Here is a 72,089-nt window from a genome sequence, read left to right as displayed (position 1 = left end):
AAGTTTTCAAATTAAGTTTGAACAACCAAATACTCAGCTCGATAAACTTATATATATTATAAAAAATGAGCTACTCAAGCTCGACTCATGTTCGGTTTATTAATAGCTCATTTAAGATTGACTCATTATGTTAGCAAGCCAAGCTTCAATATATATATATATATATTGAAGTTATCATGCCAAACTTGAACAACTTATTTTTCAGTTCGACTTGACTCGTTTTAAACCCTAATAATGGCGATACCATTCTATATGGTGTTATCGACTAACAAAAAAAATGCAAATGGAATTAGGTAAACAAGCCTTATCTCTCTATAATTTAACAATATTATTATGATCTTACTATAAAACGAGATTTCTCATTAGATGATACTAACGTCACATGATATTGCTGTTAATATTTATTCATTGTTAGGATTGGATCTAGAAAACTACAGACTCCAAAATTTTCTTTTTTTCAGGTTAGATTAAATAGGCAGAGATCTGTTTTACTTTTATTTATCTAATTTTTTATCAATTGGTTGAGGTAATTTACAAATGTCACCTAAAATATATTACATTGAATATATTCAACTATATAAAAAAGTTTGACACATATCAAACTTAAATTTCAAACTCAAATAATACTATCATGAATATCAACAATTAGTAGAGGTTAATGACCAAAGTTTGAAGACCTAAATGGACCAAATGACATTTTCAAGTCTTAAAACTCAAGTATATGTGACTTGCCGATAGGGATAGGCATGGGCTGGTGTCCAGCCTAGTCCATCCAGCTCAGTAGGATACATTTTGGGTTTGGAATAAATATTTGATTTATAAGACATGGTTGAATTAATATTTTGAGTCTTTTAATTTTCGAGATAGATTTGAGATAAAAAATTGTAGAATAGCTTGGCTTGGCCGGCCCATTTAAAAATATCTTTTATAATATTTAGTTACATAATTAATAGAAAAACAAATAAAAGTTAAAAAAAAAAGTAAACATATGTTTATTTTTATGGCTCAAATAAATTCAAATATTTGTTATAAATCCAAATATTATGTTAATAATTTAAATTCAAATAATTATTAAAAGGATCGAATTCATTTAATAGCCTTCCAAGGCAAGAGTTAAAAAAAAAAAAAAGAAAGTCAAAAAAAGAAGTCAGTATATGTTAGAGCATCTCCAACGGTGTACCAAATGTTTCACCAAATCTAAGTAAAAAATGGGTCATTTCCTTAATTTGATACTTCGCGCTCCAACGGTTTAACATCAAATCCGTTTCATCAAATTTGCGCTGGGCAACCGGTTGGTTGACCGGCTGGTCGACCGGCCGGTCAACCGGTAACGGCAAAAATATATATATATATATATATTTTTTTTACCGATTTGAACCTTTTTTTTTTGAACTTTTTGAACTTTTGGTGGTCGACTGGGTGGTCGACCACCTAGGCAAATTTTTTTTTTTTTTTTTTTTTGGACTGGTTTGAACCTTTTTGTGAACGGTCTGAACTTTCTCCGAGCGACCGGTTGGTTAACCGGTTGGTCAACCGGATGGTCGACCCGCTCGTCTCATCCCAACGGTCAGGAACAGTGATTTGGTGAAATGCTTCGCCTGCACTCAGTTTGGTACCATTTTTACTGAATTCTGGATTTGATATCGATTTGGTGAAACCGTTGGAGCTTAAAAAAGTGACTTTTTCACCAAATTTTAAATTTGATGCCAGGTTTGGTTCACCGTTGGAGATGGTCTTAAGTTAAATGATTGAGTTTGAAATATAGATTTTTAAAACCATAGTTGAAATGGATAGAATTAGACTAAGACCGAGTCGTGCCGAACAAAAAAATGACACGTTCTTACTAAGTAGTGTAAACTTGTCCCAAATCCGATCCAACCTTCTCAATATCCTTTTTTGGATCAATTAATAAGATAATATTTATAAATATCAAAATAATTATATTAACTGGACATTCAACCATATAAGAAAGTCTAATAAGACAAATCATAAGTTCTAAGACTAACAATCATTACAAAAAAGGACTCATAATACGAAAAAAAAAAATAATAATTAACAAAAACGCCAACAATCATTACAAGAAAGGAGCTCAAAACACGAAAAAATAAGTACCTAACAAAGACACTCTAATAGGGAAAAATAATTAATTTTTACCTTTGGTAAGAATTGACTACTTAAGTATACAAGAGTAACCCACTAAACCAACTCAGTTGGTTTAATGTCCACCCATACTCGTAGATGTCCAAAATCTAAATTCAATTCTCATTGCCATATTTTACTCTTTTTTTAATGCAAAAATTGTTCTAGAAACTAAGAACGGTATATAGTATGCAGTGAGTCCGAATGCTCTAGAGTGATTTTGTTTTAAAGTGATTTTTTTGGAAGGCTACTCTACTCTCAACTTTTGTTATTGTAATTAGGGGTGTAAACATGGCTCGCGACTCGTGGACGGCTCGAAATCTGCTTGCGACCCGAGATAGACCCAGTTCGTTTAAGCTCATTTGGACGTAGCCTGACCCTTGGGCTAAGGCCTGAGCTATTGTTTTGAAGCCCGGCCCGTTTGGCCCAGCCTATCGGCCCGCTTAGGGCTCGGCCCGAAACCCACCCGCACAAGGTTCAGTGTATTTGCTTTAATAGAAAATAATAAAATTTTGATAAATTTTTTTTTAAAAAAAATAGTTAGGCTCACCTAAGCCCGGCCTAAGCTCGAGGCCAGGCCCAAGCCTGAGCCCATTGGGCTAGCCCAAGGCCCGAATATCCCTGGGCCTGGGCTTATTTTTTTGGCCCATGGCCCGGCCCGAATTTTGGCAGGAGCCCGCGAGGCCTGACATAGGCAGGGCCGGGCCAGGCCAGATTTACATCCCTAATTGTAACTTGTATCTTTAATTTTTGTAAAATTAAATATCATCCATTCAAAAATCACTTTAAGATCACTTAATTAAAAATTACTCTCAAAGATCTGACTCATCTGCAGCATCTTAATTTAAAATGGACAGCTATATTGACATTTAGATTATAACCAAATTTGAAAAATCCAAATTCAGCCTCAGAATTGCTTGTTTGGTTTTGATTTTCAAAAAACAGTTTTCAGAAAATTTTATTTTTTTATTTTTCATGTTTTAATGTTTTTAAAGATTTTTTTTTAATATTTTAAGTAATTTTTTTTCAAAATTTTTTTAGACATATCTAATATAAATACACTTAAAAGTAAAATATTTATGAAAAAAATCTTTAAAAAAATTCACCAAATACCAAAATATACTAAAATTTAGTACATTTTTCATATTTTTGTGTATTTATTAATTTTTTAAAATGTTTTTTCACAAATATTTTACTGCTTAGATACATCTAAGTAAAGTGTATTTAAAAAAGTAAAAAAATTACTTAAAATTTTAAAATATTTATTAAAAAAAATACAAAAAACAAAAAACTAAATTTAAAAAACTAAAATCAAACATATTGAGTAATGTTTATTTCCCAGTCCTTGCGCTTGCCATTATGGGCCTGCCAAATACCATTTTAGCAACACTGCATGTTAAAACCCAAACGACTAGTCTATTGGTAAAGAGAAAAATGCCTGATGATGAATTATAGATTTATATCTTACCAAAAAAACAATTAAAGATTTATTAATCATCCCATGTTTTGAATAAAACTAAGAAAATATTAAAAGAAAGTTTCAAGAGAATATTGAACACCAAGTTTAAAGAAATTAGTTCTTCAAGAATATATATTTAGGTCTTCAAACTTTTAAGAATTGATATTCAGAATCAATCAAAATTATTTATTCAATAATTCACTAATACATTAAGACTACTTGACTAATGATATGTGATTACTATTGGGTGAATTTAAAATAAGAAAACGGTGTTAAAAGCCGCTTACGTTGACAATATTGTTTAAAAAAATAATATTAGTATCGGGTGTGGTTGGTACTTTGTGTTGGTGTCTCGCCAACTTGATGGTGTGATTGCATATGATTCGTCATGTTACGTATTTCACTCACCTTTTTGTTTCTTCTTTATTGATGTAATCTTTCCTTCGTCAATGATGTTTTCTTATTTTTATTGATCAAAAAAATAAAAAAATATTGTTTTAAAAAATACTATCTAAAAATAAATAAATAAATCCACACTGTCATCACCAAAATGCAATTATAAATCAAAAAGTGCTACTCTAATTAAAAAATTAGATCAAATTTTCAAATTAAATGCAGTGACAATCTATTAGAATATTTAAGGTAATTCTCTCTCTCTCTCTCTCTGTTATCTTCTCTAATCATTAATCAATCATTTTGCTTACATATTATTGAGTCTAGAAAGTAGGTCTAGAAAATGAATTTATATATCATTTTTCATTAAAATAACACAATAAACAATGATTATAAATACAAAAAAAAAAAAAAAAACCCGAAAAACCTCAGGGTGTTTGCCAATAAACATGATCATCCGTGACTAGTGTGCTCACTAGAGTATCATGGTCCGTGTAGAGGTTGGTGTGGTGGCCGGTGTTGCCAGTGTATGCTCCTGTCGTGGGTGTATGTTATGGTTGCCGATGTATACTCCTCTCTATTAGGATTGGTTGTATGTCACAAAAGGAAAAATGGTGTGGTGTAATGAGAAACTTGTTAAGGGCTTTGTAAAGGTTGTAAATTAGGGTTAGTATTGGTATTACAAAGGGTGTAAAAAGAAATATTTAGAATTTTAAATTTTCTTAAAAGGTGTAATGAGCAAATATAAACAACCAAGAGTGTTATGTGAATAGCATTACCTTTTCTCTTCAAATATGAGACAATATCATACGAGGCGAGCATCCCAATAGTGCTTGCTATTTTGGCATTGCCAAAGCTAAAATTTGGCTAGCTACAATACTTTTTTTTATCAACAAAAAGAAAACTTTATTGTTGAGAAAAACATACATTACGTATAAAAAACATCAATAAAGGGAGGACAATAACAAAAAGCATCAAGGTGACATTCCAAGTCCCAACTAAATTGACACTAAGAATAATACCCAATCATTTGCTAACTCATGTCACAAAGTTGGTGAGTAACTAACAAATGAGGAAGCCAAGGTACAACCAAAAAAAAACATGCCAAACAGGCTACATGTACACCACAAGCAGCCAACAAACCAGAGCAGCCACCAACCTATCAAACCAGTAAAAAACCAGCAAAAAGGAAACCAGATCCATCTCTAAGAAAATTTCCTTACCCGTGATGTAAATCATAAAGCATTATAAATTAACGCAGCGGATAAAAATAATTTGTACCTTTAGAACAGAATCTGAATTGAAGGATCTCGTGGGTAAATCATGTGCTTCCTGAATCTGATCAGTCAACCCAGCAATGGAGTGATATTACAATAGTGAATATCACCTACACAAATCACAGTGTAAATGGCTTTGATCGTTGGTTTTTAGGAGAGAGTGAGAGAGAGAGAGTTTGGGAAAAAATGGTTATTGATAAAAATCACATAACGTATATCTGATATACGTATCTCATAGATTAACCATATAATCTGATAGATAACCAAATATATATCAATCTATCCATCTATCCATATCTATTGATATGATAGATATAGATATCCTGAATGGTTATCCAAATAAGTTTTGAATTCAAATTCAAACTTATATGGATAAGGTTCAAAAGGTTCAGGTTCAAAGGGTCATATCACATGGGTGCCCAATTTCTAACATCTCCCACTCGCACATGAGTTGGCATGACACTGCCACATCTCTATCTCAATCTTCCCAAAAATGAACAATTTCATACTAGCCACTGCACCATGCGACTGCTGAGAACACCTGCATGTGGGAGCTCAATACTAGAAACTCAAAATGAGCCAGCATAGAGACACCAACCCAAAAAGAACAGAAATAGTGTCTCATATACCTCAGACCCATCTAATTACACCGGTCCAAAAAAACATCTCTAATCCCTCAAAAAAAGAGCATGTTTGACCCTCTCAATTCTTGCAATATATTCACACTCAATCCGCCTCTCATACAGAGCGATGTGAGTTGCCGGCAGTGAATATACAACAGTGGTGTAATACTAGATGATCTTCTCTTTGCCCTCATGCCATTTAGTTTAGGATTGACCGCTTTCCCAGTGATGTCCCTTAAGGCCGAATCATACATGACCGCAGGCAACATACCAAAGTAGCAGAACATCAACCCCTTACCTTATGACACAGTCAAAAGTCACAAAAGGGTACATAAATGAAAGTTATATCAATAATGACACGTAAGACTCACATGGTGAGGAAACATGGATCCATTCTCTCACCTCATTACTCGGTCGCCAAGCACATGTAGTATGAATACATGTTACGGTGGAGTAACTCTTCCAAAAGAGTGACGTCATACTCGATACACCGTACAGATATTAGTTTAGTCGCTTTCTAACGCCTAACCCGAATTCTCTATTTGCTCGCCTTCTAGGCGCCAAATGAGATCTCGCATCTGGCTAATCGTAAGAGGCACAACATGGAAAGTGGGTACTAACATTTATGTTTGGTCCTTAACACGACCTCATCTTGGTTGTAACCAAGGCGACATGCATAGTGGATGATTTAAGCCTCTCTTGGCTCCAAATAAAAATAAACCACTAGTCTCATCCTTGCTCGCTCCCAAGCGCCAAGGGCGATTGCTCGTGTGAGTGAGCCAATCTTGCCTGCTGACATCATCATCTGCTAATCATTATGACACAAACCATAATAGTGTCAACATTCCATCATCTCAAAATAAGTGATCGATTTTAAAAAAAAATTGACTACAGCTTGCACAGTTCTTGATTCCAAACATAAGCCTTATCAGCCCCTCTTGCGATAAGTATATACAACGGAATCCACCATGTGCGCCTCACATGAAGTGATTCAAGATCACAATTCTAGATTCCAAACATAAGCCTTATCAGCACCTCTTGCGATAAGTATATACAACGGAATCCACTATGTGCGCCTCACATGAAGTGATTTAAGATTACTACCTCTTGCGCAATTACCTCTCTAAAGATATTTTGGTGACCAATTTGCATTCATTCTTAATGCGCCCAATTAGCGCATTGAATCTTACAAGGAGCAAATTAATATACTACTAGTAAAGCATTTTATCCACAGTCTAATGAGCAAGGTTAATGTCTAAACAACTCAGTTGACCATTTACCAAAGATAACACTTATCATGCCGAATGCGCCCACATAGCGTACTTTAGACTCCCACAACAAAGAAAAGATCAAGGAATATAGGTCATCTGTTTCTCCCAAAGACAATCCGAGGATTCACTTAATAGCTAAGGCTCTGGCTTTTACCGATAGGTAAGTCAATGGGTTTGCAATTTTGCATCTAGAATCGTTCTAGGATATTCCTTATGTAAGTCATCGAAGACAAAACATGAATTCTCCCAAAACAATCCCTAAGGATCGTACATCCGAGCATATAAATTACATCACCCATGTCCATTATATCTAAAATAGAGGACTGCCCACCCTAAGTGGCGACAACCTTATAAATTCTTGGCTTATAATGACTAAGTAAGGAAAAACTTCTTTTGGACCATTGATCATGCCTCAGTGGTCTTCATCGATCATCGTTGGCCTATCATGGCTTGACGAAATCTAAGAACCACGATTTGGATAACTGTTTTAGGTTGTAAAAGATTTATTGGAACTAGCAACCTTTTTGCGCTCCTAACTTTTCACCATAAAAGCAGAAGGTAAATCCCTACGGATCTACTTATTCAATTCTTTAACAAGAAAGTTGGGTCACAATGTCCACAAATCAATGTTCCGAACTTATGTCAATCATAGCCTAAGTCAAAATAACCTCACTCCCCAGGAAGAAGTCTTCTCATGGTCTACACTTTCCTCAACGGTGTGACTTTTCGGTATCTAGCAAGCCTTATGCCTTAACAATGACTATCCAAATTACGCATAACTTTATAACAGTTTTGCGTCATAATGGAAAGTCAACCAAATTATAAAAATGGTTAATCCTCAAAGACTTTGTCTTAAACTGCGCAACATTGATCCACTTTCTAAAAATAGGGGACTAGAGCCTTAGGCATTATCCTAGGCTCTTTATCATCTTGCGGAGCAATCATGAATGTTTCCCTCTCAATCACCTAGTGATGACGTGGAAAATTTTCACATTCGCTACCACGCAACTAAGAATGTAGAGTATTCTTCTCTAATGGAGTAATCCATTAGTAGGCACATCGCTCCCACTGTCCCTAGGATATTGGAAATTTATTTCCATTCTCAACTAGGCTACATAGAGCGCTATGCTTAGAATTCTCTATTTTATAGAGTTCCAAAAACTCTATTCACGTCACATTTACTAATAAAACTTTATGTGACTTAGTTACACTACCACAAAACTACTTACGTATATGCACATGACCCGGAGGGTTTGCATGACCGCATACAATAATGCGCTACACGACCCTTTGTGTTTACAAGACAGCATACAATAATGCGCTATAGAACCCTAGGTCTTAACTTCGCAATCTTATGAGAAGTAAAATAAAGATAAGCTGCTTAACGGTTACAGATCGCCCATAGATGGCTCTCCGCTAACCTATTACTCAAAATGGAGTGTAAAACTGATATGAAGGGCACTTAGTTAGGGATATAGGCAACAAACTAGTGCAATTTTCAATTGGGAAACATTTTGCGCAATTATCCACCTAACATTAACAATATTTAATTCCTTATCTCTACTACACCATTGTATTGTTGAGTACTAGGAATAATCAATTTTCTAAGCATCCATCTCTCTTCACAGAGTTTTCTAAAAATAACTCAAATAGATACTCGCCACCTTGGTCAAAACTAAAAGCATGAAAGCTGTTATCTAATTGATCTCAACCTCATATGTGCAATGTCAAAAATCATCTCAAAACTTTTGACTTATGGGAGATCAAATAGTCTTGACTCAGATGCGTATCGTAATCTATAAATGTGTCGAGATTGAGGCTTAGCTATCATACCCTTACATATATCTAGTCACAAATATCATAGTGGACTAAATGCGCCAAAACAAATGACCTTCTACGGCTTTCTTACTTACTTGTGCGCACCCATTGCGAACAAAGTTACACATTCACATGAGAGCAGGATGTCATAAACGAGTGGGCCCGAGAAGGCCTACTCAAACCATCGTGTCATCATCTCATTAATGTGATTAAGTATAATAAGCCACTGGTTCATGACCAATGTCATAAACTAATTCCAATCATCTTAATGTGTGAGTTCTCAAAGGCAAGTTTTAAACCTTTAGGTTCAACTAGGTAATGACTCATGACTAATTCATATTCACTAGATCATAAAAGGATGTCATGGAGATATCAAGTGCGCCTAAGTCGCAAATTTAACTAGTAAGTGCTAATCCCCTACACCTTCAAGTCAATTTTATTCTCCATACACTTTACTGCATCTAGTTAAAAGATGACGATATTCCTCTTGCCATATCTATTTCTCGCTTCATAGTTACTTGCAATTAATTCTACTATCCACAAGAAGGAGAGAATAAGCTATCAATTATGACAGCTCCTAAAGTAACTTAAGCGCGAATTAGGCTAAAGAGTCTAATTCAACACAATACTCTTACGAGCCATGCGTCAAATTCTTAGAGTCATAACAACCTTGTCAGCCTTGACCTTTTCATTATTATGCTGCAACGTTTGCGCTTAGTGGTAAACGTCATTCAAAAAACGTTAGCCTAGCTAAGGAATCATACAAAGAAGCCCCTCCTCATGTTTCACACTCAAGTGTGGAAACAGTAAGTGTCCAGACTTAGACAAGTTGACAATGCTAATAGATTTTGCAGCCACTAAGCGCTAATCTTTTCACTTAATGTTAATAGATTTTGCAGCCACTAAGCGTTAATCTTTTCACTTCACGTGATATTTCAACGCACACTATTATAGTGCATGAAATTTTGCTCAATCTACTCCCAATAATTGGGTAGAGAGCAAAACACTGCTCAAACTGACTACTCGTCTTATACTTAATGACTAATTTATTTAAGCTCGCATTTCTTGAATGACGTGACTCTTGAATGTTACTTCATCCAATGATGTAACATTATTTATAAGTCAAATTACAAAGTCAATCCGTGCAGCTCAATAGTCAAGATCATATACAGATCTATTGAGGGCTTACTAATTTCATAACTCCAAAACTCGCCAACCAAAACTACGTAGCGTGCCGCTAACCATAGCGTATACATTAGTTTTTATTATGCCAAACAAGGCAACAAAATCACGGCGACTTTGAGTCATGTTTTCTTACTTTGGCTCAATTAAGGCTTGACCTAAAGTCTCCAAGACTTTTGCTCATCTAAAGAATGGGATTACATTGTTCACATTTGAACATCTTTACTAAGTCTAGGTCAACCAATTAACTTCCATAAGCTAAGTCAATTTAGAGAGAAATTCGCATTGAGATTAATTTGATTAGCATAATATAATTTTGCCACAAAAATCTAAATTAACTAGTGACAATATTACACAAGTCGTAAGATTGAAAATCCGCTATGCTCGTAATCATCTCTTGCGCCACAGGTGACAATTATCCAAAATTTAATTTAATTTATGCGCAAAATATTGGTTTTCGGGAGTTAATCTACAAAGATTTCTCTCAACCGAATAACCTCCCACTGACTATGGCATGTCTAAAAGCATGATAAAAAAAAATTCTAATTCCATACAATAGCATCATAATGTAGATTCACAATCAATACATGCTATTCTAATCACAACATATTACAAACCCTAAAAAAAATAATATGCTGTATTTAATATTCAAATTATGCTATAACAGAAACTGTATCACTTTTGAAATTATCTGAAATTCTAAATAACTAATAAACACACATTAAATTAGAAATAAAAAATTCCAGAATCTGATAAATTGAAAAAAATTATTCCAGTAAATAGTAAAACATTTCAGAAGTCTACAATAAAAATTCAACTCCAGAAAATAATTTATGCAATACCAGAAGTATTTTAAAGCATAAATAATGAATTATAATCACAGGAAAAATACTTTTTATTTTCATAAAATTTTTAAAATTTTACAAAAGATAGAAAATATAATTCTGAGTCTAACGGTACTAACCACGCTTAAAACAAAGTTATAACGAATTAATTATGACCATTTAACGCGATTCAGAACAAACAGACCCTTAACTTCAGCAGCCAAGCTGGCAGAGGAAAAACGGCGCGGCTCAATGCGCGCGGCTCGGCGCACGGCTAGGTGAGCGGCTCGGCACGTGGCGCGTGTGTTGGCACGGCGGGGGTGCGCGTGGACAGCGTCGCTGATGCGCGCGTGGAGGCGCGTGAGAGCGCATGAGAGCATACGGAGGTGCGTGAGAGCACGTGGAGGCGCGTGGAAGCCTCCCATGGCGTCAGGTGGCGCGTGAGGCCCACGCTCCGCCTTCCAAGGTGTTTTTTGGTTCGATTTTTGTACTGCCGGACTCCATTTTTCACAACAAAAACATTTATGACATTAAAAATAACATTTAATGAACATAAAAATGAAGTGCATCACATTCTCAATCAATGAGAGTTGAAGTGCAAAAAACCGTGCACTTCATCTTCCTCCTCCATTAATTTTCATGCATATAATGTGTATATATTTATATAAAAAAATACACATATTTTAATGCATAAAAAATAAGCACGAAAAAACTCATATAGACTCTGATACCAATGTAAATCATAAAGCATTATAAATTAACGCAGCGGATAAAAATAATTCGTACCTTTAGAACAGAATCTGAATTGAAGGATCTCGTAGGTAAATCACGTGCTTCCTGAATCTGATCAGTCAACCCAGCAATGGAGTGATATTACAATAGTGAATATCACCCACACAAATCACAGTGCAAATGGCGTTGATGGTTGGTTTTTGGGAGAGAGTGAGAGAGAGAGTCTGGGAAAAAATAGTTATTGATAAAAATCACATAACGTATATCTGATATACGTATCTCATAGATTAACTATATAATCTGATATATAATCAAATATATATCAATCTATCCATCTATCCATATCTATTGATATGATAGATATAGATATCCTGAATGGTTATCCAAATAAGTTTTGAATTCAAATTCAAACTTATATGGATAAGGTTCAAAAGGTTCAGGTTCAAAAGGTCATGCCACATGGACGCCTAATTTCTAACACGTGAGAACTTCAACATGAAACCCTCCTGCAGATACCTCAACATATCTGATTGGGAGTGCAATAGTTGACTTATAGAATAACCTCTAAGTTCCGGTTTCAATGAGGCCCAAAACAAAATGCGAAACTTAATTAAATCTATCAGCTCTACCCAATTCGGTTGGGTGCTCTCAAAGATGCATTGATTTCTCAACTTCCAAATTGACCACAAGACAGCAAAAGGAATAATCTCCCATACAATAGAAATGGTGCCTTACATGCCATTTTGGCACAATACCAACTTACTTCCCCTCTGTTTTGTTGATTTTTTTTTTTTTGGTTTTTTAAATTTGTTGATTGGTTGTTGAAAATTCGGAGAGAGGGATCTGTTTTTATAGTTTGATGATGTGGCAAGGATTGACAATGCCAAATCTACTGCCAAATTTGGCACAACAAATAGCATTGCCAAAATTTGGCAGCAGGTATAGCAGTCCACTGGAGTACTATTTTGGTAAGGAAAATGGTTGAGACCACTAATTAGTGGTAGCTCTAATGCTATGATAGTAAGCCCCATTCACTCCCACAGTGTTGCTGTGCCCTTTTTTTTTTTTTTTCAAATGTGTGTCAACTCACTAGCGGTGCTTTAGAGCAGCACTTTTAGTGGTATGTGTTTGGTAAACTTTTGCCCAATTTTAACAATAGCAAGTGTTTTAGCATCACTGCAGATGCTTCCCACTACCTAACGGCTTAAGTTTTGAAAAAACTAATGATTTTTTCATCCAACAATGCTTCCTTCACTGCAATATTCTTTATTGGATATCATAGAGCAGTCAAACAAATTCCTACATTGATATGGAAGTCACAGCTCACCATATTCCCTCCATAACTATTTCTCCATGTGCAAACCACATAGACCCCTTTGAACTGTTTATATATGTTTATATACATTAGTGACATATGCAAACGCAATATATTTATAATTTTATATCTAAATTTTTAACAATTTGATGAATAAAAAATATAGGTTGAATTTAAAAATTGTTAGCAGTTATTTACGGGAGTAGTTAAGAATATAGACATTCTTGAAAAAAAAAAAGTGTTACAAAGTTTCAAAATTTTTATGAGGTATTTGCATTATATATATATTATATAAATAATCCACAGCTGTGAGTGCCAATAGATTTTTGATATGCCCAATTTTGGTTGTCTTACCCCACATCATCTTTTTTTCTTCTTGTTAGCTTATGTAATATTCACTTCTTCATCCCTTTGTTTCTTAAGCAATCATTAGGTACAATAAAAAAAGAGTTCTTAGAAATGTTGGTTTTTTAAGATTGATAACTTGGAAAGATCTATTGCTAGGTTCAAAGAACTAAAATCAATATATGATAGTTTGCTAATTATATACATGGCAATGCATAGTTGGCTGTTTAGTATCACTTATAAGTTAACTTATTTATTTAATAAAAATAAATAAACAATAGTGTTTGGTTGCAATTTTAGATTAATTTCTTCAGCTTTTTCAATCTATTTGGCCAAAAAAGTGAGATTTTCTTAAGTTACAATTTGTAGCGCTTTTTTTTCCTTTTCTTTTTCCTCTTTTTATCTTGTTTGAATCTCTTAAATATATTTGGACAAAAGACGCCAACCTCTTTTGCCTTAATTATAATTTTTGAGGACATCTACACAACACTGGATAAAGTGCCATAATTTTTGAGTGTCTGGCCCATGTAGAATGGATGAAGTGCTGTTAGCGCAACATTTTGGATATTTTTTAAGAAAAATTTATGGGTCTCCATTGTTTTCCTTTTCCATATCTATCAACCAAATAGTTGATTTAGTTTTGATTGGCATCATTGAAGAAGATTTTGTTAGAAAAATGAGAAGGGGTTTGAATGAAATTTGAATAGTGTGGGGACATAATTTACGAATGACAACACGTGGCCGATGTGTCACTGAAGTACTAGTCGAGGTGCCACGTGTCCTGATCATGACGCCGAGATCATCTCGGCTAGGCTGAGGTTATCTACGAAGATACCGGAATCTGGGATAAGCGGATAAGGGACAAGAGTCTTAGAATGAGAGAGGACTTCAGTTTGGTAAGGATAAGACTCTTAGAGAGTTTATCCCAATCCTACTAGGAGTCCAAGATTAGCAGTAATCTTAAGTCCATTGAAGCTAAGCTTCTATTGGGACTAGGTTTTATTGGCTATAAAAGAGAGGCACCCTCATGGGTCTAAGGTATGCTTTTTATGCTCTGAATAGTGAGATAAGCACTTTTGCTATTTTTGAGAGATAACTGACTTGATTGTCAGAGTGCCTCCGGGTGGACGAACTACCACTGGAATCTCTTCTTTTTGTGACAGGTCGTTCGGGCTTAACCTATTCAGCCAGTGTTCTCCAGCTGAGTGCTTGATTGGTAGTGTGGTCGGAAATTGACACACACAATTTGGTGCCGTCTGTGGGAAAGAAAGGAGAATAGATGGCCAACGACGGATAGAAAGAGAAGGTTGGGGACGATACTCCTATTGGGAGTGGAAAACCTATTGACCTTGACGTCGAAGAAGACAACTGCAATAAAGAGACTCAAGATAAGAACCGCGGAGAAAAAGACGTCGGCTAGGAGGGCGACACGTCGAAGAAGTCAGACCAAAGCAGGTATTATAACGAGGACGACCTTCAGGTGTGGAAAGAAAGATGCCTGCGGAGGGACGACGAGATGAAAGGAATGACAAACAAATTGGCGGACCTGCAAATGATCGTCAAGTTCATGATGCAGAACAATGTCATGCAGCCACCGTACCCGTTGCAAGATACGCCGATTCCAACGGCCAAGAAAGATGCTCGAAAAGATGGGCAAAAAACAGTCCCTACAGTCCCCCAGCACACCAGCAACGAAAAATGCTCTCACCAGCCTTCAAGGGAGATCAGGCGAGGAGAGTCAAGAAGGGAAGAATCTAGAAGGACACATCGCACCAAAGAAGTAGACCCCAAAGAACACCGGCATGCTCAAGGGCAGGAGTTGTGCTTCGACGCAATTAATGGAGAAAGATCGAGGAGGGCTCACAACGAAGCTGAGAGTAGTGCACCGAAAAGGCTGAAGTCAGGAGATAACCGAGCTCCTGGACGGACCATGGAGGATCTAAGGGATTACCTACAGAAGAGGCAACAAGATGCTGAGGTAACCTTCCCGGTCAAGCCGAGAACGCCGTTCTCGGTAGAATTGGACAAATTCGAAGCGCCAAAGAGGTTTAGCATGCCAAGATTCCAAATCTACGACAGTAAGTCGGACCCCAACTTTCACGTCGGTTTGTACCTGAACGTGATGGCGTTATACACCGAGAATGAGCCGTTGCTTTGCAAGGTGTTCCCCTCATTCTTCGGAGAAATTGCATCGGATTGGTTTCACAAGTTGCTGAAAGGAACTGTGAAAACCTGGGAAGGCCTGGCCGAGATGTTTGTGACCAGGTTCGTGACAAACAAACTGCAGCCATTGAGGGTGGATGCCCTGATGGCCCTGAGAATTAGTGAGGACGAAAGCCTTAGGGCCTATGCCAAAAGGTATTATGAGGTATTCAACCGAATACTAGGATGCAACTAAGAGGTGGCGGTTGTGTCGTTTAAAAACGGCTTGAAAAATGACTGCCTGCTTCGGAAATTATTGGCAAAGACATTGCCAAAAAGCATGGAGGAGCTTATGGCCAGGATAGAAAAGTATGCCAGGGCCGAGGAGGATACGCCGGGGACAAAGGCGCCGAAACCAGCGAAGAAAAATGGCTCGCCGAAGTGTAACAACCCTCATATTGTTTACCGATTAATGACTGATAGATTAACGATAAACACTGATTACCGTTAAACTGAGCTGATTAAAGTACTGAACTGACTGACTGAAAACTGGAACTGAATTGACTGAGTATGAGTGTTAATCTGTATTCTATCTGTTTGATTGTTTATTTGATCTGTTCACGTTCCATGTTTAAACTGCTAATTGAAGGCCTTATCGGCGGCCGAACCGGGAATTGATTGATGTTTCATGATCATCATAATTTATGTGATTTTATGGTGTAATTATCAAAAAACTGATTAGGTATGATTAAATTAGATTAAAATGAGTTAAATTGCAATGGTTGCCGTAATTACACAAATGCCACTCTAGTGGCCCACTACTTGGACCTTCTTGAGACTTGATTTCATTTAGGAACAACATTTGATCAACCTTTCCTTGAGTTCCACCGAGTAGAGAGAGAGGTGAGAGCTTTAAGAGAGAATTGAGTTCATGTTTGTGAATTGGCTTGAGAGACTTGAAGGAAATTGAAGTGTATTTGCATATTTGAGCTCCCTCACTCCTAATTCTACACCTAAGGTAGATCATTCATCTTCTTAATTGTGTCTTTGAGTTGTTCTTGCATGGTTCATGTCTAATTGTAGAGCTAAGTCATGAATTGGTTCATTAATGGTGAATTGAAGCTCACTTCATGCATGCATGTTTGAATTAATGAGTTTTCGAGTTGAATTCATGGTAAAATGGTGCATGCATGTTCATAATTTTGTAATGGTCCATGTTTTCAACTTGTTTTGGGATCAAGTGGCTCCTTAGAACATCAAATTGGAGTTTCAAAATGATTTGAATTCATGCATGTTTGCATGTTCATATTGTTCATGAAATTGGTTTGAAATTGAGTTTGAATTAAACACCCTTGGGCTTTGATTTCTCAAAATTGAGCTTTGAACCGTGTTATTCTATATGTTAACAAGTGTTTTCTGGAAATTCAGCCCAAGAGGATCGGTTTTGATGCTTTTGAACCTGGGTTTTGGCTTGGAGGTGCAATCTGGAATTCCCAGATTTTGCACTTCCGCTCGAGCGAGGGAAGTTCCGCTCGAGCGTGGAATCCGAGCATCCAGTATCTCTGCACTGTTTTACAGTTCGCTCGAGCGGAGTCATGTGTCTCAAGCTCGAGCGGGCGTCGAGCGTCCGTCGAGCGGAGATTTCATCCATCCAGTACTTTTACAGTACGCTCGAGCGGGAAAGTTGACGCTCGAGCGTGTACCTTTGTTGCATGTCCGCTCGAGCGGGTAAACCTGAGCTCGAGCGGGAATCTATTTTTCTGAAAATTCCGAAACTGTTTTCTGATCACATCTTTGCATCCTCATCCAATTCTAGGCATTCTTAGGCCTAGTTTAAGGCATATTGTTGAGGATATAGATGTAGAACACACCGAGGCATTAGGGATTAAATTATGATATTTCCCAACTGTGTAGCTTAGTGTGTGTTCAACCTGTGAACTGTGTAGGGTTGGCGACTGGGGAGACACGCTCTACCACACCGTAGCCCGAACACTGTGAGTAACAATTGTGTAAAGATATGTTCAACTGAGAATGTTTTCTGACTGTTTAACGAAACTGTTTTCTGAAGTACTTATTGTTAATTGTTGAATGTATGTCCTATATTCCGAAATGTATTGTGGCATCCTTAGCAACTGTTGTATACAGTTACTGCTACTGTTACAGAGATCTCTGTCGGTTCCCTCGCGGAACCACTACTGTTTACTAACTGATGGCCATCATTACTGTTTGGTCTTTAAGACCTACTGTTTACTGCTATGCTAATGGATGTACCACATATGACTGAATAACTGTTTTGACTGAAAGACTGAAGTATTGTTTAATGAACTATTTTCATTACTGTAAGGACATTTCATTCTTAACCTCTTTACGCATTATGTTATTCACTGGGCTTTAGCTCACTGTTTATATATATATGTAGGTGCTCAGCCACCAGATCGGAGCTAGGAGCGCGGGTTAGACTCCAGTTTTGTCAAGCCAGCCTTTGTGCCTCACTGCGAGGTTCCGAGTTGCCATGCTATGGCTTTGGGGTGTTTTGTTTTTCCCCCGTCTGTCCCCACATTGTTGGACTACTGTATAGACTGTCAGCTGCTAACTGTACTGTTACCAAGGGATTAGGTCCCTGTACTGGGTAACTGTAAATTTTGTATAGACCGTACTTCTTGTATATGTGAATGCATGAAAAATATTTTTGGCATACAGACTGTCACAGCTCAATGGACATTATTTATTTATTGTATTGGCTTCCGCCAGGCCCTGTCTCTGTTTTACTGTGTTACTGTTCTGCAGGCCTTCGGTAATCTTGGATTACTGGCCGGTTACGGTGCTAAACCCATAGGGCCGGGTTTGGGTCGTGACACGAAGCGAGGCCGAGGTGATGATGGCTACAACAAACCAGAAATAGGATTAAGGGCTGTTCAGGTAGTTACAACCGTATTTCGAATTCCGGTTTACAAAGTCTTGGAGAAAATCCGCAATCAGCCATACTACAGAGCACCAGCAAGAGTACCAGGCGAGTTTATGAGAAGAAGCCTTGACAAGCACTGTGCTTACCATAATGAAGCTGGACATCTGAGTCAAGGATGCAGAGCCTTGAAAACACATCTGGAAGACCTGGTAAGACAGGGCCATTTAAGGGACATGGTAGATGAAGCCAGGACAAGGGAAGGGTAGGCAAGACTGCCCCAGGCATCGTCAGCACCACCCTCACCAACACCACAACCACAGGCAAGCGGACCTCGAGTGATCAATGTAATCCACTCAAAGGTGAATGAGAATGAGATAAGGGGGGAAACCCAAAAGGTAAAACACCTGCAACATGTATATCAGGTCAGGAAAAAGAGACCTAAGGTAGGAGAGAGCCAAGGACCAATGGTGTCCTTTACTGAGGAAGACCTGGAGATAGTGCATCATCCACACAATGATGCCTTTGTAATATCCTTCCAGATTGGAGAGTGCCAAGTGAAGCACATCTTAGTTGACCAGGGCAGCTATTGTGACATCATGTATGTCAGGTGTTACAAGGAGCTTGGCTTTCACCAAGATGACTTGGAGCAGTCCAATGGCTCGATGGTTGGGTTCAACGGAACGCCGATGTGGCCATTAGGGGCAGCAAGTCTGGAGGTGCAGGCTGGCACCAAGAGCATAAAAACAGAGTTCACCATAATCGACACCCCCTCCCCTTACAATGCTATCCTGGGAAGGCCATGGCTACGTGCAATGTTGGGGGCTGTTCCCTCAACATTGCATTAGTTATTGTGGTTCCCAACAGAGCATGGAATAGAAGAGGTCAGAGGGGATCAGCTGCAGACAAAGAATTACTCTATGGCAGCAATGAAATCCACCTGCAGCATACGAGAACCAAAAACAACAGAGATTGAGGACGAGGACGTGGAAGTCCTAGAGGACGTCGGCAAAGAGCCAGCCAAGAAAAGTGAAGAAGCCCTGAAGAAAATCCTTGTCCAGCAAGGGGATGAAGAACGTTTCTTCCTTCTCGGCTCAGGCTTAGCCGAGAAAGAGGAAAGAGAACTAGAGGCATTCCTAAGAGCAAATTTGGAGGTATTTGTATGGACGCCCTATGAGATGCCTGGAATTGACCCCGAGGTCACCTGTCACAGGCTGAATGTAGACAGGCAGGCTAAACCTGTCATCCAGCAAGCAATGAGACCGACATTAATGCATGTTGAGGCAGTGGAAGAGGAAGTAAATAGACTTCTGGAGGACAGAGCCATTAGAGAGGTAAATTACCCGATATGGCTATCAAACATAGTGGTGGTGAAGAAAAAGAATGGTAAGTGGAGGGTCTACGTGGACTTTACCGGCCTAAACAAGGCTTGTCCCAAAGATAGTTTCCCATTACCCAAGATCGACCAATTGGTGGATGCCACTTCAGGGCATGGAAGGATGAGCTTCCTGGATGCCTACAGGGGGTACCATCAGATAGCTATGCACCCCCAGATGAGGAAAAGACTGCATTCATCACCCCAAAAGGGCTATACTACTACAGGGTAATGCCTTTTGGATTGAAAAATACAGGAGTAACTTACCAGAGATTGGTAATCAAGATGTTCAGACATCTAATTGGCAGAACAGTAAAGGAATACCTAGATGACATGGTCGTGAAGACCAAGGAGCCTAAAGATCATCTGGAAGACTTAAAGGTAACCTTTGACATCCTTAAAACATATCGGCTCTGCCTCAATGCATCGAAGTGTGCATTTGGAGTTGGGTCTGGTAAGTTCTTAGGATATTTGGTAACCAGAAGGGGCATTGAGGCAAACCCATATCAGATCAAGGCTATCTTAGAATTGAAGAGCCCAATATCGGCAAAACAAGTGCAGATGTTGACTGAAAGGGCTGCAGCCCTGAACAGATTTATAAGCAGAAGCTCTGATAAGTGCAAGCCTTTCTTCAGCCTGGTAAAGAAAGCCACAGACTTTTTATGGACCGAAGAATGTGAAGCTGCCTTGGTCGGCTTAAAAAAGTATTTGACCATAGCTTCAGTTCTGTCAAATCTAGTACCTGAAGAGGAGCTGTTCTTATACTGGGCAGTTTCAAAGCACGCAGTAAGTGCAGTAGTAGTCAGAGAAGAAAAAGGAGAGCAAAGAGTGGTTTACTACGTAAGTAAAACCCTGGTAGATGCAGAGACCAGGTACCTACCATTGGAGAAGTTAACACTGGCTTTAGTAATGGTTTCCAAGAAGTTGAATCATTACTTTCAAGCCCACAAAATTGTGGTGTTAACTGAACACCCTTTGAGGTCCCTGTTACAGCAGGGAGATCTGACAGGAAGAATAGCCAGATGAGCAGTAGTCTTGGGCCAATATGACCTGGAATTCAGACCCAGGACAGTAATCAAAGGCCAAGTCTTAGCCGACTTTGTGGTCGAATTCACACCAGACGCCGTTGTATATTGGGCTCCGTTGAGCCGAGGTATATAACGTCAAAATAAGCAAGGAAAAACCCAACAGGGGACATCAAAATAAATGACGGAAGAAAAGCTCAGGCCTTGCAGTATCTATATTGGTGACTCATTCCGGCTGTTCGTTGATGGGAGTTCAAACTGAAAGGAGCGGGGGCAGGAGTAGTGCTAGTATCTCCAGATGGGCAGATACTGAAACAATCCATTTGTTTGGGGTTTAAGGCCTCAAACAATGAGGCAGAGTATGAAGCACTAATCGCAGGGTTAAAGCTGGCAGCAGCCATGGAAGCCGACGAGGTAATAGTCTTCTGTGACTCCCAATTTATAGTCAACCAAACAACAGGTGAATATGCAGCCCGAGATGAAAGGATGTCGGCCTATGCAAAGGAAATGGGCAGACTAGCAGCCTTATTTCAAAATTGCCGACTACAGCAGGTAAGCTGAGATGACAACAGCCATGCCGATGCTCTGTCCAACCTGGCTAGTGCAATGAAGCCCGGAGAGGCAAGAACGATAATGGTTAACTACTTGACAGGTCCAAGCATAGAACCACTGAACACAGAACGCGAAGCAATGTGTGTGGAGATGGGACCAAGTTGGATGGATGCCAGCTTTTTGAGAGCAGCCATCTAACCATGGGTGAAACCCTTGTTGCATACCTGCTTCACCTGTTTTTTGTAGTCCTCGCCCCCTCTGCGTACGCCCTCTCATTGGCGGCCTTGATCTCAGCCTCTTTTGTGGCCAGGGCATCTTGAAGCTTTTTTTGGACCTCGGCCATCTTTTCTTCGGCCTCTTTCTTTTCAGCCGTAAGGACCTTGGCAATGGCCTTGGCAGCATCATCCTTTTCCTCGGCCTCATTTTTTGCTTTTATGGCTTCCTCGGCTTGGTCTGATAAAGTCTTCATCTTGGTCTCAGTTTTCTTAATGGCCCTTTGCAGACTAGTAACTTCCCTTATCTTGTCAGCTAACTCCTTCCTTATTTTAAAAGCTTGCATAGAGAAAGAGTGGGCGTGCTGGATCGCCTGAAAGAAAATGGACAGGACAAAAGTTAGTAAAAATCCTTTAAGTATGGAAAAATAGGGAAAAAAAAATACCAAGTGTAAGGAACTTACTTGAACGGAATGCTGCAGCATCAAGGCGAAGTTTTCATACTCGCTCATCTCGGCATTACGATTAAGATCATTTGGAAGGAGCAAAGCCGTAGAGAGGGCAACGCCGACCTCAAGATCAGTCGCGCTATCACCAGCTCTGACCGGCTTGTCCTCTATAGTGATGAGAGGGGCCCATGGGGCATCTGATTTCATGGACCCCGAGGCTATGGCCAACTCTGACCTCGACCTCTTTGACCGAGTTGATTGGGATGATTCGGCCTCGGCGGGACTCTTCTCGGCGGTAGAGGGAGTCTTCTCACTCTCAGCCAATTTTGAAATAGGCAAGGTGTCCTCAGTATCAATCTAAGTCACCGTTGCCTTGGGCTGAGCCTTCTTTAGTCTTTTGGGTTTTGGCTTTGGTTGAGGCTGGGATTATATCGGTTGAGCGTTGACGGTGTCAGGGATGTCGGCCAGAAGATCATCTGCGACTGCCTTCTTGCGACCCATCTCGGCGACAGTTGTGATTCGGCGCCGGTGTCGGCGTTAAGATGGAGGGATCAGCTGTGGAGCTGGGGTAGATGGCTGCTCTGCTGAATCAGAGGTTGACCCCTGATCTAGCTGAGATGATGAAGTTGTTGGAGGTGTGGTGGCGGACGGAGGAGACTTGCTCTTCTTCTTCTTTGGGACGTCGGGCATGACAGATTTGTAGGTTGGGATAAAGTTAAGCAGTAAGGGAGCTTTCCGCCACTCCACTGGCAGATCCAACAACCTTTTGAGGTCCTTACTGGGAAAGAAGGACTTACGGAAGCCTTTTGGCGGCTGTGGAAGCGCTGCATGAAAGAACATAGACGTTAGAACATACGGAAAAAAATAATAAGTTTTAAATGACTTGAAAAATAAGTCTGTGTAATTCTTGATTCTTACCATTACCCTCTACGAATACTGTTTGGCTAAGAGGGTAGAGATGAAGGTCTTCATTTGGAGCGAACTTTCAGTTGCCCGAGACAATGAAGTAATCATCCCCGGCTCCCTTGTTGGAGTCTGAGAGGTCGGCAACAAGTTTATATTCTGTGGACCTTGGTTTAAGATAGTAGATGTAGCCTTTTTCTAATTTAAGGCCACACATGATATAACAATATTGGATGTCAGCAAGGGTAACCCTAGCTTTCTCCTTTTTGGTTAAAGCAATTATACCATTGATAACTCGGTAAGAGTTAATGGCAAGTTGTATCGGGTTCAATTTGTAGTAATGGAGGACTTCTCGGAAAAGGATATCTAGTGGAAACCTAAGTCCACATTCTGTAAAGGCAACAACAGGAAAAGGCATGAGGTTTTCATCAGGCATGATGGAGTCATCCTCCCCAGCCAACCTCAGGTGAACGCCGGCCGAGATATCAAACTTCTACCTGAAGTATTCTAATTTTGTTGGGGTGTCTACCCTATGCCTCCACATACCCATGATATCAGCTTGGGGGAAAGTGTTGGAGTTCAGAAGGAAGTGTTTTTGTGAAGGTTTGAAATACCTCGGCTATCACCTAAATGTGCACTGTGGTAAGAATTTGTGAAGATCTAAGGGGGATTCGTTATAGTTTTTCCTAAAATTTGTGAGTTCTACAAACAAAACCCAAACCTAGATCTATGGAAACGAAGATTCAAGGCAAGAATCTGGAGAAAACACAAAAACAAGAATAGTGATTCAGAGTCAGGAATAGTGATCAATTGCCAAGAACGTTGTGACAGAGTGTGTACAAAGGAACGAAGTTAAGGACAGTGGAAAAAATCAACAAGTAGGTGAGCAGTGTGTGTACATTCAAGAATGGATTAGGCAAAAACAGAATCATAAAAACAAACATGTTCAAATACATGGTGGAATTCAAGATACAGGTTAAATGATCAAAAACATAAGCAGGATTGCAAAGACAGTAAGTAAAACAGAGGAGTTCATTAAAGAAAAACAAGAGATTGGAAAAAGAAGTTAAATGGGGAAGAAATAGTGACTCACCGAAGAAAAATGAAGCCGGTGTTACGTACGCCGGAGTCAGATAGTGACAGCAGCCGAAAAAGATCAACAAAAGCTTCGCCGGAGGGGAAGACTGGAAAAAGTTGCAGAGCTTGAAGAGCTTGGAACAATGGTAAATTTGGGAGAGGAAAGAGAGAGAGTTTGCACGAGAATGGAGATGCAAAAGTGAAGCGACGAAGAGAGAGGGAAGAAGTTTTGTTAAAACTTGAAATGGTGGCAAAAAGGCAATTAATGTACCTAAGACGACGTACGTGTCAGACGGCGCACGCAAAAACGATGCGACTTAGTGGCGCATGTCAGGTACGACCCAGAAAGGGAAAGACGCGTGGCTAGAACGATTGAGTTGTTATGCATGACAGCTCATACGCGTGAGGAAGCTCTTGGAGTTTCTTGATTTAATGAAATAGTACCTCGACTTTTAGGATGATCTCGTTTGAGAAACTTGAATGAAACCTGGTTAATGGTTTTGAGGAGTTAATGAAAACAGAAAGTCTTGGTCATATTTAAGCTGATGAATGATAACTTCGGCAATGAATGATAAAGTAAGCTTAGCCGACATTCCATCACCTCAGGATGCCGAGGTAATAGAACCTAGGGGGCAGTTATGGGGACATAATTTATGAATGACAACACGTGGCCGAGGTGTCACCGAAGTACCAGCCGAGGTGCCACGTTGTCCTGGTCATGACGCCGAGATCATCTCGGCTAGGCCGAGGTTATTTGCGATGATACCAGAATTTGGGATAAGCGGATAAGGGACAAGAGTCTTAGAATGAGAGAGGACTTCAGTTTGGGTAAGGATAAGACTCTTAGAGAGTTTATTCCAATCCTACTGGGAGTCCAAGATTAGCAGTAATCCTAAGTCCATTGAAACTAGGCTTCTATTGGGACTAGGCTTGTGTTAGCTATAAAAGAGAGGCACCCTCATGGGGTCTAAGGTATGCTTTTTATGCTCTGAATAGTGAGTTAAGCACTTTTGCTATCTTTGAGAGATAACTGACTTGATTGTCAGAGTGCCTCCGAGTGGACGAACCACCGTCGGAATCTCTTCTTTTTGTGACAGGTCGTTCAAGCTTAATCTATTCTGACAGTATTCTCTAGCTGAATGCTTGATTGGCAGTGTGGTCAGAAATTGACACACACAAATAGGATTACAGCCACATCTTCCAACTAAATTGATAAAAAGCAGCTTAGGAATGAGCTTGTTTAGTGAAATTTGATGATTTGAGTTACTTTGAGGAATAGTTTTATAGTAGCAATCCAACAGTTCATATTTAAATTTAAAAAAATTATGCCATTTTAAGGTGTGTGATTTTAATATTATTTATTTTAGTTTTAACTTTTAGTTAAATTATGTATTTTATTGATACGTCTGCTGCAGTTAAAAAAAATTATTATAGAAAAACCATCACCCTATGCATAAGACAGGAGACTAGTCATGCCATAAAGTGGATCTCTTAAGTAAACTATTGTTAGGGATTAAACTATGGTTAGAAACAGTTATCTTTAAAATGGGACAAATTAGACCAATCAGTACTAAATCCTTGACTGCACTCCAAACTAATCTCTTTCCAGTTTTATAGAAACAAGTGGATGCGTGTCCTGTTAAAGATTACAATTACATTCTTTCTCTTATAGACAAATCATTGCCTAGATTTGATTTTCATCCCTAACATGGACTTCAATCATTGCACATGCCTTCGATATTCCTTTCATCATTTACTAATCACAACTTGGAGTGTGAGTGTACAATCATTCTCTTATTCAGTGTTCGAGATTATTCACATTATTTTTAGAATTGACTAATTATATCAGTTAAATTAATAAAAGTGTTATTAAAATCTCACAAATTTTGCTTTAGTGACTCTATAGTTCTAAAAAAATCTCAAAAAAATATTCAGCAAACATATTCAATGGTTGAGATTAATTTCATGTACGTATTTGATTATACAAAAAATAAATTTCAATTACACTATTTTTTCTAATTCAATTCATAGTCCATAATTCCAAGTCTATGACATTCTCTTTTTAACTTTTAAAAGAATTGAGTCTTGATAAAGTAAGACTAATTTATTTTTATTAATTTGACCAATTATAATTACTCATACCAAAAATGATGTGGCGACTCTGGACCACTGAAATCAGACCCATTGGTTTGTTAAATAGTTGAAACTTAAAAAGGAGGAGCATCTCTATGTTAACCAACTAACCCAGTACTTGTATACACTCTTTTCTCTCAATGTACACTGTATTGGGTTGAAATATGATGCAAGCCATGTGTTTCAAGGAATCCAAACAAGGCACTCTTTGCTCTTCCTTTTGCTACTAAATATTTGTTTGATGCAATATAGGAGGGCACATCAATATCTTCCATGTGCTTGCTTCACTTTCACTCTCTTTATAAAATCTCCACAAACTACTAAATCAACCTACAATACCCTTCAAACTCATCCCTCTCTCTCTCTCTGTCTCTCTATGTATATCTTCAATGTACATCTTCAAACTCATCCCTCTATGTTGCTGCTAATCTATGCCTATCTTGGCTTGGTTTATTGATGAATTAGGGATGAACTATCTTTGTGCTCACTCTTTTCATCAATAATTTGTTTTTCGTTCATCAAAACAAAAAATTTAAATAAATGGGCTTTGAAGATGTGGTTGGGTGGCGGTGGACGACACGTTACAAGAGGCTAACTAGCAATGATCGTGAGAAGGTGGCGGTGAGGCCTAGAAGGCGATGGGTGACGAGAATGAATGGAAAACTGAAAGGTTTTCGGCTACCACAGTCCAAAAGGTTGAATTGGAAGGCATTTTCCATAGTTATGTTGCCAAGAAGGATGGCGCAGATTTACGCTGATGTTGTTAACAGAATGAAGACGGATGAAATATGCCCTGCAATCATCTTTTCTGGCCAATGGGGACTTCCAGTTCTCTCTCATTCCAATGTTAAATGTAGGAGTGCCATTTTTCATTGAAATTAGCCTGGCTTGCTTTCAGTGACTTTGTTTTGTTCTCTCTCTTTTTGAACTGTTTTGTTTTCATCTTATTATTAAAGCACACTATGTTTTTCACATAATATGAGCAAAAGATATTTGCTCTTGCATATGATGGAGAGAACAACAATCAGGCTTTAAATTGTGTTTGGCAAATACAACTCTCAAATGTGTTGTTGAAAAGTGTTTTTGTTGCTTCTGAGGAACTCTCACGTAACAGTTCTTCTATGTGCATAGAAATCAATCATAAAACCGGATACAGTTGGTGTAAAGTCTATAAAAGAGTGAGATTTACCTCATCTAAAAAAGTTGAATAGTTCTTCTATATGCACAGAAACCAATCACAAAACCGGATACAATTCTCTTAGGCTTACTACTCCTCAAAAGAGTGAGATCCACCTCGTGCAAACAAGTTGTGTCCATTCTGTGTTTTGGTTTTGGTGTACTTAAAATTTCTCTTCAAATAATAGTAATTAACCACAGATTTCAAGTAATAGTAAAAAGAATACTCCCTTTTCACATAACATGAGCAAAACATGTATAGCATATTAGCATTAGCTTATTTGCTTTTGCATATGATGGAAAAGAAGGCACAGTCAGGCTTGTAGTCACACTACAACAAATTTGGGATTTAAAGACGAAACAAATTTGTCAAAAAATGTATATATTTCGTCACCCAAAGTAATTACGACGAACATTTTTCGTCACCCGTTTTGTCGCCAAAGGGTCGTCGCTAAAGGGTCTTAGAGACAAAAAAAAAAATTTGTCATTGAAAATGATAAATTTATGACGAATTTTTTTGTCTCCAATATACTTTGTTGGAAACATACTTGTAAGTAATTAGCGACAAAATATTTTGTCATTAAAGGAGAAATTAGAGACAAAAGTATTTGGTCATAAATATAAGAAATAGAGACGAAATAATTTTGTCACGTTTAATATAAATGAAGACGAAAATTTTTTGTCAAAGAAGCTACCAATAGAGACAAAAACAAATTCATCATTAAAAATGAAAAATTTGTGACAAATTTTTTTGTCTCCAATACACTCTGTTGGGAACATACTTGTAAATAATTTAGCGACAAAATATTTTGTCATTAAAGGAAGAAATTAGAGACAAAAGTATTTTGTCATAAATATAAGAAATAGAGATGAAATAATTTTGTCACGTTTAATATAAACGAAGACAAAAAAAAATTTGTCAAAGAAGCTACCAATAAAGACAAAAACAAATTCATCATTAAAAATGATAAATTTGTGACGAATTTTTGTCTCCAATACATTCTGTTGGGAACATATTTGGAAGTAATTAGCGACAAAATATTTTGTCATTTAAAGAGAAATTAGAGACAAAAGTATTTTGTCATAAAAATAAGAAATGGAGACAAAATAATTTTGTCACGTTTAATATAAACGAAGACGAAATTTTTTTGTCAAAGAAGCTACCAATAGAGACAAAAATAAATTCATCATTAAAAATAATGAAATAATGTCAAAAAAAATTCGTCACACATTGAGGGTAATAGTGACAAAATGTGACAATATTTTTTGTCATGACAAATTCATTTAGCGACGAAATAAAGAATTCATGACAAAATTAATCATCCACCTAAGCTAAATAAGAGACAAAAAAAAACCTTCTTTAGGGATGAAAAATTTTGTCAATAATTCCATAATATTTTTTTCCACATTATATACCTATTTTATCAAAATCTAAATTTTAGTTCAACAAATATGACCCTATTCATGTTGAAACCTGTTGAATATAACAATTCCATCACAACTTAACCTAACCTGTTATCAACACATTTACGAATTAACAAAATGAAGATATCCATTCATCATTACAAATAATTTCATTATAATACAATAAAATAGTGCAATATCCACAAAATATCCAAAAGTTATAACTTGTTCAATTCCACCAAAAATCCAACAATAACTAGTGCAACTCCAAAAAGTATGTGTATCCTTATCAAACAAAAATGAACATTCAAGCAAATTACATCATTGTTGCACGTCAAAAATGCCACTCTAATCCAATCTGCAAAAAAATAAATTAAAAGTTTTAGTAATTAATCAGTTATACAAAAGATTAAAAACATTAGTAACTCATCAATTTATAATTAGATCAATTATACAATTTATCCCTGTAACAGACTTTTTTTGAGATTATGAGAACAAAAAATTAATTTTAAGGCTAATTCACAAATGGTGCATCCCATTAATGTGTCGTAAGTTCATACAACTTATATTGGTCCCTCCCAAGGTGCATCCCATTAATGTGTAATAGCTTACCGCTCAGGTGCTAAAGCTGAGTTATCATCACCACTGGAGAAAGGAAGAAGGTCAATGAGTGTGGATGGGGGTTCTGTAGTCAGAATTATAAGCTACATCTTCACGCTATTTGCAAGGGGCAAAAAAGAAAAAAGAGAAAAGAGAAGCACCAGGTTAATATTGCAGAAACAACAAAATCAAAGCCAATCAACAGTTAGGACTCTCACTGACAAATCTTCTCAATCTAATCCTAGTTGCATAAAGTCTAATAAAAGTTCAATTTCAATATCTGAAATGTTTCACTGCTTTGCCTTTGTATTACCAAGTTAGTAAAAAAAATATATGAAACCATTTGAAGCATAAAACAACCATCGTACGTGAGTGGTAAGTCTCCCAAACACACAACACAACTCTCAAATGAGCCATACCAGCAAGCACAACAAGTTAACAATCATCCAAGTAGACTAATTACTACAACTAAAAGAACAACAAGGTCTTTAACACTCAATCCCTGGGATGCAAAAATTATTTTGAGGAGAGTGATGTTGCCAAAGTTCTATGATGAACTTGTGTTGTAATGTATGACAACATTATTGGAATATATATTCTAACTAACAACATCAAATTTCCAAGAGCCTTGCAAAATATGTTCTGCCAATGCACATAAACATGAAATTTTAGAACTAATGGAATCAAGCCATATTTTACTTCAAAATAAGATAATTTTCTTTTATGTACTTGTGAATCTCCATAGCATAAACAGTTACCCCATCATGAAATTATGTTTGAATTCATCATTATGCACAGAGGGGGAAAATATGGAACTCGGAACTTATGCACGAGTTCAGGCATTTTCCTACTCTATCTCCGACCAAACCAATTTCCAAGGTCCGCTTTTTGTTCCTAATTTGGGATTCAGAAAAGATTAAAAAAAAAAAAATAAAGAAGAAGAAGAAGAAGAAGAAGAAGAAGAAGAAGAAAAGAAAAAGAAAAAAAAAACACTTTTATCATTGAGAAAGGTTAGATGCATTATGTTAAAAGCATCCAGATTTAGGGCAAAATTTTCAACCCAAAAAGTAAACCAATCAACTTAGACATTCATACATGAAAAACTAAAGAAAAATCATCAGCTGAGGGAAAACCAATCCTTTCTTTATGGTCATGTCACATGGACAGTGGCAGCACATGGGTAAGACAACCAGTGTGGTTTCTTCACCTGGGCAGCAAGGACACAATGTTGCAGCAACACAGCCATGTATAAGAAAAAGCATAAGAAAGGAATAGAAGATGCTTCTTACCTCAATAGAAAGGAACATACTCTTCTAGCTCCCCCTAAATAGGGGCCTATGAGCCCACCTACAGCCCCAGCTGTGGCTTTAGTAGACTGAACCAGATTTTTTTCAGCTTCTGATGGTTTAACCATTACTGGCTAACCAAGAAGAGGCTGGCTAGAGAGTGCTATTGCCATAGGGACTGGCATTGTATCAAAAAATTCAATATAACTGCAAAGAAGCTGCATTAGCATCTAGATGGTACTAAGAAGGGAAATGGACATTGATTAGATGTGAAAGTGAATACAATAATAAGATTAACAAATGATACTGCCCAGTCTAAACATATTTTTTTCCTTTTTTGGAGGTGGGTGGGGAATATATTATTAACCACACCATCAAACCCACTAACTTGCAGGGGATATAACAAGCAATAAATGGAATGGACCATTATGACTTATAGAATATACCAGCAGTATACAATTTAATGAACTCGAATCGTATAATCAAACACTCTCTAATTGTTATTGATCAAATATCTATTAATGCGTGGAAGCACTAGGGAAAGTAAACAACTTCCACTAATAATGAAATATGAGACATCAAAGCAAATACCATCCTTCACCAAAAAAAAAAAAATGTCCTTCAGTTTTTTTCCACAATATTCACCCTTAATATTTTAAAATCACTAGAATAATACAAATCCATTAATAGCTACGCAATGTTTAAAACATTTCTCCATTACCGAAACCAAATTTTAACCAATGCAATTTCATGAAGCCCATCCCCAAAACCAAAAAAACAACTTGGTGAGTTTACATTGTGTGGGGGAGGAGGGTGAAAGAGAGGGGCAGGGGGTCATCATCTATCTTACAAAGCATTGGACTTGGCCTTACTGCAATTTTGTTAGCCCATAATTACTTGTCAATTTAGCATGTAGACTTTTTCAATATGATTAGTGTGCCTTTTGCTCTGTCATCTTCACTTGTTGATAACAACCTTAGTTGTTAAAAGAAGTGTAGACTTCTATCTTTGACCTCATTACGAGATGACAAACCTCCACTCACTACAAGAATTAACACTTTTAGCAACAAAAAAATTGGTCGCTAAAAGTCTATTTTTGGTCGGCAAAAGTTATCCGCGACCAAATTTTTTGGTCGCTACTTTGGTCGCCAATTGAGGGTCGGCAAAAGTAATTCGCGACCAAAATTATGGTTGGTCGGCAAAAGTTGGATTTTGCCGACTAAATTTTTGGTCGCTAAATATTTAATTACCGCGACTAATTTATTTTGTCGCCAAAACACTTTGGTCGCGAAAAGTGATATTTTCCCAACCAAATTTCTTAGTCGCCAATTATCACATTTGGTGACCAAAAAGTTTGGTCGCCAATTATTACATTTCGCGACCAAATTTTTTGGTCGCCAATTATTACATTTTGCGACCAAAAAAATTGGTCGCCATTTGTGTCTTTTTGCGACCAAAACTTTTGGTCGGCAAAAGTGAGATTCCACGACCAAGAGCTGTTTTGGTCGGCAATACATGTATTTTTTGCGACCAAAATTCTTGGTCGGCAATTGTCATTTTTTGCAAAAAAAAATAATTTTGGATGTCGCGACTAATAAATTGGTCGTCAAAGCAGGAAAACAATACACCTGTAATCATTTTATAATTCAATCAATCCATAATAAACCTATAATTTTAAAGCATCATTCAAATTAACTGAATCATTAACATTCGACACAATACATAATTCATTAGCATTCGACACAATACATAATTCATTAACATTCGACACAATACAACTATTCTAAGTTTTCATTCACAAGTCACATCCATGTAGCATAACAATTTGAAACATAACTATTTGTTATCCATGCGCAGCTATCAACAAATCAAAACTACTAATATTTGTTATCCATACACATCCATCCAAAAATATTTAATCCTCCCAAAAATACTTATACTGCCAAGTAGTCTTGTACAATTTGGCTTCGTGAACTTGTTAAGAAATATGTTGGGGAGGGTGCTCGTCTGGTTCGTGAACTTTTGATCCACTTTTCCCAACTTTTGATCCACTTTTCAATGATGGCCCCATCGATATTGTTTTAGCTGCTTCAAATGTTTCTGGGAACAAAGAAAAATTATGTCACTATGAAACAGCACTACCGAACAAAGATAATAAAACCTCAACAAACTTCACTACAACAATCCCAGCAACCCCTACTTCTGTAGCTTTTATTGCTGCCAAGAGTAGCATACTAGATCATCAGCAATTTTTGTTTCTCACAAATAAACATGAGTAGAAAACAAGAAATATTCAAGACCTATGAAACAAGAAAATTATAAATGGGTTTGCTAAAGCTCATATTGTCCAAAAATATAGGGGTCATATATAGCTATTCCTTCTAGAAATAAACATAAAAACAAGAAATTCTTCAAATTTAATGGTTTTTTGTTTTGTGGCCCTTACATTGATTTTGAAAAAAAAAAAAACTTTGATTGATTTTTCAGCTCCTGTGAAGAGGTTCTCTCATTTATAAAGTCAAAAAGAAAAATTAGAGAGATACAAACATCTAAACAGAGTCATGAGCTTACCATCTTCAGCTGTCAGGACCCCTTTGACTAGAATTGGCAAACTAGCGACATACCTTAACCAGTCTATGTCCTGCAAAGTTTTGAATAAGATTTAACATAAAGGAAATCAATTTATGACCTTGATGACTTCTGTATTTACCAACCAAAAAATCAATTATTTTAAGTATGCAACCACACCAACAGAAATATTTTTGGCGGTGGCTTTCAGCTCCATCAACTGTGTGACCTTGTGAGAGACCTCAAATGACTAAAACACAAGAACCTTTATGCCAATTCGGTCCCTATAGTTCCAAATGACTAAAACACAGACAGATTATTGTAGTAGCCCCTATAATTCCAATTGATAACTGTAGACTATTTTTAACAAAAATGGGACCAAATTGACACAACGGGCAAACTACATGGACCACCTGTGTAATAAAATTTTTGTTCATTTTTCCATTTTGCCTACGAAGAATGGGCACATGAAGAGCATGTGGGCTATCTTCTGTCAAAAAATCTTGACCATCATTACCAACTGGACCAATTAGATGCAAAATGGAAAATTAAAAGGTAAAATTGTTGCAATTGAAACTACAAAGATTAAATTGTCACAAGGCGTAAATTATAGGGACTTGTATCGTAATTTGTCCCTAAAACATATAACTATCACAATAATATTCATATATATATATAGCAGTACAATTAAAACAGCTTTTCAAATGATGTTTCTAAGCAAAGGAAATGTTTGGCTCAAGAGTAACACCTTCAACAAAAGTTAACTGTGAAGTCAAATTTTCAGTTAACACACATAGACTATTGCTCTATGGTTTATACCTTCCAACACAGAGAAGGATCAAGCGTCTTTGCTGTAAAAGCTGCAAGCTTTGAGCCATTATCCTGCAAAATAAGTAATCTATGTTAGAGTTGTAAATCTTGTATCAGACTGGTTACAACTAGTATTAGAGAAATATGCAACCATGTATCATACAACTAACACAAAAAACAACTAATACACTGTCTGCAAGCATGTTTAAATGCATATATTAGGAAACAAATAACTCACCGAAACTGCTTCAGTTGACAAGAGACCTTCTAAGTTCTTCGGCTGAGGTGCAATCATTCTGAACAAGTGATTGTGTTTGGATTATTAACGTGATGCATGGGGAAAAGTTCATTTAATTATAGATAATAAATATCAGTGAATTTCCAAATATTGGAGGGAGAAAATTATTCATTAATGTGAAGGACATTGAAGGTATTAGTAGCGGAAATTATATGAAAGAGAAGGAAATGAAATTTCACTTGTTCTTAATGTCTGCTTCCCTTCGACCAAGCCTAGGGGTATCAACAGTAAGCATAATAGCCTTGAACCCATTTCTTTCGGCTCTTTGCACTAACACAGCTGTTACATCCCTTCTTTTATATACCTATGAACAGAGGATTACCAAACTGTGAATCCTAAAGAACGATAAAGATTCCTATGAAGAAACTTAAGTTTATTAGAGCTGAAGAGAGTATAATACATATGTTTGAAAAAAGCGAATGGCATTGCAACTGGAAGCAACCTCCTCCACGGTGCAGTCAGCCGAAAAGGGCATTGCCTGTAATGAGGGACAGCTCAGCAATCAACAATGCAAAGTAAAAAGGAATTAGAGTATGAGAGTATCAATACCATGATGGTGTTACATGCAGCAGCTGCTCTGGCTGTTGCAACCTCTCCTGATAAAAAATATTTTTAAAAAAATTAAAAAATTCAAAGCTGAAATCATAAGTACACATAAATTTCACTCAAAATCCCTTCTAAATGAAATTAGACCTTCAGCACGAGCCAACTTATGCAATCCAATTGGAGCGATCATGATTGGTGCCGAAGTTGGGTAACCCAATATAGTGGTTGGCATATCTATTCTGCTCACATCTACAAGAACTCTTGGCTGAAAACTGAGAAAATCCCAAAAATAAATAATAAATAAATAAAAATTGGCGTAAGTTGGTGTCCCTGTTCGCTAATAAGAATAAGAGGTGTAACAACACTTAACGTGATTCTACGGAACGCTTCCATGTTCTCTCTTAGCGTGTGCTGGTCCTCAGCTCCCCCATTGTAGAAGTCAAAGTACATCTTCGGAAGAGCTCGCCTTGCCAGTTCCTGGAACTCATTCACATTGATCGGTTCTGCCATTTTTTCTGAAAACACAGCCCCCACTAGCTGACTCTAACATTCCAGTAATAAGTAACCCCTAAAAATAGTCTTCTTGGCCTTTTCAAATAACAGTCTTCTAGCAGGAACTCTTATCTGCTGCATGACATTGACCTTTGTGTCACTCCTTAAATCAATCTCACACTACTTTTCATTCTCTCAAAACCTTTGAGTTGATAGGAAACCTCTCTAAGAACCTGGGAAAAAAAAAAGTATGCTAAATATAATAGAAGGTTGGGATTAAACCAAGTTATAGAGGGATACACATTCAAAACAGTAATCATTATATTTTTGTGACACATTCTATATTTTAATTCGATAATTGAATGAGTGAAGAAACAATAGACACAGCCACAAGTTGGGCTACCCACCATCTCAATATAATCATTGACCCAACTATGGATCAAAAGATAAAAAATTACTTTCTGTTATTTCAATGTTTCCCTCTTCAATTAGGTGTTTCTCAATCCATTGATATAAATCCCTCCTATGGTTTTGGCAACCTGTTGGGCTATAAAATAGCAGAAGTCACACATTGTATTACACTGTTTAGTAGGTAATTATCCAGAATCAGATAAAAGATATAATCTAACTGCACTCACTCAAAAAAAAGTGTTCTTATCCCAACAGATTAATTTTGTTTGGTTTGTTTTTCTTGTTTTCAGAATAAAATAATAATAAAAAGTTTGAAAACATCCATCGTTTCCTTCATTTGTGCAAAAACAGCTTTCAAAATTTAAAAACTATTTTTTAGTGTTTCTTTAATAAAAAAAGTTTTCCATATTTTTCGAAATATGAAAACAGAAAAATGAAAATGATACCAAACAGATTTAAAGTTTATTCCATAGAAAATGTACTAATTGAATTGCAATATTTTCTCTCATGTATACAACAAATTTCCAAAGTACCACCAAGAATACATAAACTGGTACATCCCACTGATATTGCAAATGCACGAGTGTCTCTACTTGCAAAAAATAAATGAAAGGCAGCATGGAAAAATACCCAATGATGAACTTTATAATGAAGATGCTGAGAATACTAGTCAGGGGTGCTAACCGATCAATTTTCCATACTCTTTTTCCGTCAATCATTTCAGGGGAATATCATATCCTGTCAAAGGAATGAAATTCTATATTACCAGTGGTATTCACCATCATGTACAGAAACAATAGTCACCTGAATCAAATAAAAAACTTACAAAGAAATGGTTGATTATGCAACATGTGCTTATATATTTTGTTTCTAACATCTTTCCAACACCAAACATCATTTGCAATTAACATGCATTAAAATATGATCTGAAAATGAATGGAAAGATAAACTTAAATAATGGGGCAGAATAAGGAACTTTTCAAGCTAGATTCCAAAATGCTAAAATTCATCAAAAAGTGTGTGAAAATCAAATATGAAAAATGTAGATAGATCAGTCACAACTTAACAAAATGTAGGAAAATCTTGCTTACACAAAATTCAGATTTATATAACATCGAAACAATAAGATCTACCACACAATACAATTTTCTTCGCTTTTTCCTTAAAGGTCATAGAATCCTCCAAATGTCCCATTTTATTTTTCTAATAATAATGATAAAGTGTCCCATATTGCTCTCCCTTTTGTCGCCCACACAAACTTCTAAAACTACTCATGAAACTATGGGAGAGAGTAGTTGAACAGAGATTAGGATATGCAGCAATAGTTTTAAATGAGTAATATGGCTTGATGCCGCAAAGATCCACTATGGAAGCTATTTTTCTACTTAATCGACTAATGAAAAAATATAGGGAAAAGAACAAATATTTCCATATAGTGTTTATTCACTTACGAAAAGCATATAGGGTTATTATGACGAAATCTGTTTTGAGTCTTTGAGATGGTATGGAAATGTGAAACATAAATAGTTAATGCATCTATAAGAAGGAGTGATTTAATCCACATTGATGTTGCTAAAAAAAATATATAGGCAGTGAGGTTATGAGATGAAGACATGATTAATCTAAACTTAACTGAGATGACTGACTTCAAACAGATGCAAGTTAATTAATTATATGTACCGTATCAAGCCATTTTTTAAACCATTCTATAGCTGAATTCTGAAGACGTTAGATGTTCAAATCCTGATCTTTAATTAATTTTTTTGCCCTTGTGTGGAACAAGAAAACTTCCCAAGCAAAACCATTTGAAGTTTAGAGTTGTCTTTTGTGTTAGGCAAGATTGATGTTAGTTTCTCTAGTTTTTTTTTTTTTGAACCTCATTGGCATGGGCCATCATAATGACAGCAAATTCAGTGATCAAATCAGAGGCCCACACTAGGCTTAAGGTCAGTCCTAATTGAGAGCCATTGATTGGTAGATTACATGCTCATGCAGATAAACAGGGTAACATGCATTAAAATCATGTACTTACTAATACCCCGAGGAGCAAATATTTTAAATGACACCTCAACCGCTTCTTTGCCATTGATTGGCAAATTACATGCTCATGCAGATTTTTAATGGGTTTTTTTTAATCAGAACTCCAAAGAAATAACTTACTTGGCAATATTTATGTGATCCATCTCTGTCAGCATAAAGATTTCCAGGATTGTTGCATATGGGACACCATTTTTGCAGTCAAAAAAAAGTATGCAGTCTCTTTATTGCTACAATTTGATTAGTCTCAAGATTAAGACCTTTTTGAACAATACCGTAGGCGCTGAGTCCAATAACCTTACCCAGCTTATACTGCCAATTCAGCAGCTTTAGTTTATTGACAACACACAACATATATAAATTGATTAATGATGATTATGATATTGAACTACACAAGCACAACACATATCCTTAATAAATTCAATTATGCCAACCGGTAGAGATATGTGATGTCGTACAAGTATAGCTAGAGAAAGAAGCAACAGAGAAAAGGAAGACAATTTTAGATATGAATGTTCACAATATATTGGTTCACAATATATTGGTTTCACAATATTAAAATATTATCATTTCAAAATTATAAAATTGTATCACATCATCTATTTGTATACTAATTAATTTTCCAAGTCTGTTTAAAGTGATGGTTATGTTTGATTGGTAAAAATAACATATGAGACTAAGAGTTATAAATCTCTCCCATGGTGCAATTAGCATTTCTGTAGGGTAGGATCGCTAACTCGAGTTCAACTTACATTAAATCGTTAAAAATTCGTTTAAGCTTATCATATAATTAAGTCAAATTTGAACATATTTTAAAACTCATGAATTTTTTAAGCTTAACTTTCACCATAAAACTATATATATATTTAAAAAAATAAAAAATGAAAACCTATATATATTTAAAAAATATAAATAAAAAACCCAAATACCTCAAACTCAACTTCATTTAAACAACTCAAAACTCAACTCATTTACAACTGAGCCACATTAGACAAAACTTTTCGTGAAAACATGGCTTTACTCAATCCTAGGTGTAGATCCCCATATCCTTTTGTACCAAGTAAATGGCTTCCACACTAGTCCAATTTTCTCTTTTTAGCACCTGGGACATTGCATAAACTAATGGCTAAAGCAACCTCTCTCTAATTTGTAAAACAAATTAAAAGCACTAATCAACAATGTCAAAAGGGAATGCTCACTGTGCACCGTCCTAAAAGCATATCTCTGCCAACATTTAGTGTTAATCTTATCCATTAACACTAACCCAAATAGTCAGTTACCAACAAATCACGTGTATCATTAAGTTCAAGCACAATACCAAGAGAGTCTAATCCAGGACATCCAAATTAATAGTTCGTCCAAAATTCCAGGCAGTTTAATTAATAATTATTGCCAATGACTCCATACAATAGAAACCAGCAAGTCCACCTAGATTTCAATTACATAATCATACATTTTATGTCAAAAAACCAAAATCAATGTATCCCAAACAAATATTCTTTCCAAAGGTTAGTTGAGGATATTTGGAACCCTAATGTCATTTTGCTTTGTAGATAGATTGCAAGTCACAGATTCCTCACATCTTTCACCACCTACTGATGTGATACCAAAATCGATCATGAATTTCCTTCACAAGTATGTTCAAATTTGAGTTTTAACAAACGAGTTACCTTAATGAATCATCCATAAAGTGCATCAATATGAATTTCCTTAACGAGTTACCTTAATGAGTTACCTTAACAAACGAATTTCCTTCACAAGTATTTTTCCCATCGACATCCCCATGGTGGAGTCTTCTCGTCAAAGCTCGTGATGTCATGAGTTAAGATTGTTATATAAGCCTGTTTAATTAATGAATCATCCATAAAGTGCATCAATATGAGGAGCCAACAACACTGTTAACTACACTAAAGAACAAGGTAAAAAAATTCATCTCTATGCACCTACACAACATATAAAAAGAAATCGCAGTTGGCTAATGACCGAATTGTGAGCACTAAGCACCTTCCCACTAATTCTACTTTCTAGATGTATAATCTGCCAAGGCTAGGCTCTATCATGAATTTGTCCATTAAATACAAAAACAACACTCTACCTGCTGTTTCTAAACAATTTACCAAGTGAAAGAAGTTGTTCACCAGCAACAATAATAAAATAAAACAACATAAACAATTGATAAATCAAGAATTTCCCAAGAACCTTAAGACAATATAACCCTCTGTTTGATTGCTGAGGAAAAACAAAAAAACAAAATGAAAATTTGAGGAAAAACAAAACAAAATGAAAATAAGTCATGTCGTAACCTTAGCCTCGTACAGCAGCAATTGGGCAGTGGTCAGCCTCCCGGAACAATCGCCGCCGCCGCTGATGAGGTTTTGGGTGTTTTGAAGAACAATAACCCCAACAAGAGGGAGGAGATTGAGAAATTGTTGAACCCTATGTCGAATCATGATTTCGATCAGATGGTTTCCTTTGAGAACCTAATCACTGATTTCCAAGAAGAAGAAGACAATGTTATGATTGATGATAATGTGGGTTTTACTGTTGTGTTTGACGAGGAAGAAGAACAGGAGGAAGAGAATGGGTTTTACTGTTGTGTTTGACGAGGAAGAAGAACAGAATGGTTTTGATGATGATGATCTTAAAGTTGAGACCAAGCTTTTGGGTCATCTCCAATTCGATAATTTCAGCCTTGTTAAGTGTTTGTTGCAAAACCGATTGAAGATTGTGTGGTGTACTCGTCTAGCCAGGGCCGAGGATTAGGAGACGAGAGAGAATATTGAGGAAGAAATGTTGGAATCTGGACTGGAATTGGCTGCAATTCTTGAGCAGTTCCAAGCCGATTGAGAGAGAGAACACAGAGAGAGGGAGAGTAGGAGATAGAGGAGATCAGGGCCTTCTTTTAATTTTTTTTTTTCCAGGTACAAAACGACGTCGTTTTTACTTTGGCGACCAAATTTTTTTTGTTGCCAAAAAATTTCATTTCCCCCCTCCCTGTTTGAAATTTCCCTCCCAAACACTTTTGGCGACCAAAACACCACATTAGTCGCAAAAAAGCTACCTTCGGCAACAAATTTTTTTAGTCGCTAAATCTCAATCAATTGCGACTAAAATATTAGTTGCTAAAAGTACAAATTTGGCGACTAAATTTTTTTGGTCGCCAAAATGTAACCTTCCGCGACCAAATTTGAAGTTGGTCGCCAAAGGCATACCAATTTCTGCGACTAACTCATTTTTGGTCGCCAAAATGTGACCTTCTGCGACTAACTCATTTTGGTCGCCAAAATATTGATCATTCGCGACTAATTAATATTTTGGTCGGCAAATGTCATTTTTTTGCGACCAAAATTTTTTTGGTCGGCAAAAGTGGTCGCCAAATGTGTAAATTCTTGTAGTGACTAATGATAGAATTAAAATAGTTATAGCATAATAAAAAATTAAATTGAGATAATTTTTTGGCTATGGAAGGAAAAATTGAACTTACCCAACTCTCTTGGAATGACTTGAATTGCGGTCCATTATAAGGCGTACATCTCAGACCTGGAACTGTAATTCAACGGTATTAGAAATACTCAACACAAATAATTAGTTCACCATCAAACATAATATACCATCACATATTACGTTATAGCCCCACAGTGAGTAGCCCAAGAAGCACGAAACTTCTGGTGGCAGCTGCAAGGCAAGCATGCACAGAGTAAGTGGGTCTCCAATAGATGGCTTTGATTGCCTACCAAAATCTTATAAATCATACGCTAAAGATAATAGAAATTAAAATGAATGTGAAAATTGATTCATTTTGGCCAGCTTCATTTACCTGTATAAAATAAAATAATAGATCTTCAAAGTTCAAACACAGTAAAGACTAAGTAATTGAATTTCATTTAGCACCCTTTGAACTTTTTTTAAATAAAATATGGCAAGTTCCAATTTCTTGTATAAAAATACAGTTAAAAAATTCCCAAATTTTGGATTTTATTTAGGTTTGCCCAAGACATAAAATGTAATTGATACAGCAATAAAAAGTTCATAAGCAAAAACCATCCGCTGATCTCATTCAGGATCAACCTCCATCTCTGCCACTTCTTCCTTTTTCTCTTTATACCGTCTGCTAAAGAAAAAAAAATCTTAAGTATTATCCCAACTTGATCCATAAATAACAATAAATCTGCTTCAGTTAAAGAAGGGTAAGTCAAAAGAGTGGAACAAACTAACGAACCATAACTAAGGAAAATACATTTGGTCCTTGAAAAAATTAAAGTACTTAAGCAGCAAAATTCCTCGAGAAAGCTTTACTTTTTGGCAACGACAAATTTGTAGCGGCAAAAAAAAATTAAAAATCATATATATTTTTTTATAAGATTTACATATTTACAAGAGGCATCTCTCAGGCACTACTATTACAAACTAATAACATTGTAGGCAAAAAAACACTGTTGAAAAATATGCTTTTGGAAGCGTTGTATAAAACGTAAAAGGATAACTCACTAAAATACTCAAATACATCCAAATTGTGAACTCGTAGTAAAAACAGCAGATAACAAAATGAAATCATGAAACTAAAAACAATCCAAATTTGCAGCAAACCAGCATCTAGTAGCAGCCTGCTTCACAACAACATTGCAGCAGCAGTAGCCAAACAAAATTCTGCAGCAGCACACTGACAGCAGCAGCAGTAGCCAAACAAAATTCTGCAGCAGCACACTGACAGCAGCAGCAGCAGCAGACCAGCAGACCAGTAGCAGTAGCAGACCAGCAGAATTAAAGATGATGAACATCTAAGCAACAAGGCAATCACTATTGTAGTGTGTTACCGAGTGGAAGCAGTAAAGATGAAACCATATTTTCTTTCTTTTGGTAACAAAAATTGAATTTCAACGCAATCACTATTATTGTAGTTAAACAATAATTCCATATTTAGAATTTAGTATGTTCAAATTTGTAAATCTATACTTACAAGGATATGTTCAAATTTGTAAATCTACACTTACAATAATTCCGATTTGCCTCACCACCACCAATGATGCTAATTATAGTTGTATCAATGACCAATTAAGGTGCTTAAAAAGATAAAATCCACATCAGGGACGTTCTTAGTTAGCTCGCAAAAAAATAATCCCAAGTCTACCACTACAAACTCAAGTGTTATTCACAATGTTCATTTAGTATGGACTTAGGGCCATATTTTAATTAAATGAGAGGGAAAGCAGAGGGTAATCAAAATATGAAAATACCTTGTGTATGCTGATATTATTCCATCTTTAGTGAAACTATCTTCTTGTGTGCCAATCTCATGCAAATACAGACAATCAGGATTGCTGCAAGACTGCACCAAAAAAATTTCAATCCTCACCTATAACCAATAGTCCAATTTCCAATCAATAATTCAAAAATCATACCACATTTCTCAGCCAGGCATGACAATACTTTGTGGTTCCAAAGCATGCCCTGCAAAATGAAATCCCAACACCTACATAAGAGAATATAGAATAGAACATAAATCTTGAATATAGCCATTTCCCACCTCAATGATCTACCATCCAAGGTAAACCCATGCACTGATTGAATACATCGAACCGCTTCCTCCTCCTTTGGGTAAGTAATATATCTGGGATAGAAATCACGTTTAAGAACAGAACAGTTGTAGTGAAGTAATGGAACAAAAATATGTAAACAAGCCAGTATCAACATACAACTGGATAAAAAGCAGAAATAAAATGCATCATCACATTAGGCAGTTTCCTTGTACATATGAACTAATAGAATAAGTAAGAGATTGAAATGAACAAGCAATGTTTGACAGAAACATTTTGAAGTATTTATAACTCAATTTCACTTCTCAAGGAAGATAAAAATAAATACATAAACAAAAACTAGCAATAATGAAAACACTTAGACTTACACACTACAAGTATTGTTTGCAAAATGTTGAATAGCACCAGCTGCTGTCCGAGATATAGACACATTCAGCACCTTTCCATACAGACCAAAATACTGTCTCCGATGGAGAAGTTGCTAATAAAATGATAAAACTGTTAATGAACAGACCTATACCCCTGTTGTGAGGGGTGGTAAGGGGAGAGAGAGAGAGAGAGAGAGAGAGAGAGAGAGCAGAAAAGTACACACGTCTTCATCTGCCAGATTAAGAGGTAACCCCACAATGTGGACAAGATTTTGTTGAATCACTCGCACACTGCAAACTCTGAAGGCAGCAGCTTATACTAACAAAAATCTATTTACAGAGTACAAATCATGAAATGCAACCACAATTTGAGGCCTCTCTTTTCTCAATACTAGACTTGGTGCACACTTGGGACTGTTGAACTTATTTAAAGGTACTTTTGTAATAATTACTAAAAGAAGCTGTGGATGTGTTTGGCCAAGGCTGCTTACAAAATGGTACAATATGGACATGCATGCGTTGCACCTTTTCTAATCGCTCTCGGATCCTGCTATCTAAATCAGACTCCTCACCATCATGACATGACAATGACGGATAAACATCTGTTGTCTTGTGCCTACATTTGGGCTTGTCAAACCGAATTAAGCTATCAATGGACTTCAAAGCAGTTGATGGCACATGAACCTCACCATTTGAATCTTCCTTCAAATATGAACCATCACTCCGATGCTCACGATTGGGAGCAAAAGCACAGTAATTAATGATTCCCTAATGATCAAGAAACTGAACAATTCGTGTTAAATCATCAATATCAATGCCAGCTACCAATTCTCAGAAATCATCAACTGACAGTCTTATCTCTGGATTCTCCATGTACTTGGCAACAATCCAGTTACGACATTCCACGTATTTTTCTGGCCTATGTTCAGCTGACTTCCCGGAGAAAAAATGTGGCACCACTTGTCTCTCTAATCTATGCACAGTACTGGGCAAAAACCAATCTGCTCTCCAAAGAAGCTCAAAACCAAATGAGAAAAACTAAAAGCAAATTAATATGACATGATGAGAAATAGAGCGATGTGAATATTGTTAGCACAAGATGAACAAAGACAGACTAAAACAAAACAGCATAGCAAAATATAGAAGATAATAGGCAAGAAATGATTGTGGTCTCTTATCCAGGTGAGAAAATAAAAGAAATGAACTCTATGTGAAAGCAAAGTATGTGATATGGTAATATGGGTGGGATTTTTTTTTCTTTCATATTTTAACAGGGCAATTTCAATATTATGAAAATACACAACCAATGATTTTGTTTCCTACCAAATCTCACTACTTTTGATGACAAATGAAACCTATAAAATAAAAGAGTTCTCTTTCTCTCCATTTCTCACCTAATTTATAAACCAAAAATGATAAAAGATTTCTCTTTCTCTCCATTTCTTATCACTTGATCTAAACATACTGTAATATACACATGGAGAGTGAGAGCAATGTGCCAAGGGAAAACTCTAAATCAACAACCCAAAACCTGAAACTCACAAAGTAATAATATGGCACAATGAAAGTGACAAACATATAAAAATAATAATTTGAGCAAATTTTTACGAATACATATAAGCATGTGTACATAAACAGAGAACAGTATGAGACATAATAGTTCAAATATCAACCTAAACAGAACAGATTAGGGCATAGGAAAAAAAAATATATATATAGAGAGAGAGATAAAGCAAGCACCTGCGTGCATTGGAACAACATGAACTCGATTAGCCCTAAAACGCTTCACAACCCCTCGACCCTCCATAACCGGAGGCGGCGTAATCACATACGCGGCCGTGGAAGAAGACCCCTGATTGCCGGCCGACGCCGGACTATCCGCCAGCATGGCCGACAGCGCCTGGAGCTGTCCATGCGATATGTTCTCCAATACGACGCCGTTCTACAGGTTCTTGCCCTCCCTACACTGAATCGCCTTCTCCAGGGCCACAATCGCAAGCACAGAGGAGTGGGGGCGATTGACTGTGTGCTTGATCATGAGAGGGAAGTGGGAGATTCGAACCCCGCCATCCGATAAGACCTCACTCTCGCGGGCAATCGAAGCCGAATCGGTAGGACCCGATTGACGGTCTTCTTCGAATTTGGGTTGTTGTTGTTGGTCGAGGTCGTCGTCGTCTTCGTTTTCTTCGTCATCATCGTCGAGGTCGTCGTCTTGGGGCTTGGGTCGTCGAGTGATTTTGGGGTCTCTCTTTCGCTTCTTCTTCCTCCACTTGGTGCGAGTCTCTGTGGAAATGGCAAAGTAGAGAGAGAGAGAGAGAGAGAGAGAGAGAGAGATTCATGAATTTTGAAAATTGAGTAGGGGAGAGAGAGTGAAAAAGTTAGGTTAGTGGGGTTTGTTTACCTGAGGAGGAAGCTGGCATTGCTGAAAGAGAAAGAGGCGGAGTGAGGGAGAGCGAGCGAGAAGGGGGGGTGGTTTATGCAGAGAAGGGGGGATGGTTTTTACTAACAATTTTTTTTTTTCAATTAATTTTTTTCCAATTAATTTTTTTTAATGAATTTTTTTTCCAACTAATACTAACCAAGGGGCAATTGGTAATATTACTTTAAACCTTGAGGAGGGCATTATAATTTCTAAAATGTGAGGGGTGTCAATGTAATTTACCCAATGAGGGTAAAATTGGTATTTAAAAAAATTGAAAGGGCTGAGGGGGAAGCTGCAATGAAACTTTAAACCTCAGGGGGAGAGATGTAATTTCCAAAAGGTGAGGGGGAGAAGTGTAATAAACATAAACCTCAGGGGGTGTCAATGTAATTTACCCCATTTTTTTAACCTTTTGAAAGGTATAGACATTTTTCTGACCAATCTACATTTAAAAAAAATAACCATTGAATTAACTACAATCACATTTTTCTCTTTGTGAGTGTTTATATTTATCTAACTTCAATCATATTAAAAAATCAAACTACAATTTTTTTTTTTGGCTAGACCAAATACAAATAAAAAAAGGAGATAACTTTAATCATACAAATCATAAATATTTTTATGCTATCTAACTACAATCATATTTTTTTCATAATAAAAAAAATTAATTATAAAGAAGAACCGTTAAAATGATTAACTCACATTAAAAAAAAAAACCATTGAACAAACTACAATCACATCACATTTTTCTCACAATAAAAAAAATAAATGAAAAAAAAAACCATTGAACTAACTACTATACAATCACATTAAAAAAAAGAATCATTGAACAAACTACAATCATATCACATTTTTCCCATAATAAAAAAAATAAATGAAAAAAAAGAACCATTAAACTAATTATAATATAATCACATTAAAAAAAAAAAAGAACCATTGAACTAACTATAATCACATTAAAAAAAAGAACTGTTGAACTAACTACAAACACATTTTTCTCTTTGTGAGTGTTTATATTTATCTAACTTCAATCATATTAAAAAATCAAATTATAATTTTTTTGGCTAGACCAAATACAAATAAAAAAAGGAGATAACTTCAATCAAAAGAACCATTAAAATAGTACACAAAAGAAGAAATTGCTAAACCAAATACAAATTATAATTTTTTTTTGGCTAGACCAAATACATCAAAAAATGAGATAACTTCAATCATACAAATCACAAATATTTTTATGCTATCTAATTACAATAATATTTTTTTCATAATAAAAAAAATAATTGTAAAGAAGAACCATTAAAATAGTAAATAAAACGATTAAATAATTATGAAAGGGGTTTTGACCAAATCTCCCAAAAGACATGGGGATTTGGAGAAATTAATAAATGCTGAGGTTTTTTTTTTTAATCAAAAAATTAGAAAATTATGATTGAGATATTAGACCTCCCACAAGGCTTGTGGCTTAAAAACCTCATTTTGCTTAATATATAGTATAGACTAGCATATCACCCGTGCTATGAACGGATTGTATTTACAATTATCTATATATGTGAATTGTGATTTTTAAATGTTTTATTTTTTTATTTTAAATGTCTTGTTTTTTTTTCTTTTTTTATATTATATTAAAGTTTAATATTTTGATAATAATCATGTGTGTTGGACTTTTCAAGGAATTAAATGTCTTTTCTTTTTTATTATATTATATTAAAGTTTAATATTTTGATAATAATTATATATGTTGGACTTTTCAAGAAAATTTTTTTATACTTGTTTTTAATGCATTAAAGTATTATTATAAGGAATAATAATCATATGTGTTGAGACTTTTCAAGAAATTCATATGTGTTGGATTTCAAAAAAAAAAATTTATACTTGTTCTTAATGAATTAAAGTGTTATTATGAGGGTAAGGCTTGGGGTTGGGAGAAGTTAATAAATGTTAAGATTTTTTTTTTTTAAAATCAAAAAATCAGGAAATTTAGATTGGGAGATTGGAACTCCCACAATGCTTGGGGGTTAGAAACCCCATTTTCCTTAATATATAGAGATAGATAGATAGATAGATAGATAGATTTAATAAGAATTTATGTTTGTTTTAGATATTTTTTTAATATACAAATTATTTTTTTTAAGATTTTTTTATAAAAATAATTTAACAATCTCGTCACTAGCCATATTGTATGAGAGAAGTTGAAAGGGCGTAGGAGTAGATATAGGAGAAGTCAAAAAGTGGGTTGGGAGAAGTCAATAAATGCTGAGCTTTTTTTTTAAAATAAATAAATCAAGAAATTTAGATTGGGATATTGGAGCTCCCACAGGGCTTGGGGTTAGAAATCCCATTTTCCTTAATATATAGAAGATATAGATAGATAGATAGATAGATAGATAGATTTAATAAAAATTTATGTCTGTTTTAGATATTTTGGATGAGATCTTATAAAAAAAAAAGTGTAGACATGAATGCCCTCCTATTTTATTGTGTTTATAATTATCTATATATGTGAATTGTGATTTTTAAATATTTTTTTTAAATGTCTTCTTTTTTTCCTTTTTTATATTATATTAAAGTTTAATATTTTGATAACAATCATATGTGTTGGACTTTTCAAGGAATTAAATGTCTTTTTTTTATTATATTATATTAAAGTTTAATATTTTGATAATAATTATATGTGTTGAACTTTTCAAGAAATTTTTTTATGTTTGTTCTTAATACTTTAAAGTGTTATTATGAGGGATAATAATCATATGTGTTGGAACTTTTCAAGGAATTCATATGTGTTGGATTTTAAAGAAGTTTTTTTTATGCTTGTTCTTAATGCATTAAAGTGTTATTATGAGGGTAAAACTTGGGAGTTGGGAGATGTTAATAAATGCTAAGATTTTTATTTTTTTTTAAATCAAAAAATCAAGAAATTTAGATTGGGAGATTGGAGCTCCCACAAGGCTTGGGATTAAAAATCCCATTTTGCTTAATATATAGTATAGATAGATAGATAGATATATCTTCTTCTTTTTTTTTTTTTTTTTTGGTGTGGTTTCTATTCGGGTATTTTTTTTTAATTTATTTAAGATGGAGTTGTGGGTATCTTTTTTTTAAAATTTAATTTATCTGTGATTTTCATTTGTTTTTAATTATTATTATTTAGGTAAGTTATGATGTGAGTTAGATATGTGATAGACATGTAAGTTTTATTGATTTAAAGTTTATTTAGATAAACTTTAAAGATTTTTTTTTTAGTTTTTTAGTTTTTTTGGTTATGTTATAATGTAATATATAAAATATAGGTAGATATCTACAACTTTAAAAGAAAATATTATCTGATTTTTTGGGGAAGAGAAAATGAATGCAAGTTTTAATATTTTTTTTTGAAAATTTGTGAGAGAGATTAGGAGGGAGAGATTATGAAATATTTTTGTTATTAAATAAATAAATTAGTCAATAGTTTTTTTTAATCTATTTTGTAAATTAAAAATCAATAATTTTGGAAAATTGATTAATTTGTCCTATTAAGTGATTTAAAATTTTGATAGATATACATAAAAAAAATACATAATTATATTATTAAATCATAATTCAAATTTAGATGTCATATCTTTTTGAGATCTATAGCTAAATTCTTATCTTTTTATTTTTTATTTTTGTGTGTAACCATAGAATATGGGAGAAATTGAAAAGGGTGTTGCAATAATTATGAGAGAAGTCAAAAGGGATTGTGGGTTGGGAGAAGTCAATAAATGCCGAGGTTGGGTTGGGAGAAGTCAATAAATGTTGAGGTTTTTTTTTTTTTAAATCAAAAAATTAGAAAATTAGGATTAGGAGATTGAAGCTCCCACAGGCCTTGGGGTTAAAAACTCTCTTTTGCTTAATATATAGTATATATATATATATATAGATATAGATAAATAAATAGATATAGATCGATAGATAGATAGATATAGATATAGATAGATAGATAGATATAGATAGATAGATATATAGATAGATAGATATAGATCGATAGATAGATAGATAGATAGATATAGATATGGAACATACCATTTATATGACACAAGGACCAAAGTACCGGGACAACTGCTGCAATTTGCTCTCATCTAAATTAAAGGGATTTAAAAAGTTAAAAAAAAAGAACAAAAAATTATAATATTAAAAAAGGTTCACTAAAAACATATAGATTAAAAATTAAAAATTAATTATTGTAAACTCCATACTAAAGAAGGTAATGTTTTCTATTAATTTGAAAATTAAAAAATTATTATTAATTTTTCCTCTGTTTTTTTTTTCTCACAAAAAAAAAAAAAGCTACATTAATTATTTATTATTATTATTTTTTTTTTTGTGGAGAGGGGTTTTGACCTGCGATTTTTCTAAAATGGGTGTTCTAGACGGAAAGGGTAGAGTTGGTTCAGACAATAAGAAAAAGTGCTTATGCAAGAGGCCCCTTAACTATGAGCAAGAATAGTCAGTTTTGCATAGGGTGCCTTCTTGTATAATAGCTTCAATACTGGTATGCATGAAGGGCTTAAGTGTGAGACGTATAAGAGGGGCTTTAGTGCGAAAATAGAAGAAATGGTTTACAGAGTGTCTTCTTGCTTCACGACTTCAATACTTGTGAGAGAGGAGTAGGCTCAAGTGCGAGAGAGAAATGAGGGTTTGTAGGAAGTGTCTTCTTAGGTCACGACTTGAGTGTCCGTGCACATGAAAATGAGTGATAAGGGTCAGAGTGTGTCTCTTGGGGTCATGGTTGTAGTGCTCCGAAACACAAAACCATAGCATATTAATAAAGAGAAATAATTAGTGAAAAAATGTTTTTGTCTTCTTAAATAAAAGAACAGAGAATTTATTATTGGTGATGAAATATTTTTGTCTTCCACAACATAACCTTATGAGACGAAAAATATATTCATTGTGCAATCAATCAGAATTTATTAGTGACTAAATATTTTCATCTCCCACAACTTATTCTTCCAAGACAAAAGTATATTTGTCACTCATTTAATAGAAAGATGAAACGACATCGTTTGCATGATGGAGTGTTTATTGGTGACGAAACATATTCGTCTTCCATAACTTCTCATTCCTAGACAAAAATATATTTGTCGCCTAATAAATGGAAATATGCAACGACATCGTTTAATAGATAGGGAATTTATTGGTGACGAATTACGTTCGTCACAAAAAAAATATATATTTTGTGACAAAAATGTTCGTCTCCAATGAGCTAAAATAATTCGCGCCAAAGCAAATAAAATTGGCGCCTAAATTTTGCAGATGAAATTTTTTTTCGTCTCCTATACGTTTGAGAAAAAATAAAACAAACGACAAAATTAATATTTTATCATCTTTGGGTTAAATTTTAAGACAAAGAAAATTTCGTCACCAAATTTTGTCACAATAGCCTAGATTTCTTGTATTTTGTTTCCTTGTTTAATTATTATTATTATTTTTTTCATATTGTGGTGAGGGGTTTACTATGAGAAAGAATAATAGCTTTGCACAAAATGTCTTCTTGGATAATAATGTTTGCATGCACAAACGGCGAGAATAGAGGAGCTTTAGTGCGAAATAGAAGAGATGGTTTATAGAGATTATTTTCTTGAGTCACAGCTTCAATACTTGTGAGAGAGGAGACTCAAGTGCGAGATAGAAACGAGGGTTTGTAGCGGGTGTCTTTTCGGGTCACGACTTTAGTATTTGTGTGTGTGTGAAAGTAAGTGATTAAGGTGAGAGTGATCTCTTAGTTTCTGACGACATTATAATAAAGAGAAATAATTAGGGATAAAATATTTTCGTCTCAAACTCATATGTTCGTTGCCTAATCAACAAAAATACAAAAACAACGTTGTGTGGGGATGGAGAATTTATTGGTGATGAAATATTTTCGTCTCCTTCAACTTAACCTTATGAGACGAAAATATATTCGTCGCACAATCACTCAAAATGCAACACGACACATGGAGAATTTATTAACGACGAAATATTTTCGTCTCCCAAAACATATCCTTCCGAGACAAAAATATATTTGTCGCCTAATTAACAGAAAGATAAAATGAGCATGAAGAGTTTATTGGTGACGAAATATTTTTGTCTCCCATAGCTTATCCTTCCCAGCCAAAAAATATATTTGTCACCAAATAAATAAGAAAATGAAACGACATCGTCTAATAAGTTTCGAATTTATTGGTGACGAATTCCTTTTGTCGCAAAAAACTTTAAAATTTGTGACAAAAATGTTCGTCTCCAATGAGCTAAAATAATTGGCGCCAACAAGAAAAAAAATTGGAGCCTCTTTTTTTTTCTGATGAATTTATTTTTTCATCTCCTACAATTTTGAGAAGAATTAAAAGAAACGACAAAAGTCATATTTGGTCATGTTTGGGTTACATTCTAAAACGAAAATAAATTTTATCACCAAATTTTAAAAATTAATTATTGAAAACTCCATACTAAACAAGATAATGTTTTCTATTAATTTTGAAAATTACAAATTTTTTATTATTTGTTTCTCTGTATTTTTGCTCACAAAAAAATAGCTACATTAATTATCTTTTTTTTTTTTTTTTTTTTTTTTGTGGAGAGAGCTTTTGACCTTTGATTTTTCTGAAATAGGTGTTCTAGACGAAAAGGGTAGAGTTGGTTCAGACAATGAGAAAAAGTGCTTGCGTACATAGGGTGCCTTATTGGATAATAGCTTCAATGTTGGCATGCACGAAGGGCTTAAGTGTGAGACAGAAGAGAGGGGCTTTTGCGCGAAATAGAAGAAATGGTTTATAGAGTGTCTTCTTGAGTCACGACTTCAATACTTGTGAGAGAGGAGTAGACTCAAGTGCGAGAGAGAAATGAGGGTTTGTAGAAAGTGTCTTCTTTGGTCACGACTTCAAGGTCCGTGTACATGAAAATGAGTGATAAGCGTTAGAGTGTATCTCTTGGGGTCACAGTTTCAATGCTTCGAAACACAAAACCATGGCATTTTAATAAAGAGAAATGATTAGTGATAAAATATTTTTGTATCCTTCAATACCAGAACAAAGAATTTATTATTGGTGATGAAATATTTTTGTCTTCCACAACTTAACTTTATGAGATGAAAAATGTATTCGTCACGCAATCAATTAGAATTTATTAGTGACGAAATATTTTCGTCTCCCATAACTTATTCTTCTGAAACAAAAATATATTTGTCGCCTATTTAATAGAAAGATGAAATGACATTGTCTGCATGATGGAGTGTTTATTGATGACGAAATATTTTCGTCTTCCATAACTTATCCTTCCCAGACAAAAATATATTTGTCGCCTAATAAATGGAAATATGCAACGACATCGTTTAATAGGTATGGAATTTATTGGAGACGAATTACGTTCGTCACAAAAAAAATTATATTTTGTGACAAAAATGTTCGTCTCCAATGAGCTAAAATAATTCGCGCCAATGCAAATGAAATTGGCGCCTCATTTTTGCACACAAAATTTTGTTTTCGTCACCTATACTTTTGAGAAAAATTAAAACAAACGACAAAATTAATATTTCGTCATCTTTGGCTTAAGTTTTAAGACAAAAAAAAAAATTCGTCACCAAATTTTGTCACAATAGCCTAGATTTCTTGTATTTTTTTATTGATTTTAAGCATTTGGTGACAAAATTTGGTTTTCCTCTCTAAAAATAATACATTTGGAGACGAAATTATTTCCTCTCTAAATTTTTTTACAATGGTGACGACAAATTTCATCTCCAAAATGGCGCCAAATCTTCCACCAAATTTTCCAAGGGCGGGAAATTGTTTTGTGACGAAAAATAAAATTTAGAGACGAATAAAATTTTCGTCACCTATTGTTTTATTTGATTTTAAGCATTTGGTGACGAAATTTGGTTTTCGTCTCTAAAAATAGTACAATTGGAGGCGAAATCTTATTTTCATCACTAAAACATGTATATTTGGAGACGAACTATTTTTTCGTCACGCGTTTTTGTCACCATAGACCTTTTTTGTTGTAGTGTCAACTACAACTCCAATGTGTTGTTCAAAAGTGTTTTTGTTGCTTCTAAGTTTCAAGTTATGGTAAAATAACAGATCTATCACTTTCTTCAAGTTATGGTACTTTATCTATGTCATTTTTTGATTCAGTCTGCAAATTCTTCCTGCTGATCCCTAAGAATTAGTAGCTTAAGTCGAGTTTAAAAAATTCTATTCGAATTAATTTTATTATCCGTTTAAATTTTTTTTTATTATATAGACGAGCTAAGTTTGAGATTGGAAGAAAAAATGAAACTTAAATTAATTTACATATTAAGAGGAAAAGAGAAAATTATGAGCAAATATATATATTTGTAAAAATCTTATATTAATAATAAATTTATACCAACACCAAACATAATAAACAAATTAAATAAATTAATGAAAATATATTTGATATATTATTAAAAATAAATATTAATTTATATTCCTTGTGTTCATGAATCTTATTGAGATCTACTCAAGCTCTATTCCTTGTGTTCATGAATCTCCTTGTGTTCATGAAAATATATTTGATATATTATTAAAAATAAATACTCGTTTACTTGTGTTCATGAATCTTATTGAGATCTACTCAAGCTCTAAATGAGTTTAAAAATTAAACTAAAACTTATTCATCTTGTAAACAAATCGAACTCAAACAAATTTTAAATAAACCATATTCAAATTGTTCATAAAAAACTCAGTTCATTTTGTAGTGTCATTTTTGTTGGAAATGGTTAATTTTTCCTCAAGTTTGGTCTATTTTTTAGGTGGGCCCTGAGTGTCGATTTACTCGGGTCAAAGTGGTAACGCGTTCTATGCCGCGTTGTGATTCACGTGGTATATTTGGTTGCTCAAAACCATTACCGAGTGAATGGGAACTTGAAGCCAAAGTGTGCTCCATGGAAATGGAGTTTTGGTGGAAATTCTTTGAGGTTGTAAATTGGCTTGTCCCACATTGATTTGGTGGGAAGTTTTGAAAGGGTTTATAAGGCTTAGGGTGAGATACTTGGGGTGTGCCCCAAGGGGTACCCAAGTGTTTTAGAGGGAGAGGTTATGGGTAAAATGGGCTAGACCCATTGGACCCAAAAATCACCACCATTTGAATTTAATTTTATTTTTTATTAAAATAAAATCCAGAATTCAAATTAAATTAGTTTGGATTTTTTGTTCATTCAAACAGGGCCCTTCCCGGTTTCAAACCGAAATAAACTGTTTTGGAATTAATGCACAGCCAAACAGGGCCCTTCCCGTAATTGCTATCTGTTTGAATTGTTGAAACTGTTTGAATTCAAAACCCAACAGGTATCATACCTGTTCAATTCAAAACCAAGAGCCACATACCTGTTCAATTCAAATCCAAGAGCCACCTTCACATCTATAAATAGGACCACCCTCATTTGATGTTTTCTATTCAGAAATTTCGTATTTCACCTCTGTTAATTCTATTCTTCATCTTGCTGCATTTTATTTCCGAAAGAAAGAGTGTAAACACTTAGTGTGTTTGTAAGGCAAACAGTTAGTAGTGCTGCTATTGTTTGTGGTAGATCATTTCATCCTGGGAGATAGACGTCCGAATTCTGAAAGCACCGTGGAGAGGACGAATCTGTCTTAAGGACACAGTGTTAAACACTGGACTTGATCAGAGAAATAATTCAAAGAAATTAAATCAAGTAAGTTATTTAATTACTTTCAGTGTTGTTTTATTTGTTTATTTATTCAGATTTTAATTTTGTTTTTGTAACAAAATAAAATCTGTTTTTTATTTATTTATTTTTATTTCGAGTTTGATTTTTGTAATCAAACATATTCTCTCATTTTCTCTATTTCTTTTATTCTTGTTGTTGTTTTGTACACAACAGAATTAAATCCTTTTAAATACAGTGAAGATTGTCCTACAATTTTTGAACCTTAAATCTTCAATCTTCAATCTTATGAATCAGTATAGTTTTTCTATTTGGATAAATTACACTTTACCCCTTTTATGTTTGACTCATTTCTCACTTTGGCTCTTAAAGTTTATTTTTTCTCACTTTGGCCTTTTATGTTTCAAAGTTTGTTTGTTTGTTTGTTTTTTTTTAAAAATTTACTCTTAAAACTAACTTCTATTGAAAATTAGATAGACAGAAAATAACACATTGATAATCACGTGGAATCAAAATATTTTATTATATATAATTCACATCTCTAACACAATATCAAATTCCAATATACTAATATATTTTTTTATGTTTTTTGATAGTTATCGTGATATTTTCTGTCTAATTTTAAATAAAAATTAACTTTAAGAATAGAATGAAAAAAATTCAAAATATAAAAGGCCAAAATAGTAAAAAATGAACTTTGAGAATCAAAGTGAAAAACTGACGTAAAGGAGCAACCTGTAATTTACCCGTCTATTTTAGTGCATTTAGGGTCCTTAGAGGTAATTTATAAACTAATAAATAAATCTACACTAAAATAAATAAAGTTATTCGGCACATTTTATGACTCTTTTTGTGTGTGTGTGTGTGTGTGTGTGTGTGTGTGTGTGTGTGTGTGTGTGTGTGTGGGGCTATTTCGCAAAATTAATAAAAAGAAACAAGTTAGTTTTATTTTATTTATTTATTTTGTGTGTGTGTGTGTCTATTTTGTCTTATTTTAAGAAATAAATTAGCTTTTTGATGTGTGACAACAATTTTGTTACATATTTAGAATTTCATCAATAATTAAAATGTATAAAAAAAAATTTATTTTAACTATGGCCACGCTAACTTCAATTTTACACAGATATTTTATTTTTTGAGTAAAATTTTGAGGAAATTTTCGGAGTAACTAAAATTATTTGTACGACAAATAACAAAATGAGTTTGACTTTTTAAGTATAAAAAAAATAAAAAATAAAAAAAGAGTGAAACCTAGGTTTAAGTTTTATCACTGAAAATGCAGCTTTTCTTTTGCTATTCTGCAAAAACCAAGTGAAGAGGGCTCAAATATATATATATATATATATGAGTGATATTATTAGCACCCTATAAATTATTTTAAATCTCTCAATTTTGAACTTTTTTTTATTACAATAATAACCTCAAATAAAATTACTTACAAGGACATCATTAATTTTAAGACATCCCATCTCACAATCAAATCTACACACCCACTACATAATGAATTAGGATTTATGAGAGCACCCACCTCCATCACAACCCATCCATTTTTCCCAAATCCCACTTTCAAAACCTATCCATCATCGAAATCTTAAAAACCCTTTGGCAGGAACATAGCTTATTTGTTTGGGAACGCAAGTCCGAACATGAATATTTGTTAACACTTTGAATGGTTAAAATTGTTAACGTTTGTAGAAGTTTTTTCATTTGTCAAGTTTGGGAATACAGGTCCGAACATTACTTATTTGTTTAGGATGACGTTACCGAACAAATAAGTAATGTTCAGGAATGCAAGTTCGAACATGAAAATTTATTAACACATTGAACAGTCAAAATTGTTAACGCTTGCGGAAGTTTTCATTTTTTCAAGTTTGGGAATATAGGCCTGAATATTACTTATTTGTTCGGAATGCACGTCCGAATATGGAAATTTCTTAACACATTGAACGGTCAAAATTGTTAACATTTGCAGAAGTTTTCATTTTTTCAAGTTCGGGAATACAAGCCTGACCATTACTTATTTGTTCAGGAAGATATTCCCGAACAAATAAATAATATTTAGGAATGCAGGTATGAATATGAAAACTTCTTAACAAATTGAATGGTAAATTTTTTTAACACTTGCAGAAGTTATCAAAGTAGTCCAAATCCATTATCAGGTTCAAAAGTTATTCATTCATCGCGTAGCTTTGATAATATTGCTGCGTAGTTCTCTGCTGAACTCACAATTTTATAATATCTACCAATAAAACCAACTAAAGTAATTATTATAATTTTTTTCTGCAAGAGAAGAAATTATTACGAGAAAATTAAAAAATTATGTATATATATATATATATATAGAGAGAGAGAGAGAGAGAGAGAGAGAGAGAGAGAGAACATACCAACTGTGAGAATAGTGGATGAAGCACTGGAGATAGTAATCATAATAACTCTTCTTCTTGTTGGTGAATTTTGTTAGGATTTTTTGGAAGAGAGATTTTTTGGGGGTGTGAGAAGTGTGCATTCAATGGGTAGAATATTTTCACAAAGATAATTTTGGTATTATTTGGGGGAATTTTTTTTTTTTTTTGAAGGTTTCAAAATTTATAAGGAGGGACCTAAAGAAATGGAGGGTCCAAAATAATTCATGGAGTGCTAATAACATCACTCATCTATATATATATAGTTTTCATTTCTTCTCTTACAAACCAAGTGTAGACAGCTCACCAAAAAATAAAATAAATAAATAAATAAAATGCTAAAAAATCCAATAAATTGAATTACAAACCATGTAAGGATGTGAGAAAAATCGAAAAAAACCGACTAAACCCATCATATTTAGTTAGTTTTTTAATACGAATAGGTCTGTTTGGTTTTGAAAATTAATTTTTTTCGATTTTTGATTCGGTACCGATTTTGATATACTATACACCGATTTGCATCGAAATCGACCAAATATATTTACATATAATATATATTAAATATATAATGAATAACACTGCCTTAGTATTTATTAATTTGTTTCTTAAATTATATTTTGTTTCTAATTGTAATTCAGTAAAAGTTTCAAGCCTTAGTATTTATTAATTTTTTTGTTTGTATTTTTGTGAATGGTTGGATTAGATATGGTTAAAATTGTGTATAAATGGCTAATTTAATATTTTTATATAAAATATTTAGTATACTACAAATTTAAGAAATGATTCAATTTTGAAAGTATTTAAACCGATTAAACCGCATTGAGTCGAACCGTTTGAATCGGTGCGATTTGGTGTGGTTTGATAAAAAATTTAATCTGTATTTATTTTTAATATAATAAAACTGACATTATCAATTTAATACAAAATTTCATCTAAACACTGCCGTTTCGAACCGATTCCATCCCTCAAACCAAGTGTCAAAAAGAGGAGGCCTATAAGTTTGCATATCACAACACAAGTCGAATGTAGACGACTCTTTTGTTACCCAATCACAAGTGCGGGAATTTATTTATTCATTTATTTATTTTTTTGGGAACAAGTTGATGTGGTGGTTCAACTTGGTTTTTATTGATTGAAATAAAAGGACTCTTTTCAAGGCACAACTGAAGAAGTGTATAAAGTTCTTTAAGAAGAGAACATTAATATTAGGGCTTTTCTTAAGTGTGCAACTTATACCTTATATTTACGCCTTTTTGTTTGCTGTTCTGTTTTATATTTACACCTTCCATTTATACCTTTTGTGTTGGTTGCATATGGTGTGCAACCTTAAGGGGTTGCACACCATAACAGGACCCTTAATATTAACACAGCAAAGAAGCAAAAAAAGGCAGACCTACCTTGTCAACCATTATATGATTTCCATCAACATTTCGAAGCAAGAGTTCTTGCCCATGCAAAACTTCAAGAGTGTGTGCAAATCCAAGTGCTACTTTGATTCGAGCAATCCACTTAAAATCATCTAGAAATGTAAAATGGCTTAGTTAATATACAATAAACAAACACAAATAATTCTATTTCGAGATTTTGGACCATATCACCGTGCCCAAGTAATAATACAGTGGTCTTGTATTGAGTTTATTGTTTTAACTGATCAAAATTTTCAATTCTTTTTAATTTTTGCCTCCAAAATCTTTTTAATCTTCTGAACAGATCAATGTTTGAATAGGAGAAGACATGCTAACTAGTGATTAAAAAAATCCAAACTAGATAATTAGATCACCATTTATGAGTAGGTTTTCTACAATATCAAGTGGTTGTCGCTGATATACAACACCCAACCGTCCATTTTCACAGCAATATCCAATCAACTTCACCAAGTTTGGAAGCCAATTCATGCCTGAATTAGTCAGTAACTTGATTTCATCCTATGACATAAATTATATCATTAGATAAAACCATCAAACGCAATAAGAAACTGTGTCCAATCAAAGTCTTTTCAGCTACTTACTCTCAAATGAGATTCTTGGGGCTTCCGATTGTACACACTTATCTTACAATCTTCCCAAATTTTAACCGTAACTGTAACCTCTTGGGTTCCCAAACCATGTTGAATTTTGCCCCGGAACACTTTTCCAAATTGGGTATCCCTTTTTTTTTTTTTTTGATCGGCAAAGAAAAATCTTTATTGATGAAAGTATACAAGAAGGATACAGGACATCAATAAAGAGGAGCTTGGAGCATACTGAAGCTCCAAGCTCCAAAAAGAGAGACCAACAACAACACAAAAAGGACCAAAAATGAAGCAAACAGACTACAGATCAGCTAAATTACACTTAACACAAACACCAAAACTCCTACAGCAACTGGGCTTGAAACAGTCCTGTTCAGAAAAGGGAAGCAATCCTGTTCAGAAATTGGGCTTGAACACTTTTCCAAATTGGGTATCCCTGATAAAGTTTTCAGTGCCTAATCCCTTTGTGATAGACTCCAGCTCTTCATAGGTGTACAAATCCAAACCACTAGTAGATTCCATACCTTCAAAGCCATTTTATTTACGTGGAGGTAAGACAACATTGAGGTGCAAGCAGACAAAATGAACCAATACAGAAATTAAAATTTGAGACAACCAAAGTTTCTGGGGGAGCTTTCTTATAATTCATTTCTTTCTATTGTCATTTCAAAGTAAAGTTAACACTTTTTTATGAATCATAAAGATGACATGTTCCATTTTATCATTTACAAGTTGGTGTTAATAACCTGGTAGAGAAATAAGATGGATCGGGGGGCTGGAACCCAGTGTTACGTAGGAGAAAAGTGGGAAGCCAACTGGGAGATACCAAGGAGGGAGTCTTGATCACCATTTTCGTGGATAACATCCCTGATTCAATGGATTCTAAAGGTTTGTTCAATCTTTTTCGAAAATTTGGTTTAGTCAAAGATGTGTTTATCCCTGGTAAGAGGAGGAAAGCTTCAAAATCCAAATTTGGGTTTGTAAGATACGACTGTGAGGTGGCTGCATGGGTGGCGATATAGAAGGCAGATGGCTTGTGGTGTGTGTAGACGTCCCCGAACGCTCCGGGAGGGATGGGTCCCGTTCCATTCGTATTGGGCTTACTACAGTTCGGACTCAAATTGTCACGGTTCTCAATCTGAACCAAAGAGTCCAAATCCGGCAAATCGTTTTGAGAAAACAGATTTTTTTTGAAAGAAGTACCAAACATGGATTGCTTTGCCAGATACAGAGTCGCCACCTAAATATTTTATTTTTGGAAAATTTAGGAAACCCTGACTCGTTGCCTAAGGCCACGTATCCGTCATCACCAAAGTTGCCTCGGCTCGGGAACTTGGGTACGATTGGGGAAGGTCACTTCGTGAGCACCCCCGCTCGCCCGATCAAAGATCGGCCTCTACTAACCATGATATCTATTTTTGAAAACATTATGTGTTCTTATTTCGGTTATTAGCCTAGATTTACTATGTGATGCGCACAGCATATAAGTATAGACTGGATCGCCTGAATTGGAACAAAACATTTCATGTTTGTTTATTTGAAAATGGTTTGATGGTGCTACCCGCAAGTAGGCTAAGACGTGGATTTGCCACCCTTGGGTGGGCTTAGAAAAACATGATTTTGCCACTATCTAGTGGGCTTAAAACTCACAGTGAATGAATTGTTCCAATCCAAACAACCCAACCTTCACCCACAGGCATTCAGACAGTTATATCACATAAGCAATTAGCCTTATGGTAAGCATGCTATTTATGGTAGTCACTCGCACGCATGCAAGGATGCTAAAGCATAAAACTTACTGAGTATTCCAAGCCAAAACAGAAGCTAATTAGAAATCCATGCATGATCCTAATTATACAAAAATGCCTAATGCAACACATGCAAGAATGCAACTATAGCAGGCTCGGCTATTCTAGACATGGCATATGAAATGCTATAGCTAACATGTATTTAATTTAGAATTGAAAATACAATGCAGTTAGTATGATGCGCCGAGCCCGGTGCATGCAAAACAGATGAATGAATGCAAACATGCTATCATACTGTATGCTAATTGAAACATGCCCTAACCTAACCATCATAAGCGGGTAAATAAAAGGGAGAAAGACGTGGGGTTGGAAAACATACATCACACACATGCACACTTATTACAACATTGCCCTCGCACAGAGGGTCCGAATAAATAATATGCAGTCCCAAATGAATAATTACAAAACCCTAATTAATTAACAAATTAAATTAGGAAAGCAATAAATTGGCATGCAAGCCAGGGACTGCCTCAAATCTGCTCCGGGTGATGAATGATGCATGCTCGGGTTGCTTTGTGCGGAGAATCCCTCGCGATGCCCCGGTTTGCCTCTGTTTGCAATTGTTCTTGGAATGCGTGTCAAGCTCCGGAAGGCTGCCAATTTCTGATTTGCTGCAACAGAGAGCAACAAAGGGGCACGGCAAAGTATTTTCACATATGTATGCATGACTACTCTTCAGGGAGTGTAGTCCTCGATCCTCGTGCCACCAATTACGCATATCGATGCATGATGGCCGAGGAGTCGAATTGCACGACTCAATATGAAATAAATGCACATATAAACACAACAAGATCTAAACTCCATCATAGATAATCCGGAGTGTCGGTGACTGGGAATTGAGACACGTTCCGTCACTCGAAATACGAAACGTCCCTCGTTTCCCGTGCTTGGGCTAACTCCTATCCTAAGTACAATGCAATATGCATGACATGCATGAATGCAATTCTAACATGCAACCTAGCATACACAATGCTATGAAATGGCAAACACGATGGTCGAGGTAACATGGCATACATAATGTGCTAACATACAACCTAGCATACACAATGCTATAAAATGAAATGGCATACACAATGCGCAATGGACTTACACCAACATGAGTGGACCTCAGCCACACTCACATCAGTAGCTGTGAGATGAAAATGAGACTCTCAAAATACGTGCGCGCATGCACGCAAACTGAGGACCAAGCCTAAGGCATCAAATGCCACTCTACCCAATGCATGGCAAGGCATGGAACATGGTTGTAGACGTCCACCGAACGCCCCGGCGAGGAACGCATCCCCCCCGTTCTGTTCGATATTGGGCTCATTACAGTTCAGGACTCAAATGTCACGGTTCTTAATCTGAACCAAAGAGTCCAAATCCGGCAAATCGTTTTGAGAAAACAGATTTTTAGAAAAAAAGTGCCAAACATAGATTGCTTTGCCAGATACAGAGTCGCCACCTAAATATTTTATTTTGGAAAATTTAGGAAACCCTGACTCGTTGCCTAAGGCCACGTGTCCGTCATCACCAAAGTTGCCTCGGTTCGGGAACTTGGGTACGATTGGGGAAGGTCACTTCGTGAGCACCCCTGCTCGCCTGATCAAAGATCGGCCTCTACTAACCATGATATCTATTTTTGAAAAACATTGTGTGTTCTTATTCCGGTTATTAGCCTAGATTTACTATGTGATGCGCACAGCATGCAAGTATAGACTGGATCGCCTGAATTGGAACAAAACATTTCATGTTTGTTTTTGAAAGATGGTTTGCTACTCGCAAGTAGGCTTAAAATGCAGATTTTGCCACCCTCAGCTGGGCTTAAGAAAAGATGGTTTTGCCACTATCTACTGGGCTAAAAAACTCACAGTTGATGATTTGTTCCAATCCAAATAACCCAACCTTCACCCACAGGCATTCAGGCAGTTATATCACATAAGCACATAGCCTCATGGTAAGCATGCTATTCATGGCAGTCACTCACACGCATGCAAGGATGCTAAAGCATAAAACTTACCGAGTACTCCAAGCCAAAACAGAAGCTCATTAGAAATCCATGCATGATCCTAATTATACAGAAGTGTCTAATGCAACACATGCAAAAATGCAACTATAGTAGGCTCGACTATTCTAAACATGGCATATGAAATGCTACAGCTAACACGTATTCAACTTGGAATTGAAAATACGATGCAGTTAGTATGATGCGCCGAGTCCGGTGCATGAAATATAGATGAATGATGCAAACATGCTGTCATACTGTATGCTAATTTAAACATGCCCTAATCTAACCATCATAAGCAGGTAAATAAAAGGGAAGAAAGACGTGGGGTTGGAAGACATATAACACACACACGTACACTTATTACAGTTGTGCCCTCGCGCAGAGGGTCCGAATAAATAGTACAGTCCAAATAATACCGTCCAAATAATACAGTCCAAATATATACAAATTCCTAATTAATTTACAAATTAACTAAGAAAGCTGTAAACTAGCATGCAAACCAGGGACTGCCTTGACTCTTCTGAATGATGTATGTTTGGGCTGCCTTGCGCGGAAATCCACTGGGATGCCCCAATTTGCCTCTGTTTTGCAATTACTCTTGGAAAGCGCCCCAAGCTCCAGAAGGTTGCTAATTCTTGATTTGCTGTAACAGAGAGCAGGAAAGAGGCATAACAGTGTATTTTCACAAATGTATGCATGCCTCGATCCTCGTGCCACCAATCACACATCTCGATGCATGATGGCCGAGGAGTCGATTTGCATTACTCAATATAGAATGAATGCACATGAAAACTCAACTAAAACCTAACTCCATCATGGATAATCCGGAGTGTCGGTGACTGGGAATTGAGACACGTTCCGTCACTCGGAGTACGAAACGTACCTCGTTTCCCGTGCTTGGGCTAACTCCTATCCCGAGCACGATGCAATATGCATGACATGCATGAAATGCAACTAAGATACAACCTAGCATACCCAATACTATGAAATGGCATACACGATGCGCTAATCATACAACCTAGCATACGCAATGCTATGAGATAAAATGGCATACACAATGCACAATGGGCTTACACCAACACAAGTGGACCTCAGCCACACTCACATAGGAGGCCATGAGATGAAAAGGAGACACTCGAGATGCGTGCACGCATGCACGCAAACTGAGGACCGACCCTAAGGCACCAAATGCCACTCTAACAAGACATGGCAAGGCATGAAATATGATATGCTAGCATGCAAATTTCAGAACTGAAATGCGACACAAAACAGCCCCGAATCATGACGATATAGCACCCAATGCATGAGATGGTCCCGAAATGCAAGATTAAGCGCATGAAATGACTTGTAGCTACATCAAGCATGCATTATTTTCTTATGACATGTGAAGACAGATTCAAGGAAGCCCCAAAATAAGCATGTTTACAGTTTTAAGCAAGGCCAAACAACAAACACAAATAGGGTAAAACTAGCATGCAAAAATGGCCCTAAATGTGAGATAAAGAAGCAACTCACAGCTGCTGACCCCAAAAAGATTAGGGCCCTTCAACAATGTTGAAGAGGGGCCCAAAATATGACCTTTTACAGTTTATGACAAACCCCAAAAGCCAGCACAGGTATGGCTAAGATCTCATGCAAGAAAAGGGCCAAAAGATGGACAAAGAAGCAAGTAGTGATTTCTGGCCCCAAACACAAAGGGGCCCTTCAACAATGTTGAAGAGGGGCCAAAAATAATGCACTTTACAGTTGATTTCCGGACCCAAAACAGTATGCATACAAGCCTAAAATACTACTCAAAACAAGGCCCAAAAGAGAGATATTACACAAAGTATATAAAGGATGCCCCAAATAGTGAGAGACCCTTAATGAAACATGAAGAGGGGGTCAAAATAAGGTCATTTGTAGTTCGGACCTCAGCCCAAAAATAGAAGCACAATAGGTTAACAAATCATGCAAAAATATGGCCAAAAGAGAGATATAATGGCAAGTAGCAAATGGAATCCTCAAAAACTGATGAGCTCTTCAACAATGTTGAATAAGGGCTCAAAATAAGCAACTTTAAAGTTTATTACATGCCTCAAAACAGTTTATACATAAGCCAAAAATACCACACAAGGAATAGGCATACAAGAGGGGTAATGAAGCAAGGAGGCCTCAAACAGTGAGAGGCCCTTAATGAAACATGAAAAATGGCTCAAAATAAGCCTAGTTTCAGTTATGGTTGGAGCCCAAAACAGTAAGCAAGAATGGCTTATGTATTGAACAAAATATGGACCAAAAAGGGAGAAATGGAGCTTACCCTTGAAGACTTGTCTTTGGAAGCTCTTTGGCTTGAGTTGCAGCACTCCTAGGCCTTGAAGAACAACCTCTAGCTGCTGGAATGGAGGATGGAAGGGTGAGGCTTGGTGGTGGTATGAAAAGGGGTATAGGACTTGGAAGGTTTGAAGCTTGGAAGAGAGGGAGATGGAGGTGTATGTATGCAAAGCTCTTAGGGCAATTTTGTAACCCTAAAATCAGAGCTGGAGCCCCTATTATATAGGCAAGAATGGGAGGAAAATGGGGGGGAAAATGGAGGGAAAACCAACCAAGTTTCCCTCCAAAAAGCAGCCCCCGGATACAGAATCTGGGGGGAAAACAGATGCATATCTGCACTGTAGATGATGCAAGGAAACTGGCCGGCCAGTTATCTAGGTTGCAGGTGGCCAGCCGGCTACTTCCCATGGCCGGCTGGCTGAGGGTCAAAAGGGTCAAGTGTGATTAATGGCCCGCCACCACAGAAAGAGAGCCTCTGATGTGTGCACAACACAATTCTGTGGTTAACCACTGGAAAAAGTGAACCAGGAGAGAGAACAACCCACTTTTCAAAGGGGTTCAAAAGGGTCAACACCAATTACTGGCCGGCCACCAAATATTGGTGGCCTCCCAGATGTGTACATCACAAGTATGGGGTTTAGGGTTCAAGAAAATGGCCCAAGAGTGTTCAACATTGGCTTTGAAGTGAAGAAAATCGGGCGACGGAGGGCGATGAAGAGATAAAGTTGGCTGACAGAATAATTACTGGCCTTCCACCCTTGTACGACCTTCTTACCAATGAAACAGAGGTCCCTGCCAAAAATGAATCAAAACTAATGCAAAATGAGGGTTCGGGGGCCGAAACGCGCAGTTCGGGGCCTCGAAAATGGGTTGTTAGGCACCGGGAGTGGTGTTTGACCACGAAGTCGGTCTCTCGGACCACAGTGTCCCTCAAAAGGGAGCAAATAAGAAGCATGCCAAAAATCGGAGCAAACGGAGATGGTTAAGCGGTTCCGAACCGGGGCACACGGCCAACGGCTCTGAAAAATCGGAAACCGGACTCCAAACTGGCAAAATGGCCTACGACCACAAAACGTAGCCTACGGCCACTGAGAGATGATCTACGAGACCTCTCCCTCCCTTCGCGAAGAGAAAATAGAGAAAACCGAGCTTGATTCGCAAACCGAGGCAAAGCATGAAAGGGTCCGGAAGTCCGGAGGCAAGGCTCGCAGCCGAGACTCTGAAACTTCTGAACGAGCACAATATGCAATATCACTAAGCGCTCAACTGGTGACGTCTGAGTCTCAAGGTCGGTCAAAAATGGAGTGTTTACAGTTGCCCCTCTTTGACAGAACTCGAAAGTCATAAGTGACGAGAGAGAATGTCAAAGCCCAGAGACGACCTATTTTTGACAAGGCCGAAGATTTAGACAAACATACAAAATAACATAGATGTGCCCGCAGGCATGCCCGCAGGCAGGGGCAAAATGCAACTGACAATGGAAGAAGCCGAAGGTAACTCAATGATCATGCAAATGCAGCAAGCTGTAATGAAGCAAGTATTCGCAAATAGATGCAACAGTTTTAAGCAAGAATGCAAAGCAACGACTACATTTCATGCAGTTAGGAATGCAGAGAATTATTCAATTCTCGTCGCGTCTCACACGGAGAAGATACGATACCGGCGTGATTCATTTGGTCGCACCAGCTTCAAATGAACCGTACATACAATATTGTACCTGCAAAATAAAGAAACTCAACAAGCACAACATATCTTACAGCATACTGTTCAATGTGATATCGAATGCAGACGATCACGGTGTTGATAGAAAAGTGCATCGCAATGCGGGAAGAAACGCGCGTTTCGGCGAGGGTGACTCGATCGCAGTCTCCGGTCCACCTCCCGGAGAGGTTACAACATGTTCAAAAAGGATATACTTCACCTTCGATGAGTAAACGATGAGACATGTATCGGAAGTTGAAGCTGAAGTTCCGGTGGGGTGATTTCGCGCCAGAAAGTGCACTTCTCTTGTACTTTTTCAGGTCTCGGGGACTCCAATTCTCCTCAAAATTTGCAGGGACCTTGGAGGGCATGTGGGGAACATAGCCGGCCAGTTTTATGGGGAGGGGGATGTGGCCGGCTAGTTCTTGAAAAGTAAATGGCCGGCCAGCCAGAAAAAGTGGCCGGCCGGCCACTTTGCCTAATCCGGGGGCAATTTTGTCCTTTCGGCCTCTTTTCTTTAAATACATCCACCCAAACATTTCGGGCTCATAAGTGTAGCTCCGAAATCTTCCTCTCTACCTTCCCAAACCATTTTCTCCCTCAGATCCGGGCTCCATACGCGTTTTCCAATGCCCCACGCAAGTTGTTTTCGCGAAATCTTTCAGTTTCAAGCACTTTGAACCGATTAAATTTTGGTTTCGGGGCTTCTTTTCTCATTTTCGCCACTTGAGGTGAGTTTGTCTCAATATTTGGAAAATTTTCTCGGGAGTTGACTTTTGTTGACTTTTTCGCTTCCCGAGAGTTGACTTTTGTTGACTTTTTCCAATTTTGGCTCATTTTTGCCCCTTTTGCAGATTTCTTGAAATGGCGGGTCAATTTCCCCACGGTGGAGGTTCTCCAGGCGCCGAGGGCGAGCCTGACATCATGTCTCTGCCTCCGAGGGTCCGCCCCTTCATACCCGAGAGGTATGATCCACCAGTATACATTCTCCCGCGGACTGTTTTTCATTATTTCACCAAGTTCAACGAGCAAGCACCCGGGGATCTCCTCCTACGGGAGCCTGAGTATCATCTCTCCCATGAGGCACGAGAGGTATTTACTTCATTCCTACCTTTCCAATAACGTATTACGAATTTTTCTTGCATTCTGCTTGCGTTTCTGAACACATGGTTCAATCACTTGAATTTCTGAACACTCAGCCCATAAATTGATTGTGAACACATAGCACACACTGATTTTTTTAGAGCCCACAGCCCAAATTGAAAGTGAACACGCAGCCCACACTGATTTTTTAAAGCACACAGCCCCAAATTGAAAGTGAACACGCAGCCCACACTGATTTTTTAAAGCACACAGCCCCAAATTGAAGGTGAACACGCAGCCCACACTGATTGAGAGTTGAACACGCAGCCCAAACACTGATTTTTTAGAGCACACAGCCCCAAATTGTAGGTGAACACGCAGCCCACACTGATTTTCTGAACACACAGCTCAAATTAATTTTCTGAACACACAGCCCAGATTGATTTAGAGTTTGAACACGCAGCCCAAACACTGATTTTCTGAACACACAGCCCAGATTGATTTAGAGTTTGAACACGCAGCCCAAACACTGATTTTCTGAACACACAGCCCAGATTGATTTAGAGTTTGAACACGCAGCCCAAACACTGATTTTCTGAACACACAGCCCAGATTGAAGGTGAACACGCAGCCCACACTGATTTTCTGAACACACAGCTCAAATTGATTTTCTGAACACACAGCCCAGATTGATTTTCTGAATACACAGCCCAGATTGAAGGTGAACACGCAGCCCACACTGATTTTCTGAACACACAGCTCAAATTGATTTTCTGAACATACAGCCCAGATTGAAGGTGAACACGCAGCCCACACTGATTTTCTGAACACACAACTCAAATTGATTTTCTGAACACACAGCCCAGATTGATTTAGAGTTTGAACACGCAGCCCAAACACTGGTTTTTAAAGCACACAGCCCCAAATTGAAGGTGAACACGCAGCCCACACTGATTTTCTGAACACACAGCTCAAATTGATTTTTTGAACACACAGCCCAGATTGATTTAGAGTTTGAACACGCAGCCCAAACACTGATTTTCTGAACACACAGCCCAGATTGATGGTGAACACGCAGTCCACACTGATTTTCTGAATACACAACTCAAATTGATTTTCTGAACACACAACCCAGATTGATTTTCTGAACACACAGCCCAGATTGATTTTCTGAGCACACAGCCCAGATTGATTTCCTGAACACACAGCCCAGATTGAAGGTGAACACACAGCCCACACTGATTTTCTGAACACACAGCTCAAATTGATTTTCTGAACACACAGCCCAGATTGATTTAGAGTTTGAACACGCAGCCCAAACACTGGTTTTTAAAGCACACAGCCCCAAATTGAAGGTGAACACGCAGCCCACACTAATTTTCTGAACACACAGCTCAAATTGATTTTCTGAACACACAGCCCAGATTGATTTAGAGTTTGAACACGTAGCCCAAACACTGATTTTCTGAACACACAACCCAGATTGATGGTGAACACGCAGCCCACTCTGATTTTCTGAACACACAGCTTAAATTGATTTTCTGAACACACAGCCCAGATTGATTTTCTGAACACACAGCCCAGATTGATTTTCTGAGCACACAGCCCAGATTGATTTCCTGAACACACAGCCCAGATTGAAGGTGAACACACAGCCCACACTGATTTTCTGAACACACAGCTCAAATTGATTTTCTGAACACACAGCCCAGATTGATTTAGAGTTTGAACACGCAGCCCAAACACTGGTTTTTAAAGCACACAGCCCCAAATTGAAGGTGAACACGCAGCCCACACTAATTTTCTGAACACACAGCTCAAATTGATTTTCTGAACACACAGCCCAGATTGATTTAGAGTTTGAACACGTAGCCCAAACACTGATTTTCTGAACACACAACCCAGATTGATGGTGAACACGCAGCCCACTCTGATTTTCTGAACACACAGCTTAAATTGATTTTCTGAACACACAGCCCAGATTGATTTTCTGAACACACAGCCCAGATTGAAGGTGAACACGCAGCCCACACTGATTGAAAGTTGAACACGCAGCCCAAACACTGATTTTCTGAACACACAGCTCAAATTGATTTTCTGAACACACAGCCCAGATTGATTTTCTGAACACACAGCTCAAATTGATTTAGAGTTTGAACACGCAGCCCAAACACTGATTTTTTAGAGCACACAGCCCAAATTGAAAGTGAACACGCAGCCCACACTGATTGAGAGTTAAACACGCAGCCCAAACACTGATTTTCTGAACACACAGCTCAAATTGATTTTCTGAACACACAGCCCAGATTGATTTTCTGAACACACAGCTCAAATTGATTTAGAGTTTGAACACGCAGCCCAAACACTGATTTTCTAAACACACAGCCTAGATTGAAGGTGAACACACGGCACACACTTACTTTACTTTGCACGCAGCCTATTCATTTTATTCGCACCCAGCTTTATTCATTTCCTGCTGAAACATGTGTTCATTCTGAATGCAGGTGACTTCTCGCAACGTGCGAGGGTATGGCTCTACAGCGGCTAGAGACTGGTATGCTGAGCTCCCGGAGGCCGTTCGGGATTTGGTTGACTTAACGGGGTTCGGGCCCTTCTGTGCTGGGCTATCTCGTTGTTCTGCCAGGAGGACGCTGATGGCCGCCCTGGTGGAGAGATGGTGGGACACCACCAACTCTTTCCATTTCTCTGCTACTAGGGACATGATTATGACCCCTTTTGACTTCGCTGTATTGACCGGCCTTGATGTGGGAGGTTGGGCGATCCCATATGATGATGACATGGGTGAGTGGGAGGCCGCTTGGATATATCTGCTGGGGGCTCGCCCGCCTGTTGACAGAGTTTCGGGGAGAGTCCGATATACCTGGTTCTCTTCCCACTTCCGGCAAGTAGAGATGGAGCCTGGGACTCCTGATGAGGCGGTACAGTATGCTCGCGGCTTTTTGATGTTCCTCTTCGGGACCACTCTGTTTGCTGATAGAGGGAACACTGTAGGGCTCTATCTGCTGAGTGCTTTGGTG

General features: G+C 36.5%; 2 protein-coding genes and 1 long non-coding RNA gene across 3 annotated transcripts; 1 reads left to right on the top strand and 2 right to left on the bottom strand.

Moving 5' to 3' along the window:
* The first annotated feature begins 26,688 nt into the window (after positions 1-26,688).
* Positions 26,689-27,024, top strand: LOC145791316 (uncharacterized). The gene has a single exon (XM_082871666.1). It carries the CDS (start codon positions 26,689-26,691, stop codon positions 27,022-27,024), a length of 336 nt encoding a protein of 111 aa, XP_082727792.1.
* A 1,912-nt stretch (positions 27,025-28,936) lies between these two features.
* Positions 28,937-29,700, bottom strand: LOC145790074 (uncharacterized). The gene is made up of 2 exons (XR_014328716.1): positions 29,341-29,700; positions 28,937-29,086 (listed from the first exon to the last, which is right to left on the bottom strand). It is a non-coding gene; the product is annotated as an uncharacterized LOC145790074 (long non-coding RNA).
* Positions 29,701-32,964: 3,264 nt separating this feature from the next.
* On the bottom strand, positions 32,965-41,174 carry LOC114303062 (peroxisomal (S)-2-hydroxyacid oxidase GLO4-like). The gene is made up of 12 exons (XM_082868527.1): positions 40,368-41,174; positions 40,080-40,263; positions 39,512-39,617; positions 37,900-38,088; positions 36,424-36,477; positions 35,207-35,561; positions 34,984-35,108; positions 34,840-34,886; positions 34,691-34,768; positions 34,470-34,594; positions 34,231-34,288; positions 32,965-34,064 (listed from the first exon to the last, which is right to left on the bottom strand). The coding sequence occupies exons 6-12, from the start codon at positions 35,344-35,346 to the stop codon at positions 33,996-33,998; spliced, it is 642 nt and encodes a 213-aa protein (XP_082724653.1). The 5' UTR covers positions 35,347-35,561; positions 36,424-36,477; positions 37,900-38,088; positions 39,512-39,617; positions 40,080-40,263; positions 40,368-41,174; the 3' UTR covers positions 32,965-33,995.
* Positions 41,175-72,089: the final 30,915 nt, after the last annotated feature.

This window comes from Camellia sinensis, chromosome 5 (genome assembly GCF_055761805.1).
Source record: "Camellia sinensis isolate YWXY chromosome 5, ASM5576180v1, whole genome shotgun sequence".
NCBI classification, from domain to species: domain Eukaryota; kingdom Viridiplantae; phylum Streptophyta; class Magnoliopsida; order Ericales; family Theaceae; genus Camellia; species Camellia sinensis.
The sequence above is the reverse complement of the archived record's forward strand: the minus strand, read 5'-3'. Positions and strand labels throughout refer to the sequence as shown.

What these genes read in the sequence shown, in the direction of transcription:
- LOC145791316 (XM_082871666.1), top strand. Translation starts at nt 26,689, where the DNA reads ATGGGCTTTGAAGATGTGGTTGGGTGGCGGTGGACGACACGTTACAAG.
- LOC114303062 (XM_082868527.1), bottom strand. Translation starts at nt 35,346, where the DNA reads ATGGCAGAACCGATCAATGTGAATGAGTTCCAGGAACTGGCAAGGCGA. An exon ending in TAAGTTGGCTCGTGCTGAAG is followed by an intron (nt 34,887 to 34,983) that starts GTCTAATTTCAT and finishes ATTTTTTATCAG; the next exon opens with GAGAGGTTGCAACAGCCAGA. An exon ending in GAAGCAGACATTAAGAACAA is followed by an intron (nt 34,289 to 34,469) that starts GTGAAATTTCAT and finishes TCACTTGTTCAG; the next exon opens with AATGATTGCACCTCAGCCGA.